This window comes from Lolium perenne, chromosome 4 (genome assembly GCF_019359855.2).
Source record: "Lolium perenne isolate Kyuss_39 chromosome 4, Kyuss_2.0, whole genome shotgun sequence".
NCBI lineage: Eukaryota > Viridiplantae > Streptophyta > Magnoliopsida > Poales > Poaceae > Lolium > Lolium perenne.
The window spans coordinates 100,166,955-100,239,043 of NC_067247.2; the positions used below are offsets into that span (position 1 = coordinate 100,166,955).

A 72,089-nucleotide genomic window follows, 5' to 3' on the forward strand; every position below is an offset into this window, starting at 1 on the left:
CTAAGGCCATTAGTTGATGAACTTTTAAAGTTGTGGGGCAGACCTGGTGTCCGTGTGTGGGACGAGCACAAAGAAGAGGAATTTGACCTACGAGCGTTGCATTTCGTAACCATCAACGATTGGCCTGCTCTTAGTAACCTTTCGGGACTGTCAAATAAGGGATACAATGCATGCACGCACTGCTTTCATGAGACTGAAAGTGTACATTTGCCAAATTGTAAGAAGAACGTGTACCTTGGGCATCGTCGATTTCTTCCGAAAATTCATCCAGTAAGAAAGAAAGGCAAGCATTACAATGGCAAGGCAGATCACCGGCCGAAGCCTGCGGAACGCACTGGTGCTGAGGTATTTGATATGGTCAAGGATTTGAAAGTCATCTTTGGAAAGGGTCCTGGCGGACAATCAGTTCCGAAGGGAGCTGACGGGCACGCACCCATGTGGAAGAAGAAATCTATATTCTGGGAGCTAGAATTTTGGAAAGTCCTAGATGTTCGCTCTGCAATCGACATGATGCATGTTACGAAGAATATTTGCGTGAACCTCCTAAGCTTCTTGGGCGTGTATGGGAAGACAAATGATACAAAGGAAGCACGGGAGTACCAGCAACGTTTGGAAGACCCTGATGACCGGCATCCGGAATGGTTTCAAGGTCGTGCCAGCTACGCTCTGACCAAAGAAGAGAAGGTCATCTTTTTTGAATGCCTGAGCAGTACGAAGGTCCCGTCTGGATTCTCGTCCAATATAAAGGGAATAATAAACATGGCGGAGAAAAAGTTCCAAAACTTGAAGTCTCACGACTGCCACGTGATTATGACGCAATTGCTTCCGATTGCTTTGAGGGGGCTCCTGCCGGAAAATGTTCGAGTAGCCATTGTGAAGCTATGTGCATTCCTCAATGCAATCTCTCAGAAGGTAATCAATCCAGAAGTTCTACCACGGTTACAGAACGATGTGGTCCAATGTCTTGTCAGTTTCGAGTTGGTGTTCCCGCCATCCTTCTTCAATATTATGACGCACCTCCTGGTTCACCTAGTCGAAGAGATTTCCATTCTCGGTCCTGTATTTCTACACAATATGTTCCCCTTCGAGAGGTTCATGGGAGTATTAAAGAAATATGTTCGTAACCGTGCTAGGCCAGAAGGAAGCATCGCCAAGGGCTATGGAAATGAGGAGGTAATTGAGTTTTGTGTTGACTTTGTTCCTGACCTTAAGCCGATTGGTCTTCCTCGATCGCGGCACGAGGGGAGACTAAGTGGAAAAGGCACGATCGGAAGGAAATCAACGATATGTATGGACGGCCATTCTATGACTGAAGCACACCACACAGTTCTGACCAATTCCAGCTTGGTGGCTCCGTACTTTGAGAAACACAAGAATATTTTACGCTCGGACAACCCGGGGAAGCCTGAATCCTGGATTAGGAAGGCCCACATGGAGACTTTCGGCAGTTGGTTGAGAAAACATTTAATGAATGACATTGATGTTGTAGATCAGCTGTACATGTTGGCCAAGATACCATCTTCGACTATAACGACTTTCCAAGGGTACGAGATAAATGAGAATACATTTTACACGATCGCCCAAGATAAAAAGAGCACCAACCAAAACAGTGGTGTCCGCTTTGATGCAGCAACCGAGAATGGGCAAAAGGTCACATATTATGGTTACATAAAGGAGATATGGGAACTTGACTATGGACCCTCCTTTAAGGTCCCTTTGTTCCGGTGCAAATGGTTCAAGCTAACAGGAGGTGGGGTAAAGGTGGACCAGCAATACGGAATGACAATGGTGGATTTCAACAATCTTGGTTACCTTGACGAACCATTCGTCCTAGCGAAAGATGTCGCTCAGGTTTTCTATGTGAAGGACATGAGTAGCAAACCGAGGAAACGGAAAGATAAGAAAACGATCAGTACATCATGCGATGATCCAAAGCGCCACATTGTTCTTTCAGGGAAAAGAAACATCGTGGGAGTGGAGGACAAGACAGACATGTCAGAAGATTATAATATGTTTGGTGAAATTCCACCCTTCAAAGTGAACACCGACCCAAGCATTAAGTTAAATGATGAGGATGCTCCATGGATACGGCCCAATCGTAAGCAAGCAGGGACACAAGGGAAGAAATGATGTGTAATAATTTATTGTACCAAACTTTGTTGAATGGATCGTGTGAATTATATTATCTGTGATGTGTTTTGGTGTCCATTTTCGAATGATTCGATTGATTCGAGATAGCACTGATGATACATGAAATTTGGAGTGATTTAGTCATACTCCTGCCTAGGCGTATAATATGCATACTCGTAGTCTTCATAGCCACCGCCGTCGTACTGGTAGTCGTCGCCTTCTAAGTTTCCGCCGTCGTCGTCGCTGCTATCGTCGCTGTCGCCAGGCGGCGCTCGTGGCTCGAACTGAGGGTAGCGCAGGCGGGGGATATCGCCGGCCGTGATTAGTCCATGATGCTCTGCAGAGTCCGGCCGTAGCACCATAGCCGACGGCCGGCCTCATGGAAGTTCCCAGGAGGCAGACCGTCCTCCTCATACCTGGCGAGCGCCCTCTCACGCCGATTGATGAAGAAGGCATCCCAAGTATGCTGGTTATCGGGATGCCAGCGGGGATTCATCCGCTGCTCCAGCGTGAGGTCGAGGTAGTAGTGCTTCGTGATGGCCGCCCGGCGCGCAGTACCCTGAGGGTTGGGAGGGACCGGCACGCCTCCGGCGCTTAGGCTCCAGCCGGCGGGGACGCGGTAGCCCGGTGGGCAAGGGTAGTTCGAAGCGCAAAGCTCCTCCACCTGCTGGTAGGTTAGAGTGGGTACGGTGGAAGCCATGAGAGAGTGATGAGAGATTGTAGAGATGTGATAATGCTGGCCAAGCCGGGCTACATATATGTACTGAGAAATGGCGGGAAAAATGGGAGCGGGAAGACACGAGGCGGGAAGAAAGTGCCGGGAAGAAAGAGGCGGGAAGAAATTGGCGGGAAGAAAGAGGCGGGAAGAAAGAGGCAAGAAAGAGGCGGGAAGAAATTGGCGGGAAGAACTGGCGCAACTTCTCGAAGATGTCGTCGGTGCACACGCCCTACTACATCTTCGGAAGTTGCTCCTCGGAATTTTTTCTGCAAGCCCGTGAAAGAGGGGGACGAGAAGACAGAGGCGGCCGGGAAGAACTGGCGGGAAGAGGGGGGCGGAAAGACAGAGGCGGGAAGAGGGGGTCGGCGGAAAGACAAAGGCGGGAAGAGGGGGCCGGCGGAAAGACAGAGGCGGGAAGAGGGGCCGGCGGAAAGACAGAGGCGGGAAGAGAGGGCCGGCAGAAAGACAGAGGCGGCCGGGAAGAACTGGTGGGAAGAGGGAGGCGGAAAGATTTTTAAATGAATTAGTTTTATTTTTCTGAATTTTTTGATATATTATTTGAATTTTTAAGATTTTTAAATGAATTAGTTTTATTTTTTTGAATTTTTTGATATATTATTTGTATTTTTAAGATTTTTAAATGAATTAGTTTTATTTTTCTAAATTTTTTGATATATTATTTGTATTTTTAAGATTTTTAAATGAATTAGTTTTATTTTTCTGAATTTATTGATATATTATATGTAATTTTCAGATTTTGAAATGCATTAGTTTTATTTTTCTGAATTATTGATATATTATATGTAATTTTAACATTTTGAAAAAGAAAAGTAATTTGAAAAAATACCTTTAGTCGCCGTTGGCCTCGCCAACCTCGACTAAAGGGTATTTTTCCGCGGGAAACGAAAACCCGGCGAAAAATACCCTTTAGTCGCGGTTGGGGTCACCAACCGCGACTAAAGGTACCCCTTTAGTCGCGGTTGGGGTCCCCATCCGCGACTAAAGGGTGTTCCCTATTTAAACGCGCGCGTGCGCGAGGTGGTTCACTTCGTTTCTCTCCGCCGATCGATCTCTCTGCCGCGCCTCGCCGTCGCCGTTGTCGCCGCACTCGCGAGCTCGCCGTCGTCGCCGCCCTCTCGTCGCGCCGCCCTCCGTCGCCGCCCTCTCGTACGTCGCCCCGTCGTCGCCGCCGCCCACCGAGAACGCTCGCGCTCGCACGCCGCCGGTCCCTGCCCCGGTTGTGTCGATCCACTGCGGCCCCATCGTCGTCGCCGGCGCCGCCGCTCGCGGTGAGAGAGAGGAGAGGGAGCGCGCACGGCGCCGTGGCTGCGCGCGCCGCTGCTCTCGCCGGCACCGCCTGAGAGAGAGGGGGAGGCGGCCGGCCGCCGTGGCCGCGCGTGCGGTGTGGAGAGAGAGAGAAGGGCCGGAGAGGCAGCGCGCGCGCCCCGGCCTTTTTTCTTCTTTTTTTGTTTTTTTTCTTGTTAATTTTAAAACAAAAAATAACTAAATTTGACTTAAGAGTTTGTCTAAAAAAAGAACTAAAATTTGACTTAAAAAAACTAAAAAATGACTTAAACATTTTGTCTCAAAAAAGAACTACAATTTGACTTTAAAAAGAAGTAAAAAATGACTTAAATTTGACTTAAGAGTTTGTCTAAAAAAAGAACTAAAATTTGACTTAAAAAAGAACTCTAATTTGACATAAAATTTTTGTCTTAACTAAAATTTGACTTAACCACCGCGCGTATACGGAGGGGGCAGCGAGCCCCTCGTCGCCCCCTCCGTATACGCGCGGTGTTTTTTTTTGGGATCGAGAGGGGGCGGCGAGGGTTATGTGTGTTGTCCTCTCGGCACCGCCACCGCCCTTTCGCCACCCCTTTCGCCACCGCCGCCCTTTCGCCACCGCCACCGGTCTCTCGGTCACGCGGTCACTGCGAGGCGAGGTCGATCGTCCGCATATACACATCTAATACGCGTCCCCCCTCTCGCCTCCCTCGTCGCCCTCTCTCTTTATATGTAGAAGATATGTGATAATGCTGGCATATACACAATTAATTTGTTTTTACTACATGTTTTCAGGACTGACATATGGCGGACGATAGAGCTGACCCGATTATTGCCAACTATGATCCGGACGCTGAAGAACATATAATGGTCCTCATAAACGGCGATATTCTTTATGTGCCGACCGAACGAGATGAAGAAGAGGATATCTCTTCTTATCTGAACCTTGACGGTCAAGATGAAGGCCGTTAGCAAGATGATGACGAAGAAACGTCGATAAACGATGATCTTCAATTGGAAGTAGCAACCACCTCCGACGCCGAGGTATATATATACATGGAGCCTCTGGTGATACAAACTTACTGATTTGAATAAATATGTGTGCACTAACGCGCGCGACTCTCTTTCTTATTTTAGCCCTCGGCCGGATCGTCGAAACAATCGAGTACGTCGTCAAAGCGTGGTGCAACCAAGTCGCTGAAACAAGGAGAAACATATACCATCGAGGTTGTCAGTGCAACCGGCAAGCCGCTGGAGCCCCACAAGAACGCCACCAAGTTTATCAACCAATGCGGAGCCGTTGTTAGAGACAACGTCTCGATCACCGTCCAGGAGTGGAATGAGCCAAAGAAGGCACGTCTTGGTTTCACTTTTGTCGAGAAGAGAACTAAAAAAGATTGCTTGAAAAAGCTTATGGAACATTTCGTTCTACCTCCGGAATACAATAAATTCGATGAGGAGGGTAACAAGATTGAGGAAAACAAGGAGAGGAGGAGGCTAGTCAAACAGTTCGCTCTTCATAAGATGGCTGGTGCATTCCGGAAATTCAAGCAAAATCTAGCCCGTGACTATGTCAACAAGAACAAGACTCCGGATTTCAAAGGACAATATGAGAAACTGAAACATGATTGGCCAGAATTTGTGAGGCAAAAGAAAGCGGAGCAGTTCACTGAAATATCGAAAAAAATAAGAAAATGCGGCTAAGAAGGAGTACAATCATATTATGGGGCCAGGAGGGTATCGCCTTTGGGAGCCTAGGTGGGAGAAGATGGAGAACGAGCTGAGGGCGCGAGGAATCCGTCCAGGTACGGAGGGATGGGACCCAAGGGCCAAAAGCTGGTGGTACGGGCATGGGGGAACGCTACACCCGGAGACAGGGGAGTGTGTTCACCGGAACAAAACGTTTAAACCCACCCAAGCCCTTATTGACGCAATGAGGGATGCTCAAGAGGGGAAGATCAAGTTCAACAGAGAGAACGACGCGCTGACAAAAGCCCTCGGGAATCCTGAACACGGAGGACATGTACGAGGCATGGGGAACATTCCGTGGAAAATAGGGTTCTCCCAGAACGATGACCCGTACGGTTACAGAAGCCGTAAGAGAAAGATGGATCGGGATGCAGATGTTGTGGCGCGGTTGGCATCGGAATTCGATGAGATGAAGAAAACCATGAATATACTAGTACAAGAAAGATCGGCAGCTGGGACGCATGAAGATCATCCAGCGGATCTCGGAAGCCAGCAGCGGAGAAGCAGCGTGGCTTCCACGGAGGCCCCGTCGGCTACTGCTAATGCACCGGCGATCGATATTACTGCACCGGAGCCTCCTCGCTACCCCGTGGACGATGTAAAGGAGATGAAAGAATGTCATCTGCATTATCCAATTGGGAACATGTCCATGAAGGTAGCCATCGGCAGTGCTTTACCATGTGAACCTGGAGCACTCCACCACAACAACCCCATTCAAGATGGCTATGCTCGTGTCACGGTGGAGGACATAGTCCCAGGGTTTGAGGACCTGGAGATTGACATTGCTACACCCAAAGGGGAGAGAAGACTTGGAGGTGTCAAGCGCCAGTTAATTCTATGTAAAAAGAAGTTAATCAAGTTTCCAGGCGAGGCGCCAAGGCCAACAAGTCCACCCCCCTCTGGTGGTGGTGGCGGCGGTGGTGGTGGTGGTGGTGGTGGTTCACCTACACCTCCGTCACGTCAGCCGACGCCGCCCCCCAGTCCACAACGTCCGGCGGGTGATCAGCCGCCGCCCCCCAGTCCTCGTCCGGCGGGTGATCAGACGCCGCCCCCCAATCCACCTCCGGCAAAGAAGCAGAAGCAGTCCTGGACTATTAACCCAGACCCTTATGTACCTAAGACCACAAAGGTACCGGAGCCATCACTGAAGCCTCTCCCCACAAGACCTTGCGAACGTAGTGCCGAGGAAACTGACGCGGCCGCGGCTGCTGATTATGAGAAATGGAAGGCGAACTGCAAGAAGAAAAGAGAGCCCGAGCCCAAGCCAGTATTTTTTGATGAGCAAAAGAAGTGGGCTAAGTCATTTTTGAGCACACCGTCACAAGCCGCGAAGAATCTGCCTGACGACTATGCACGTGAACTTCGTAGGCAGGCACTCATGTTGAAGGAGAAGAGATCTGGCGGAGAAGCAGGAGAAGAAAGCCTTGGAGGAGGCCGAGAAAGAATTAGCAAGTAAAAAAAGCGGGAAACGAGTTGCCCAGCTCGGGGAACAAAGTAAACAATCGATTGCCCCGCTCATAGTGAAAGCCGCCGGTCCGGATGCCCCTGATATCATAGCCGATGCGGCAGCACAAGGATTGACTGTAACGAGTGCCAGAGAACAAGCGGCCAACTTAGGTATGACTCTTCGTGCAGTGTTAGGCCCTGAGGAGGCGCCAATGAGTAAACCAGTAATTACATATGTGCGGAATGGACCCCTCGTCGAGCCTGCGCAGGAAGAGGATCTACCTCAACACATAAAAAATCTGCTAAATTGGTACAAGGGTTACATAAAAAATAAAAACGCCAAAGAATATATTTATGCGGAAGTTAGACATGAGCATCACTTCAAACATTACTATGTAACAATTCATCTGAGTGAATTGTTCCAGCTTTTCAATCTGGGCGAGCTCGACAAATCTATCATCAGTTGCTACGTTCTGTAAGTGATTTATTTCTACATCATCTCGTTCATTGCCTGCACTATATATATGTCCTAACTATATTGTTGTGTACGCTATTATGCAGAATGAATATTAAGGAATGCAGAATAAGGAACATCCATGATGTTGGGTTCATTGACCCACAAATCGTTAATGGATATGTGTTAGAACATCACCCCGCCGACGTGGAGGAAGACCTGTGGCGGTTTCTTTCAAAGCAGGAACTCAAAAGTGATATTCTATTTCCTTACCATTTTGGGTGAGTGTTTCTGTCTTGAGCATATTCTCTTTTGTTTACTCCATGCATGGTATGTGGCTAATCGGTGAGTTATGCATGACTGTGCATGTATCGTGTCCGTAGGTTCCACTGGATTCTGCTAGTAATTCAATTTCACACCTCCACAGTTCTCGTCCACGGCTCTCTGAATATGGATCCAAAGCTTTGGGCCGACATGAGAAAAATGATGCAAAAGTAATTATTTTCATTCATTTGCGCTCTATATCGATCGGCCTATTTCGTTCATTTCCTAATATCAAGTAACTAATAACTCTCTTGTTCATTAAATTTTCTTTGCCTCGTAGGGTTTGGAGACGGTTCGCAGATCAAAAGGTCGGTGAATTCCAAAAAAAGCTACAATTTAAAAGGTCAGTGGCTGGAACTGGGGATATTCAGCCACCGGGGACCAATCTATGTGGATACTATGTTTGTGAGATGATCCGGAGATACACCTCTGAGCGGGTTCCGTGTGATAACAATGTCAAGAGGAATAACCTTCGGAAGATGCTTAGTCCAGAAGCTCGCTTCCGACCACTTCAAGAGAAACTAGCTGGATGGTTCGCGAGGGAAGTCGTCCATCCTAAAGGAGAACACTATGTAGAGGACGTAGAACTTCATATGCACTAAATTATGTATGGAAACTTGTTCAAAATTGTATATGGTCATCCGATATTGAATATATATTTTATATTCCTCTTGAATTCTTTTTGGTTCTAATTCCAAATTTGTTTGAAATTGTACATTCATATGCATGTATGTAGTACCGTAGAATATGTGAAACTCCTTCAAAATTAAAATAAAACACAAAAGAAATAAAACAATACAAATTAAAAAGAAACCAGGTTTAGGGGGGGCTAAAACCCTAAACCTGCGGCGGCCTTTAGTCGCGGTTGGCCAGGAGAACCGCGACTAAAGGTCCTCCGTCCCGACGAACTGCTGGCGGCCACGTGGATGTGCCTTTAGTCGTGGTTCGTAAGAAACCGCGACTAAAGGGGGGCCTTTAGTCGCGCTTAATTGGTCGCGGTTGCGCAACCGTGACTAATGGCAGTTGCGAACCGCGACCAAAGGCCGTTTTTCTACCAGTGGACGATAACAATTAACAGAAAAACAAAAGTGAAATATCCATTCGAATTAACATTTTAGTCTCACACGGTATATGACATCTTATAAATATCTAAGAGAAAAAACAAAAGTGAAGTAGCCATCAAACATTCCGTCGCTCTGCTCTTCACTGCCGCCACAAACTGCTTGCCGCAGCATGGATCTCACCCCAGAGCGTTCTCACTGCAGGATCGCATTTCCTCCATCAACAAAAACTCGTCTCTTCTTCGAGATGCAAGGACGAAAGTGGCCCATCACTAGCTCTGGCCTCTGGGTACAAGTGTGGTACTTAGGCCTGGGAGGAAAATAGACGTGAGCATCAAAGAAGACGTCATGGGGATGATACATACAATACAACCAGCAACGCCGATGTGACCAATGACCATAGGAAAGTAGAACACGCATCATCGTAGAGAAAGCAACGTTCTGGAATACTGTTTTTTTTTTCATCTTCTAGTATTTAAAGGACATATAGACTATAGAGTCGTACTATATCTAGCATACGGAAGCAAAGGACGTTAAATCGAAATTAATAAGTGTTGCACGGTGACATAGTACAACATATATACTTGTATATAGTATTAAGTAGAACGAGGAAGACAGACATACATATGCCCCAGCTCGAAACTCTTCCTTCACCCTCCACCCTGGTAATGGACCTCCTGTTTTCGTATATGTGTAATCTTGTCCTTTGTTCCTACAAGCACAAAGAAAAAAATACAACGATAGTTAACCAAATTATATAATAATATAACAACGTATTTACTTTGATGCACGAAAAGAAACCAGCATATGATACGTACCAATGCGGGTTAGAGCAGCATGTCAAGATATGGCATATAATGCTACGAGGGCCTTGTGCAAGGCCATTAATGCTGCATTCATCTGTAACTCGTGACCAGGTGCGGCGACCAATGTTGTATTGCGCAAAACGGTGTTTTTGTGGACGGAAATACACAATAGTATTGGCCTTGACCATAGGAAATGCCCTGGAAGAAACACAGATGCTCCTCAATCCCACAAAGATAGTGTTTTCACCGATGTCCGTTACCGGGATGAATTTTCCCAATACGAGGTCAGCAAGCCTGTAAACCGTCACTGGTGGAAAAAGATCCTTTGGTCGCGGTTCGCAACTGCCATTAGTCGCGGTTGCACAACCGCGACCAATTAAGCGCGACTAAAGGCCCCCTCTTTAGTCGCGGTTGGTTACGAATCGCGACTAAAGGCCCGTCCACGTGGGTGACGGTCGGGGCGGAGGACCTTTAGTCGCGGTTCTTGTGGCCAACCGCGACTAAAGACCACCGCAGGTTTACGGTTTTAGCCCCCCCCTAAACCTGATTTCTTTTTAATTTGTATTATTTTATTTCTTTTGTGTTTTATTTTAATTTTGAAGGAGTTTCACACATTCTACGGTACTACATACATGCATATGAATGTACAATTTCAAACAAATTTGAAATTAGAACCAAAGAGAATTCAAGAGGAATATACAATATATATTCAATATCGGATGACCAGCATATACAATTTTGAACAAGTTTCCATACATAATTTAGTGCATATGAAGTTCTACATCCTCTACATAGTGTTCTCCTTTAGGATGGACGACTTCCCTCGCGATCCATCCAGCTAGTTCCTCTTGAAGTGGTCGGAAGCGAGCTTCTGGACTAAGTATCTTCCGGAGATTATTCCTCTTGATATTGTTCTCACACGGAACCCGCTCAGAGGTGTATCTCCGGATCATCTCACAAACATAGTATCCACATAGATTGGTCCCCGGTGGCTGAATATCCCCAGTCCCACTCACTGACCGCATAAAATGTAGCTCTTTTTTGAACTCACCGACCTTGGCATCTACGAACCGTCTCCAAACCCTATGAACAAGAGAGTTATTAGTTACTTGATATTAGAAAATGAACGAAATAGGCCGATCGATATAGAGCGCAAATGAATGAAAATAATTACTTCTGCATCATTTTTCTCATGTCGGCCCAAAGCTTTGAATCTATATTCAGAGAGTCGTGGACGAGAACTGTGGAGTCGTGAAATTTAATTACTAGCAGAATCCAGTGGAACCTGCGGACACGATACATGCACAGTCATGCATAACTCGTCGATTAGCCACATACCATGCATGGAGTAAACAAAAGAGAATGTGCTCAAGACAAAAACACTCACCCAAAATGGTAAGGAAATAGAATATCACTTTTGAGTTCCTGCTTTGAAAGAAACCGCCACAGGTCTTCCTCCACGTCGGCGGGGTGATTTTTTAACACATACTCCCTCCGTTCTGAAATAGTCTACATTCTAGCTCCAAAATTTGTTCTGAAATATTCTACATTCTAGCTTTTAGTCAACAACAACACTGAAAATGAAGTGATTTTGCTCTCTTTATTGGATGTTGTTATTTTCAATGTAGTTTGGATTGGTTGTTCACATATCTAAATAGTACTAATAAATGCAATACTAGTTTGTCTCATTTTTTCTAGAATGTAGACTAAATCAGAACGGAGGGAGTATCCATTAACGATTTGTGGGTCAATGAACCCAACATCATGGATGTTCCTTATTATGCATTCCCTAAGCTTCATTCTGCATAATAGCGTACACAACAAGATAGTTAGGACAATATATATATATATAGTGCAGGCAATGAACGATATGGGGTAGAAATAAATCACTTACAGAACGTAGCAACTGATGATAGATTTGTCGAGCTCGCGCAGATTGAAAAGCTGGAACAATTCACTCAGATGAATTGTTACATAGTAATGTTTGAAGTGATGCTCATGTCTAACTTCCGCATAAATATATTCTTTGGCGTTTTTATTTTTTATATAACCCTTGTACCAATTTAGCAGATTTTTCATTTGTTGAGGTAGATCCTCTTCCTGCGCAGGCTCGACGAGGGGCCCATTCCGCACATATGTAATTACTGGTTTACTCATTGGCGCCTCCTAAAGGCCTAACACTGCACGAAGAGTCATACCTAAGTTGGCCGCTTGTTCTCTGGCACTCGTTACAGTCAATCCCTGTGCTGCCGCAGCTGCTATGATATTGGGGGCATCCGGACCGGCGGCTTTCACTATGAGCGGGGCAATCGATTGTTTACTTTGTTCCCCGAGCTGGGCAACTCGTTTCCCGATTTTTTTACTTGCTAATTCTTTCTCGGCCTCCTCCAAGGCTTTCTTCTCCTGCTTCTCCGCCAGCTCTTTCTTCTCCTTCAACATGAGTGCCTGCCTACGAAGTTCACGTGCATAGTCGTCAGGCAGATTCTTCGCGGCTTGGGACGGTGTGCTCAAAAATGACTTAGCCCACTTCTTTTGCTCATCAGAAAATACTGGCTTGGGCTCGGGCTCTCTTTTCTTCTTGCAGTCCGCCTTCCATTTCTCATAATCAGCAATCGCGGCCGCGTCGACTTCATCGGCACTACGTTCCCAAGGCCTTCTGGGGAGAGGCTTCAGTGATGGCTCCGGTACCTTTGTGGTCTTAGGTACATAAGGGTCCGGATTAATAGTCCAGGACTGCTTCTGCTTCTTCGCCGGAGGTGGATTGGGGGGCGGCGTCTGCTTACCCGCCCGAGGCGGACTGGGGGGCGGCGTCTGCTTACCCGCCCGCCACCGCCACCACCACCGTAGGGGGTGGACTTGTTGGCCTTGGCGCCTCGCCTGGAAACTTGATAAACTTCTTTTGCCATAGAATGAACTGGCGCTTGACATCTCCAAGTCTTCTCGCCCCTTCAGGTGTAGCAATGTCAATCTCCAGGTCCTCAAACCCTGGGACTATGTCCTCCACCGTGACACGAGCATAGCCATCTTGAATGGGGTTGTTGTGGTGGAGTGCTCCAGGTTCACATGGTAAAGCACTGCCGATGGCTACCTTCGTGGACATGTTCCCAATTGGATAATGCAGATGACATTCTTTCATCTCCTTTACATCGTCCACGGGGTAGCGAGGAGGCTCCGGTGCAGTAATATCGATCGCCGGTGCATTAGCAGTAGCCGACGGGGCCTCCGTGGAAGCCACGCTGCTTCTCCGCTGCTGGCTTCCGAGATCCGCTGGATGATCTTCATGCGTCCCAGCTGCCGATCTTTCTTGTACTAGTATATTCACGGTTTTCTTCATCTCATCGAATTCCGATGCCAACCGCGCCACAACATCTGCATCCCGATCCATCTTTCTCTTACGGCTTCTGTAACCGTACGGGTCATCGTTCTGGGAGAACCCTATTTTCCACGGAATGTTCCCCATGCCTCGTACACGTCCTCTGTGTTCAGGATTCCCGAGGGCTTTTGTCAGCGCGTCGTTCTCTCTGTTGAACTTGATCTTCCCCTCTTGAGCATCCCTCATTGCGTCAATAAGGGCTTGGGTGGGTTTAAACGTTTTGTTCCGGTGAACACACTCCCCTGTCTCCGGGTGTAGCGTTCCCCCATGCCCGTACCACCAGCTTTTGGCCCTTGGGTCCCATCCCTCCGTACCTGGACGGATTCCTCGCGCCCACAGCTCGTTCTCCATCTTCTCCCACCTAGGCTCCCAAAGGCGATACCCTCCTGGCCCCATAATATGATTGTACTCCTTCTTAGCCGCATTTTCCTTATTTTTTCGATATTTCAATGAACTGCTCCGATTTCTTTTGCTTCACAAATTCTGGCCAATCATGTTTCAGTTTCTCATATTGTCCTTTGAAATCCGGAGTCTTGTTCTTGTTGACATAGTCACGGGCTAGATTTTGCGTGAATTTCCGGAATGCGTCGGCCATGTTATGAAGAGCGAACTGTTTGACTAGCCTCCTCCTCTCCTTGTTTTCCTCAATCTTGTTACCCTCCTCATCGAATTTGTTGTATTCCGGAGGTAGAACGAAATGATCCATAAGCTTTTTCAAGCAATATTTTTTTGTTCTATTCTTGACAAAAGTGAAACCAAGACGTGCCTTCTTTGGCTCATTCCACTCCTGCACGGTGATCGAGATGTTGTCTCTAACAACGGCTTCGCATTGGTTGATAAACTTGGTGGCGTTCTTGTGGGGCTCCAGCGGCTTGCCGGTTGCACTGACAACCTCGATGGTATATGTTTCTCCTTGTTTCAGCGTCTTGGTTGCGCCACGCTTTGACGACGTACTCGATTGTTTCGACGATCCGGCCGAGGGCTAAAATAAGAAAGAGAGTCGCGCGTGTTAGTACACACATATTTATTCAAATCAGTAAGCTAGTTTGTATCACCAGAGGCTCAATGTATATATATACCTCGGCGCCGGAGGTGGTTGCTACTTCCAATTGAAGATCGTCGTTTATCGACGTTTCTTCGTCATCATCTTGCTGACGGCCTTCATCTTGACCGTCAAGGTTCAGATAAGAAAAGATATCATCTTCTTCTTGTTCGATCGGCACAAATAGAATATCGCCGTTTATGATGCCCATTATATGTTCTTCAGCGTCCGGATCATAGTTGGCCATAATCGGGTCAGCTCTATCGTCCGCCATATGTCAGTCCTGAAAACATGTAGTAAAAACAAATTAATTAAGTGAAGAAGGGGGCGGTGGCGGTGGCGAAAGGGCGGTGGCAAAAGGAGGGGGCGAGGAAGGGGTGGGAGAGGGTGTCGCGGAAGAGCGCGAGACGGGGCGGCAGATGACGGCGTCACGGAGAGGGAGGCGAGGACGAGCGCGTTGGCGGCGATTAAAGGTTTTTTTAACGGCGTCACGGCGAGGGAGGCGAGGACGAGCGCGTTGGCGGCGATTAAAGGTTTTTTTAACGGCGTCACGGAGAGGGAGGGGGTTTGTGTTCTCCGATTTGTGTTAAGTTAAAACAAAAAAAAACTTTAAGTTACAAATTTTAGTTATATATACAAGTCACAAGAAATGTCGGTTTTTTTTATCTTTTTCATACAAGTCACAAGAAATGTCGGTTTTTCGCAAGACTTGATGTGCGCATGTAACATGTTGTAACATGTCGGTACGATACAAGTTACAATTTTAATACAAGTTACATTTCAAAACATTTGCGCACGTAACATGTTGATACAAGTTACATTTTTAGTTAGTTAAAAAATAACAAAATCGGCCTCTCTCTCCTCTCTGATCTCTCTCTCTGATACATGCGCGCGGGCGGCGCCGCCGCCGCCGGCCATCATGCGCATGGCGCGCGAACGGCACGGCGGAGATCGACAGGCGGCCAGCGCGCGAGGCGGAACGGGGCAGGGGGCGCGGCGCAGGGCAGCGGCCGCCGAGCGCGCGCGGAGCGGGGCGGCGCAAGGCGGAGAAGGAGGCGGCGCCTCAGTATCGGCGGCCCCGGCCAGATCGAGCGCGGCAGAGAGGCAGACGGCGCAGGGCGGAGAAGGAGGAGGGGCGCAGGGCGGAGAAGGGCGGCGCGGAGACGAACGGCGGCGTGGCGCGCTCTGGCGGCGTGTGTACGGCGTGGCGACGATCCTCCAGGCGGCGTGGCGACGAGATCGATCTCCTCAGGCGCGCGGATGAAGACGAAGAATGGCGAAGTGTTCGGCGCGGCCGTTCAGCGCCGGTTTATATAGGGACCCCCTTTAGTCGCGATTGGTGTGGCCAACCGCGACTAAAGGTATTTTCGCCCGAATTCCAGCGTTCCCGCGGAAATAACCTTTAGTCGCGGTTGGCCAGGCCAACCGCGACTAAAGGCCTTTTTTCAAAAAAAAATCATTTAAAAATCTGAAAAATAAAAATAATATATCAAAAACTTCAGAAAAATAAAACTAATTCAATTCAAAATCTTAAAAATACAAATAATATATCCAAAAATCAGAAAAATAATACTAATTCAATTCAAAATCTTAAAAATACAAATAATATATCGAAAAATAAAGAAAAATAAAACTAATTCATTTAAAAATCTTAAAAATACAAATAATATATCAAAAAATTCAGAAAATAAAACTAATTCATTTCAAAATCAGAAAATTACAAATTATATATCAATAAATTCAGAAAAATAAAACTAATTCATTTAAAAATCTTAAAAATACAAATAATATATCAAAAAATTCAGAAAAATAAAACTAATTCATTTCAAAATCTTAAAAATACAAATAATATATCAATAAATTCAGAAAAATAAAACTAATTCATTTCAAAATCTTTCCGCCTCTGTCTTCCGAAGATGTCGTAGGGCGTGTGCACCGACGACATCTCTGGATTCCTCTTCTTCCCGCCATTTCTTCCCTGTCTTCCCGCCTCTTTCTTCCCACCTCTTTCTTCCCGCCACTTTCTTCCCGCCACTTTCTTCCCGCCTCTTTCTTCCCGCCACTTTCTTCCCACCTCCTGTCTTCCCGCTCTCATTTTTCCCGCCATTTCTCACTACATATATGTAGCCCGGCTTGGCCAGCATTATCACATCTCTACAATCTCTCATCACTATCGCATGGCTTCCACCGCACCCACTCTAACCTACCAGCAGGTGGAGGAGCTTTGCGCCTCGAACTACCCTTGCCCACCGGGCTACCGCGTCCCCGCCGGCTGGAGCCTAAGCGTCGGCGGCGTGCCGGTCCCTCCCATCCCTCAGGGTACTGCGCGTCGGGCGGCCATCATGAACCACTACTACCTCGACCTCACGCCGGAGCAGCGGATGAATCCCCGCTGGAATCCCGATAACCAGCATACTTGGGACGCCTTCTTCATCAATCGTCGTGAGAGGGCGCTCGCCAGGTATGAGGAGGACGGTCTGCCTCCTGGGAACTTCCACGAGGCCGGCCGTCGGCTATGGTGGTACGGCCGGACTCTGCAGAGCGTCATGGACTACATCACGGCCGGCGATATCCCCCGCCTGCGCTACCCTCAGTTCGAGCCACGAGCGCCGCCCGACGACAGCGACGACAGCAGCGACGACGACGGCGGCAACTTAGAAGGCGACGACTACCAGTACAACGGCGGCTATGAAGACTACGAGTATGCATATTATACGCCTAGGCAGGAGTATGACTAAATCACTCCAAATTTCATGTATCATCAGTGTGGTTTCTCGAATCAATCGAATCATTCGAAAATGGACACCAAACACATCACGGGTAATATAATTCACATGATCCATTCAATAAAGTTTGGTACAATAAATTATTACACATCATTTCTTCCCTTGTGTCCCTGCTTGCTTACGATTGTGTCGTATCCATGGAGCATCCTCATCATTTAACTTAATGCTTGGGTCGGTGTTCACTTTGAAGGGCGGAATTTCAGCATACATATTATAATCTTCTGACATGTCTATCTTGTCCTCCACTCCCACGATGTTTCTTTTCCCTGAAAGAACAATGTGGCGCTTTGGATCATCGCATGATGTACTGATCGTTTTTTTATCTTTCCGTTTCCTCGGTTTGCTACTGATACGTCTCCGACGTATCGATAATTTCTTATGTTCCATGCCACATTATTGATGTTATCTACATGTTTTATGCACACTTTATGTCACATTCGTGCATTTTCTGGAACTAACCTATTAACAAGATGCCGAAGTGCCGATTCTTTGTTTTCTGCTGTTTTTGGTTTCAGAAATCCTAGTAACGAAATATTCTCGGAATTGGACGAAATCAACGCCCGGGGTCCTATTTTGCCACGAAGCTTCCGAAGTCCGAAGAGGAGACGAAGAGGGGCCACGAGGGCCACACCCTAGGCGGCGCGGCCCCCCCCTTGGCCGCGCGGCCACTGTGGTGTGGGGCCCTCGTGCCGCCTCTGACCTGCCCTTCCGCCTACTTAAAGCCTCCGTTGCGAAACCCCCGATCGAGAGCCACGATACGGAAAACCTTCCCGGAGACGCCGCCGCCGCCGATCCCATCTCGGGGGATCCAGGAGATCGCCTCCGGCACCCTGTCGGAGAGGGGAATCATCTCCCGGAGGACTCTACGCCGCCATGGTCGCCTCCGGAGTGATGTGTGAGTAGTCTACCCCTGGACTATGGGTCCATAGCAGTAGCTAGATGGTTGTCTTCTCCCCATTGTGCTTCATTGTCGGATCTTGTGAGCTGCCTAACATGATCAAGATCATCTATCTGTAATTCTATATGTTGCGTTTGTTGGGATCCGATGAATAGAGAATACTTGTTATGTTGATTATCAAAGTTATGTCTATGTGTTGTTTATGATCTTGCATGCTCTCCGTTACTAGTAGATGCTCTGGCCAAGTAGATGCTTGTAACTCCAAGAGGGAGTATTTATGCTCGATAGTGGGTTCATGCCTGCATTGACACAGGACGATGTGAGAAAGTTCTAAGGTTGTGTTGTCTTGTTGCCACTAGGGATAAAACATTGATGCTATGTCTAAGGATGTAGTTGTTGATTACATTACGCACCATACTTAATGCAATTGTCTGTTGCTTTGCAACTTAATCTTGGAGGGGTTCGGATGATAACCTGAAGGTGGACTTTTTAGGCATAGATGCATGCTGGATGGCGGTCTATGTACTTTGTCGTAATGCCCAATTAAATCTCACTATACTCATCATAATATGTATGTGCATGGTCATGCCCTCTTTATTTGTCAATTGCCCAACTGTAATTTGTTCACCCAACATGCTGTTTATCTTATGGGAGAGACACCTCTAGTGAACTGTGGACCCCGGTCCAATTCTCTATACTGAAATACAATCTCTTGCAATCTTTGTTCTCTTGTTTTTACTGCAAACAATCATCTTCCACACAATACGGTTAATCCTTTGTTACAGCAAGCCGGTGAGATTGACAACCTCACTGTTTCGTTGGGGCAAAGTACTTTGGTTGTGTTGTGCAGGTTCCACGTTGGCGCCGGAATCTCTGTTGTTGCGCCGCACTACATCCCGCCGCCATCAACCTTCAATGTGCTTCTTGACTCCTACTGGTTCGATTAAACCTTGGTTTCTTACTGAGGGAAACTTGCCGCTGTGCGCATCACACCTTCCTCTTGGGGTTCCCAACGGACGTGTCAACCACACGCATCAGCTACTCATGTCCTTCACATAGAAAACCTGAGCGACATCTTTCGCTAGGACGAATGGTTCGTCAAGGTAACCAAGATTGTTGAAATCCACCATTGTCATTCCGTATTGCTGGTCCACCTATACCCCACCTCCTGTTAGCTTGAACCATTTGCACCGGAACAAAGGGACCTTAAAGGAGGGTCCATAGTCAAGTTCCCATATCTTCTCTATGTAACCATAATATGTGACCTTTTGCCCATTCTCGGTTGCTGCATCAAAGCGGACTCCACTGTTTTGGTTGGTGCTCTTTTTATCTTGGGCGATCGTGTAAAATGTATTCTCATTTATCTCGTACCCTTGGAAAGTCGTTATAGTCGAAGATGGTGTCTTGGCCAACTTGTACAGCTGATCTACAACATCATTGTCATTCATTAAATGTTTTCTCAACCAACTGCCGAAAGTCTCCATGTGGGCCTTCCTAATCCAGGATTCAGACTTCCCCGGGTTGTCCGAGCGTAAAATATTCTTGTATTTCTCAAAGTACGGAGCCACCAAGATGGAATTGGTCAGAACTGTGTGGTGTGCTTCAGTCATAGAATGGCCGTCCATACATATCGTTGATTTCCTTCCGATCGTGCCTTTTCCACTTAGTCTCCCCTCGTGCCGCGATCGAGGAAGACCAATCGGCTTAAGGTCAGGAACAAAGTCAACACAAAACTCAATTACCTCCTCATTTCCATAGCCCTTGGTGATGCTTCCTTCTGGCCTAGCACGGTTATGAACATATTTCTTTAATACTCCCATGAACCTCTCGAAGGGGAACATATTGTGTAGAAATACAGGACCGAGAATGGAAATCTATTCGACTAGGTGAACCAGGAGGTGCGTCATAATATTGAAGAAGGATGGCGGGAACACCAACTCGAAACTGACAAGACATTGGACCACATCGTTCTATAACCGTGGTAGAACTTCTGGATTGATTACCTTCTGAGAGATTGCATTGAGGAATGCACATAGCTTCACAATGGCTACTCAAACATTTTCTGGAAGGAGCCCCCTCAAAGCAATCGGAAGCAATTGCGTCATAATCACGTGGCAGTCGTGAGACTTCAGGTTTTGGAACTTTTTCTCCGCCATCTTTATTATTCCCTTTATATTGGACGAGAATCCAGACGGGACCTTCATACTGCTCAGGCATTCAAAAAAGATGACCTTCTCTTCTTTGGTCAAAGCGTAGCTGGCACGACCTTGAAACCATTCCGGATGCCGGTCATCAGGGTCTTTCAAACGTTGCTGGTCCTGCCGTGCTTCCTTTGTATCATTTGTCTTCCCATACACGCCCAAGAAGCTTAGGAGGTTCACGCAAATATTCTTCGTAACATGCATCACGTCGATTGCAGAGCGGACATCTAGGACTTTCCAATATTCTAGCTCCCAGAATATAGATTTCTTCTTCCACATGGCTGCGTGCCCGTCAGCTCCCTTCGGAACTGATTGTCCGCCAGGACCCTTTCCAAAGATGACTTTCAAATCCTTGACCATATCAAATAACTCACCACCAGTGCGTTCCGCAGGCTTCGGCCGGTGATCTGCCTTGTCGTTGTAATGCTTGTCTTTCTTTCTTACTGGATAAATTTTCGGAAGAAATCGACGATGCCCAAGGTACACGTTCTTCTTATAATTTGGCAAATGTACACTTTCAGTCTCATGTAAGCAGTGCGTGCATGCATTGTATCCCTTATTTGACAGTCCCGAAAGGTTACTAAGAACAGGCCAATCGTTGATGGTTACGAAAAGCAACGCTCGTAGGTCAAATTCCTCTTCTTTGTGCTCATCCCACACACGGACACCAGGTCTGCCCCACAACTGTAAAAGTTCATCAACTAATGGCCTTAGGTACACATCGATGTCGTTGCCGGGTTGCTTCGGACCTTGGATGAGCACTTGCATCATAATGAACTTCCGCTTCATGCACAACCAAGGAGGAAGGTTGTAGATGCATAGAGTCACGGGCCAGGTACTATGGCTGGAGCTCTGCTCGCCAAAAGGATTCATGCCATCTGTACTTAGACCAAATCTTATGTTCCTTGCGTCAGCTGCAAAATCTTTGAACTCTCTGTCGATCTTTCTCCATTGCGTTCCATCTGCGGGGTGTCTCAACTCCCCGTCCGACTTACGGTCCTCCATCGCAACAACTTGGCATGCTCTTTGTTCCTGAACAGACGTTTCAACCATGGTATTATAGGAGCATACCACATCACCTTGGCAGGAACCCTCTTCCTGGGTTTCTCGCCCTCAACATCTTCACCAGGGTCATCGCCTCTGATCTTATAACGCAATGCAGTGCATACCGGACATTCATTCAAATTCTCGTATTCACCGCGGTAGAGGATGCAGTCGTTGATGCATGCATGTATCTTCAGAACCTCTAAACCTAGAGGGCAGACAACCTTCTTTGCTTCGTACGTACTGGCGGGCAACTCGTTATTCTTTGGAAACATATTATTCAACATTTTCAGCAAGTTTTCAAATGCCGAGTCAGCTACACCTGCATGTGCCTTCCATTTCAGCAAATCCAGTGTGCAGCCCAGCTTTTTCAGACCATTATCGCATCCGGGGTACAGCGACTTTTTGTGATCCTCTAACATGCGATCCAAATTCTCCCTCTCCTTTTCAGTTTCGCAGCGTCTCCGTGCATCAGCAATGGTCCGACCAAGATCATCAACGGGCTCATCACGTGCCTCTTCTTCACCTTCCCCTTCACCTTCAGCATCCTCCATGAAAGTATCACCGAAATGATCAAGATAGTTTTCATCGATGAAATCATCCCCTTCTTCATCTTCTTCCATTATAACTTCTCTTTCTTCATGCTTGGTCCAACAATTATAGCTTGGCATGAAACCCTGCCGAAGCAGGTGCATGTGAACGTCTCTTGAGGAAGAGTAACCCTTCTGATTCTTACAGGCAACACATGGACAGATAACAAAACCCCCCTGCTTGTTCGCATTAGCCACTACGAGGAAATCTTTCAAACTCGTAGTGAACTCGCCGGAGAGTCGGTTACCGTACATCCATTGCCGATTCATCTGCATTATTATAATATAAAATATATAATTAACCATCATGCATTTGTTAAACTAACTAGCTACAAATAATAGAAATTAAACAATGAACTACACACATGCATATTTTATCAATGACACATGAAAGGTTCAAGTTGCTAACCGCGATCGAGGAGGAAAAAATAAATGAGGAAGCTCAAGTGTGGCTCCGACACTTCATATCATGTTTGTTTCATGCTCTTGTGGCATTTCATCAAACACCTTGTGTGCATAAGAGGAACCAAAAGCAAACCTAACACCCCCTTGTGAAGTTTGTGAAGAGAAGTGGCACCAAATGGCTAAGTGCAGTGGGCTGAACGGTATATATAGGGGTTGGGCTTTAGTCGCGGTTGGCCCCTCACGTGCACCAGCTGGCCACCGAGCGTCCTGGGCCCAGTCTTTTGGTCGCGGTTCGCCTCCCAAACCGCGACTAAAGACTCCATTAGTCGCGGTTCCTATATTTTCGCGACTAATGAGGCTGGACGGAAGCCTCTTTTTCTACCAATGCGTTATATGGGATAGGCGCGCATCGTCGTGTGCAACCACTAAGATCTCGGAGCCATACTCTACGAGATAGCAAGCTAGTAGGTGTTTCTCTATCGGGCATGCAAAGATCGACCTTGGTGGGTCTTGATGGTGGCGTGCGTCCATCTCCAAAATCTCTGGTGCACCGTCCCCTTGCAGATGGTAGGAGGACATAGGGGTAGGTACCGCGTATATCTTTCCGTGTATTGGTAGCGGTCCATTGATATACGACGCTGGGCACGTCCAATTTAGCAACCTCCACTGCGTATCTAGGGAGGTGGCAACAGCCGTATAATAATACACATTGAAAATAACCAAAACCGTGACTTCCCCTGCAACAAAGGAAGTTCCCGGATAGAGGCCACGGCCTTCCGGGAACATCTTCCAGCGACGCGGGTGGAAACATGGATCCAGGACGCCGCGGCCACGCGGGGAAGGAGTCTCCGATCGCCAGTGCGTGCAAACAGCGCGGAAACGGACGTAGTCTAGTAAATCGACGGCCAGCAAGCGCGACGCGACCAGCCGAACCAAATCTCCTTGCAACGATTCCCATGAAACCGGCGGCAGCGAGGGAGATATCCTGCATCTTCGTCGTCCTCCTCCTGAGGTGGTGCCGTGCATCTTGCGGTTGGCTATCGCCGATCTGACCTTTCAAGAGTCTGTCTCCTCAGCAAAATCGGCGAAACCTACCACAAAATTGACGCCGGCTCGTGAGTTTCGGGAGCCAATGAAAAACGGTCTACCATATATATACTCGTTACGTACAATAACATAACTAATCTTTCTGTTAGATTAGAGGATTCCCATACGAATCTGATTCTTGCAAGATGAGAACTTGAACTAGGTATTAGACGTCCGATCCTTGGACTCCTCCATTTGCAGCTGTGACAACACAATATATGTATATCAAAACTGAGAAAATTACAAAAAAAACCACCACAATAACGAATAGGGTTTCAAAGAACCGCCACTTTATGTTAGGGTTTTAGAAAAACCACAACTCCAGCGTTGACTCGTCCTCCTCGAAATAGGCTTTCGCCCCGCTATATTAATATAGCACACCACCAATACAGCATATGATTCATTGCTGGGGCAAACAGCACAAAGCAAACCCAAAAGAAAACACAAAAGAAAGAAAAGAGAAACTAATGCCGAAAGGGTCGGATCAACGAAAACGGATATGCCTCGCAACCGCTGCGCCCGCCGGATAATTCCCACCACGCTCCTCTAGCACTCTGAAGCTCCGCGTACCAAGCAACATCTTCAAGAAGGGGTGCGACGGCGACGCCACTGCTGCCCAGAGTAGTTCTAGGGTTTCCCCCGGTACGCGCAAGGACAGGGAACCAGGGCTTCATCCAACGCCCTTCAAGAAGGAAGAATGGCGCCCGCGGGCGTCACCGCGTTGGTGCCGGCAAAGCCGACAGGGATTTCTCCCGACCCTCGCAACCTCGCCTTGGACACTCCATCATGCTCCACCCCACTCGCCACCCACCACCATGCGCCACCATAGCCTTGCAAGCGCCACCGCCGGCTCACCGTGACCAACGAAGCGGGGACATCACGAACAGGATGAGCCAACCGGGAGCAAGAGGCAGCACGTCAGCAGCCACGCCGGAGGTACCACCTCCACCGCCACCTGCGAACACCGACCGGACGCGGCGACCGGAACACACCAGGCCCACCTGGCCCGACCGAGCCCGAGCGGGCTCGTGAAGTTCCTATCTATGCGCTGCAGTGTACGCGCCGCCAACATCGCCGCCCCGAGTTCTGGCCATCCCTCCGTCCGCCTAGAGGAGCACCGCGGGGCAGGGAGCCAGCCCGCCCGAACCCAGATGGGGCCCGAAGGGCCCAAATCTGGGCCAGGCAGGTGGAGCCCCGAGCCACCGCGCCATCCCGCAGCCAAGGAGCCACGCCTCCGCCTCATTGCCATCCGCCGCCGCGCCGCCTGGGAGGAAGCGCCGCCGCCGGAACCCGTAACCAAAAAGAAACACCGATTCGCCTTTGATGTTGGTTTAATGGCCAAATTTACGTGTGGATCGACGTGGCATGACGAAAACAGTGCAAGGAGACACATAATAGACTTGTTCTTGTTCTGGGTTTTTTTTTAAGTTTCAGAGAGACCACTTATCAGATCACACCTCCCGTACCAGTCCCCCTCCGACCCTCCCCATCCCGGCCGCCTTTCCCTCCGCCGTGCCAGCGCCTCCTCGTCGCCTCCCCATCCCGACTATCGTAGTGTCGCTCCTCACTCATGCTTCTTGAACTCCATCGTCCGCTGCCAAGGACCGAATTTGCGGGGCACCATCCATTTAAAGCCTGGCCGATCACTGTTGTGGAGTTCCTAGCCGCATGTACCGTGAATGCAATTGGATTGGATGGCGGATGTTGGAGCTCAGTTGGCAAGAGCGGCAGAGCAGTAGTCCTTGGAGGCATTGAGCTCGGCTCTTGTTGTGGCGCATTCCGGCGCCCTTTTCCATCTCGTGTTCCTACCGCGCCTCTGCCTGGTGGTCCTCGACCGCTCGTGATCTTCTCTGCTACAGCGTCGGACAGACTTGGGATCTTCTGATGGCGCGGAGAGATATGGTAGAACGACGGGGAACTTTGTTCCTTCCGAGAAACAAGATTTGACAATTGTGGCCCACCAAAACATTGCTCTCCCTGTGGACGTGAGACCTTGCGTCGGCATGGCTAGGCCGCAAGCTGGGAGAGCTGCCGGTGAGCATGGTGGCGGTGGCGTCCTAGTTGCTGAGCACCGGGACATGAGGCACGCAAAGTTAGAAATTATATTGTCCGAAGGCCTTTTTTGCAAAATGCACATGCCATATCAGCCTGACAGGAGGATCCACACGTCATATTAGCCATTAAACCAGCATCAGAGATGAATCATTTTTTTGTTACATATCAACGCCAAAGCGGTAGTTTTTTCAAACCTTAGCAAAAAGTGGTGGTTTTTGAAACCCTGGCTGTAGTAATGATGATTTCTTGTAATTTATCACTAACATTTTTTTGGTGCACTGGCCTCACCGCCAAGAGCTTGCTGACGACGAGTCCAGCACGGTAGAGCCTCGTTTGTTCCCGATCGGACGACTCGGACCCTTAGGCACGCCGGAGAATGTGCGAACTTTGATATTCCAACAAACCTCCACTTGAGGTCCGTCCATGGTTACCATCAGATGCAGGGTGCAGGAGGAGCATCGGAGGGGTTAGAAAAGGAGACAGATGAAGGAGGAGCTAGCATGCATAGGTTCATGTAGTACAAATGAAGTGGAGATTACACCTATCTACAACATTAATCAGCACGTGAAATTCTCAATGGCCTAAAAATATTCAATTTCAATTTCGCTATGTTGCTAGTAATAACAATATGGATACGTCTAGCAGACGACCGCGTGCTCATTTACAGTACCCAACATACCCTCTATATTAGAAAAGTTTTATCATCACTGATAAAAATGGAAAGATTTCACGGTTAATTCGCTGCTTTGCACGAGCTGGCATGGCTTTTCTTTCCTAAATTTGCATGCAACGCGTGGGCTAACTAGATATTGTAGATCTATTTCAAAAGGCTATAACTTTTAAACCGTGTATCGAAATTATAAGTCGTTTTCACATTTGGAATTCTCGTGACAAGATCTTCAAAACTAGATCTCGCTTGCATATATTTCGACCAAAAAAATTAAGAAGCAACTTTGGTGCGCTTTAAAGCAACTTAGGTGAGCGACTAAGCAATTTTGGTACGCGACGAAAAAAGATTTAAAACAATGGTAGACAACTTCGCAACAACAGTTGACATCGTTACAACAACTAAATGCAACTTCGCAACACTAGAGTTGCACACTAAAGCACCAAAGTTACTTTGTCGGACACCAAGAATGTGCCGCAAGCCCCAAAGTTGCTCTGTCCAGCAGCAAAGTTGCTCTGTCGGGTTCCGAAGTTGCTCTGCTGGGCAGCAAAGTTGCTCCGTTGGATTTCGAAGTTACTCTGTCCGGCAGCAAAGTTGCTCCGTCGGGTTCCAAAGTTTCTCTCTTGGGCAGCAAAGTTGCTCCGTCGAGTTTCAAAGTAGCTCTGTCGGGCTCTGAAGTTGCTCTGCTGGGCAGTAAAGTTGCAAAGCAGGCTTGAGATTACCTCCCCAGAAGTTGTTGACCTGAAATGAACGCCACGGCGTGGCATGGCGCCATGGTCTGGACGGCGAGGTCACCCCTGATGTGGGAGATGTGGCCGAATCGGATGGCCTCCGGCTGCACCCGCTAGGCCTTGAACTGGTCGCACTTGTTGCCTATGCTTTTGGAGGCACATACCTGGCGGCCGTCGACGGAGCTCATGGAGGAAGGCTAGTAGAAGGTTGGCGCCGCGATGGTCGATAGGGGTGGAGGGAGGACTATGACTACCGTCTAGTTACCCATGTCCGAGGCAGCCCCAGCTCTGAATCAATCTGGCCTGAAGGACCGCGGAGGCGCGAGCAGCGTCGTGAAGGCCTTCACGGCCGCCGCCTCTCACCCGCTCACGCCCAAGCTATTCCCCCTCTCCTCCCCCGCCTTTCCCTCGCGTCGCACCCCCGCCGCCACCGCCACCGGCGTCGAGGAGAACTCTGCGGCCAAGCCCCTCCAAGAAGCCCACGTTCGTCGTGCGGTGGTTAGTCTCCTCGATGGCCAGCCGGATCACGAGCTCCGTCGAGTCCTCAATCCATAGGGATGGGATCTCTTTTCTGGGCGAAGGGGTAACGTTTGGTTCCCTGGCGCAGTTAGCTTGTCGTGTAGCGTGTGCGCTCCGCACGTCCGTCTAGCACGTGCGCGCCCGGAAGAATTTGGGTAACAATATAAAAGAGGAACTCGGAGTCTTAAAACTGAGAAAATATATGTGTCTCGTCATATTCTACAAACTTGCACCAACATAACCCGCTAGTCAACTCAATACAAATGTGTCTACTAAAGTCATGACAAGAATTATCAAACAGAGGGAGTTATTGTTCCTTCGGAATAAAGTTTTACTACCGAGCTACTCCATCCAGCAAGGCGTGTACGGAAAGAAGGCTTCAATATGTCCAGGTGGGCCATCAATGTCATGATAATACTTTGAATATTTGCTACCGAGGTCTTCAATCTTGGAAATGTTCAAATGGTACGCCAATCCTCTGGTCATGCCACTACTCATGAAGACCATTTCTTCGAAAGGATGGAGTCCAAGGACCGAAGCACCATAATGTTTGCCTTTGTCAACCATATCTTCCGTGTCTAAGGCATCATCGTCGGAGTTCCATTCAAAATCGTGGTCTACTGATTCATTGTTGTTGTAAATACCGATATACTTATTTTCGTTGTAGTTATCCTGCAAGATCCATGGCATGTAAACATGGGAACGGTCGTTCAGACGTGGTAGAATTAATTGAAGGTCTATATCATGCTCCAACATCCACTCAGCATATCCATCACGAGATTCTTCAAGGACCCATAGTTGAAGCCGGCTTGAATTTCCAAGTATTAGTACATAGTACACTCCCTTTTTAGACTTTCCTAGATAGCGATCTTGGCATCTCGCGGATCCAAGAACTCTCGGCGGTTTAATTGCCTGGTATGTGCTATCAGATAACGATAATGTGAAGTGGCTGCCTCCTGAGGAAGGTATGGCCAAACTGAACACGGATGGTTCCTTTGTGAGTATAAATGAAGCGGGTGCAGGTATGGTACTAAGAGATCACTGGAATGGTTATTTGTGCCGCAATGAGGAACCTCAGCTGCAATGACGCCACTGACGCCGAGCTTGCAGCAATCGAGGATGGCATCGCTTGGGCCCTGAATTGGACTGAACTAGGTTTCACTGTAGAAACCGATTGTGCTGAAGCTATACCTCAATTTATGCGGCGAGAGTACAGGTGATACGAGAGATAATGAGGGAAAGAGATGTGGTAGTGGTCAAGATTTCTCGTGAAGCAAACCGTGCCAGTCACGAGCTGGCCAAACTTGGTAGAGTACAGGATAGAACTGCTACGTGGCTTAGGAGCTTTCCTCTGGGAATTGCCACGGTGATTTATTCTGATTGTAACTCTATTAACTCTTAAATAAAATCTCTTTTCCGAGCAAAAAAAGAAAGATAACGATAACCTGCACGAAACCATATCGTATGCAAACCCGTGAGTGAATCATATAAGCGATGCAAGGTGGAATGACCAACTATAAGATCTATTAACGATAATCAACAAGTGTGTACATAGCTATATGTACCTGATGACCAAATATTGTTCGCAGTGCATGTAAGAGTGCACCACGCCAATACACGGCATGGCGCTCATCATACGCGTGGATTGCTACCAATTCGGCAATAGTACCTGCGGGCAGCCCTTGCCGTACGAAGGTCGTTTCCTCCCATCGTCCATTCACCGAAGACCTACATTACATATTGTTAGAGTATATATCTGTATATTGTAGTTTTCCCATATGTTAGGGGGCTTCCTGCATATTTGCACATGTACATCTCTACTATATAAAAAGGAGGAACTGTTTCCTCCAGTCCAAGGTTTCGTCCTACATATTTTTCATCTGACCATTTTGCCCTCCCACCACAACATCAAATAATGCATCATCGCGCCATAAATGTTGTCCACCATCACCGGCCATAATTCATGGGATTACACTTTTTTGACAACCAATCAGGCAACAAAAATTACAGGAAATCCCACCGAAAAGGTATTTCTTTCCATCACTCCGTCCCACGCGGGATTTTCGTCCATAACTCACGCAGAATATTTATAGCACTACACTTTTTTGATGACCAATCAGGCAACAAGAATTACAGTAAATTCCATAAAAAAGGTTTTTCTTTCCATCACTCCCTCCCACGCCGGATTTTCGTCCATAACTCACGCAGAATATTTATAGGACTACACTTTTTTGACGATCAATCAGGCAACACGAATTACAGGAAATTCCATCCGAAAGGTTTTTCTTTCCATCACTCCCTCCCATGCGGGATTTTCGCCCATAATTCACGCAGGATATTTATAGCACACGCAAAAGAAACAGGATGAAAACCGCCCACGCTAAAGAAATCATACAGAATCAGTGTCCCCAATCCCACGACCATGGTCCCCAGTCGTATGCCGCCTTCCTCCTGCCACTCCGTCGATCTACCCCGCCTACCCCAGCCTCATTGCCTAGCAACACCAGCACCAATCGGGCAATCGCTGGTGGCGCAGCTCAACCCCAAAGCCATCGCGGTCCAGGAGGGGGCCAAAGCGAATGCGGAGCGGTGCGCCATCCCGCGGTGCTCGACCAGCGGCTCAACATCACATCGCAGGCCTTGGAGAGGATGCATCACTTATCGCCGGAAGAAGATGACCCGGACCTGGTGGATTCCGTGGTAGTGGGGAAGGGCACGCTGCACACCACAACAAGAGAGTGGACATGCAACACTCAGGGGGCGTCTTCGGCGGTCCACAGGCTCGCCTCGCCTCACGCAGGTATGGAGCACAACATGACTAAGGGCCGCGCGGGTTTTCATCCGGTTGGTTTGGGAGGCGTTGGCGGCGACGGTGGATCTTGCCGATGCGAAGATTTCTAGCGGGCGAACCGCTGCTAGACAAGATTGACCTCTCTCTGCACGGTGAGGTGTGGCGTGGCAGCTTCGGCCTTCGTGGGCTAATCTGGGTTTGCAATCAGACTTAGTTCCCTTGCACTAAATAAGTTTTCTTGTTGATGAGTGTTTTAGCTTCTTGCACTGAATCAAATTTCCAGGAAGATGTTATGTACTAAATATAGTCTTCGTGTGGGTAGGTTTGTGAAACTCTGATGGAAGCAACGCAGCCATGGTTGCTATTCCACAATAACAGGGAATAGCATCAGGAGGAAAGGGGTGTACTTATTGACTTATTGTGGAGAAGAAACATCACTACATCAGCCATGCAAAGAGAACGAGCTGACTTGGAGGTTACAGATATGAATGCTAGGTAAGAAGAAAAAGCAAATTGTTGTGTGGCCATAAGTTAGAAGCACCGGCATGATCTGCTCCATTTAATCACGTGGAGCAACTTCTTACATGAACTTCAAATCACCGGGTAGAGGTTACAGTTAAATCCATGGGATCTGCAGTCCTGTAGAACTTGTTTTGCCTTTCAAACTGAGCTTACATTTCACTTTTTTGGGCAGTGCAGGGCTGCACGTAATGTTGCACAATGCGCACGCCCACCTTTGTAGTACGAAATTGCCAATATGACGACTCTAAGTGTGATGGCAATGAGGAGAATCATAATTCAATGAATTATATAACAGGTACCTTCTTTTGTATTGCTTAGTTAGACACTGAATTCCAGTTCTCTTTATCTCCAAAACTTGCATTGTTTGGGTGAAATCAAGACCGAGACACTTAAAATACCATACAAAACTATCCATCTTATTCATAAAATATGAGAATAAGATTCTTTGCATTATTTCAGAGGCTTCTATGGCATTTTTTGTCATGTTATTTCTCCTGAGTTGCCATGCTGGTTTGTTTATACCAGTAAAACGTACCAAGAGATGTTCAAGAAAATTCTAGGTTCAGGTGCTTGGTGACTTGGTCGTTGGTTTATGTACCTGGGAAGTTGTCATCTTCTTGAAATAGAGATAAAAGTGCATCTAATTCTATGTTTGTTTGAATTGTCAAAGGGATGAGGTGTTACATGTCTGGAACGCTATATCTGTTTAGTGTTAAATAATATTGGGTAATGGTTACCATCAGTTTTAGGAATATATATTCTTTGATTGATCCCGATATCAGAAATGAATATGAGTGAGGAGTGTTAGATGAACTGAAGCATTAGCCGTTAACTGATTTAGCATTCGTGTACTGATGTACGACGTAATCTAGATTGCTAATTCATATTACAGATAATTTTATAGTAAGCAAATTACTTCTAACATCATCTGATTGTAATGTATGTTTCTCTGCCAGCCACTCAGTACTGTTTTCTTGTAAATATGGACAAAGAATAATGTTGATGGAATTTAAGTGAGTATTCTGTGTGTTCGGACATGCTCATAAATGACTATCACACATGCATTCTTGGAGATTAGAACCAGTTAAAATATGTGTAAATCTGTTCATGAATGCTGGCACTATCTCTATAATGAATTTCATGGTATTATTTTTTTCGCTATGAAAAATGGTAAAATACTCCTTGCATGAATCGTTGTCTCGCGGAGTGGGGTGCGGGTGCCGATTGCTGCTTGAATAAAATGGTAATATATTTTAGGTTTTGCTTCCGAATTGGCCAGATAAAATGAATCAATAATCACTAGAATTTCTGTTTGATAAATTTCTACGCAATCTGTATAGCTGGCATGCAAAATCTATGCTTGTTATCTTTTCAATTGATATAGAGTTGAAATTGATCACATGTTTACTACTTGGCCGCTGACTTTCGGGGAAAGGTTGTGAAGATATGTATTGTTTAATTATCTTGTTGAAATTGATCACAGGAAGCTGTATCTCTGATTTTTTTTGTTTTTTCATAAGTATTACAAACTATATATGTGCATTGGGAAATGAAATTTGAGGACCCGTGGCAGCGCACGGGCATTTTAACTAGTGTACTATATATTGTGGCCTTTAGCTCTCTGGTAATACATCAAGCATATTGTCTAACATGGTATCAGAGCAAAATTGATCCTCTATTCCCGGCCGACGCGTACTTGTCCTTCCTGTCCCGCTCGATCTCTGTCCGCTTCGCTCGCCACGGCCGACGGCCGATTCTCCTCCAGTCTCCAGCCGATTCGCCCGACGCTCCCGATCCGCCCCTCTCCGGCCAGATCGGCCCGCGTGCCGCCCGACGCTCCCGATCGGCGCCGGCCCCTGCTCTCCCGCGCCTGGTCCCGATCCGCCCCGATCCGTTTTCTGCCGCCTCGCGCCAGGACTCCTCGCGCCAGGAAAACTGCATCCCTGGCCGATCCGGTCGATCTCCTCGCGCCAGGCTCCCAGCTTGATCCGGTTTTTCCTGCTCCCTGGCCGATCGGCCCGCGCGTGCTGAGATCAGATTGATCTTCTTGCGTGGCCGTCCAATTGACTTCCAGCCAAAAAAAAAAAAAAAAAAAACTATCGTTGTTACCCGATGTCTTCTTCCGCTGACCCCGCCTTATCTCTGGGCCCACATTCGGTTCTTGGTATTTGTCCGCTGCCTCCGTGCATGACTGCTAGCCATTCTTCGTCGCCGTTTGCGGCCTCTTCACGCGGCTCTGCCCGCGCTTCACTGACTCCGTCTACATCGGCTCGCCGCTCTATACCGACTTTCGCGGCCTCTTCCCGCAGCCCTAGTCGTGCTTCGCCGATTTTGTCTCCCTCGGCCTGCCGCTCTACATCGACTTTTGCGGCCTTTTCACGCGGCTCTGCCTGCGCTTCGCCGACTTCGTCTATGTCGGCCTGCCGCTCTACATCGACTTTTGTGGCCTCTTCACGCGGCTCTGCCCGCGCTTCGCCGACTTCGCCTATGTCGGCCTGCCGCTCTACATCGACTTTCGCGGCCTCTTCACGCGGCTCTGCCCGCGCTTCGCCGACTTCGTCTATGTCGGCCTGCCGCTCTACATCGACTTTCGCGGCCCCTTCACGTGGTTATGACCGCGCTTTGCTGACTCTTACTTCATCGGCGTGTTGCTCTCCGTCGCCCCCTTTGGTGGCCTCTGTGCGTGTGGGTGATAGCTCCTCGTCGGCACCTGATTGTACGTCGACCTCTCCAGTCGCGCCCCTCTCTGCGCATGAGATAGCGCAGCTTCACCGCCTGCTTGATGCTTGGGATTCCAGTTTACGTCAGCAGCCTCGCGGTCCGAGTCTCCGCCCTCGTCCTCATTGCACCTACTGTGGCAAGGTTGGCCACACTTCCTCCACCTGCTGGACGCGAGATCCCAGTTTACGTCAGCAGTTCCAGGATCGTCAGCGGGCTGGCTCTTCAGGATCTTCTGCAGTTGCACTCTCTGATCAGGACATTCTCAGGGGTCTTCGTGGTCTGCTCGCTACTACAGACTCTTCCTCGCCGGGCGCTGCTGGTTCTGTGACTGGCTCTTCTGGCACTGCGCGACCACCACTTTCTACACAGTCAGGTACGTCCCTGTGGTATCTGGATTCTGGAGCTTCCTTTCATATGACCTCTGAGTCTTCTATTTTGTCTGCTCTTCGGTCTCTTATTTCTCCTGTCCGTGTTGTCACGGCTGATGGTACCTCTATTCCTGTTTCTAGTAGAGGCACCCTTTCTACTCCCTCTTTCTCTGTCCCTGATGTTTCTCATGTTCCTCGCCTTCAGATGAACCTTTTCTCTGCTAGCCAGCTCACCGATTCTGGTTGTCGTGTCATTCTTGACGCTGAGTCTTGTGCGGTTCAGGATCGTCGCACACAGGCCCTGGTTGGAGCTGGCCCTCGTAGCCGTAAGTCTCCGGGGCTTTGGGAGTTAGACTGGCTTCGTGTTCCTTCCGCTGCCACTCCATCTGTCAGTTCTCCTCCGGTTGTTGCCTCTGTCACCGGCTCTTTTCAGCAGTGGCATCATCGTCTTGGTCACCTTTGTGACTCTCGCCTGTCGTCTTTGGTTCATCGTGGCCTTCTGGGGTCTGTCTCTGGTGATGGGTCGTTACACTGTCAGGGCTGTAGGTTAGGCAAACAGATTCAGCTTCCCTATCCTATTAGTGTGTCTGTCACTCAGCGACCGTTCGATTTAGTCCATTCAGATGTTTGGGGTCCAGCTCCCTTCGCTTCGAAAGGGGGCCATCGATACTATATCTTATTCATTGATGATTTTACACGGTACACCTGGGTGTTTTTCATGCACTCTCGCAGTGAGGTGCTCTCTATTTATCAGCGTTTTGCGGCCATGGTCCGCACTCAGTATTCCTCACCCATTCGCGTGTTGCGTGCTGATTCTGCTGGTGAGTATATCTCCCAGCACCTTCGTAGTGTCCTTGCTGAGGAGGGTACCCTCGCTCAGTTTTCTTGTCCCGGCGCGCATGCTCAAAATGGCGTCGCCGAGCGTAAGCATCTTCATCTTCTTGAGACCACCCGTGCTATGATGATTGCTTCTTCTCTTCCGCCACATTTCTGGGCTGAGGTTGTTGCTACGTCGACCCACCTCATTAACATTCAGCCTTCCGCTGCTCTACAGGGTGGCATTCCTCTCGAGCGTCTCTCCGGTGCTTCTCCAGACTACTCGACTCTCCGTTCATTTGGTTGCGTCTTCTATGTCCTTCTGCCTCCTCGCGAACGCACCAAACTGACCGCTCAGTCTGTTGAGTGTGTTTTTCTTGAATACAGTGATGAGCATAAGGGCTATCGCTGTTGGGACCCCGTTGGTCGTCGGATGCGCATCTCTCGTGACGTCACGTTTGATGAGACGCGTCCCTTCTATCCTCGCCCCACCTCGGGTACTTACCCGGTGGATGATATTTCTTTCCTTCTTTTTCCGGATGCACCCCCTGTTGTCCCTCCTCCCCTCCCTCCTTCTGATGCGCCCCCTTCGGCGCCATCCTCTCGTTCGTCTAGTCCACCTAGTACTCCTCGTTCTCCGGCTTCGGCTCCTTCCGATGCTGTCCCTTCTTCCTCTTCTTCTGATGACTTGTCTTCTGCAGATGAGCCTCCCCCTTCACGGCCTGTTCGTCAGCGTCGTGCTCCACTACGTTACTCTCCTAGTCAGTATGGTCTCTCTGTCGTTTCCGAGCCGACTTCTTATCGGGATGCCGAACGTCATCCTGAATGGCAGCTTGCCATGGCAGAGGAGATCGCTGCGCTTGAGCGCACTGGCACTTGGGATCTTGTTTTTCCCCCTTCTGGTGTTCGTCCTATCACGTGTAAGTGGGTCTATAAAATTAAGACTCGCTCTGATGGATCTCTTGAGAGCTATAAAGCGCGTCTTGTGGCTCGTGGCTTTCAGCAGGAGCACGGTCGTGACTATGATGAGACTTTTGCCCCTGTGGCTCATATGACTACTGTGCGTACCCTTCTTGTTGTTGCTTCTGTTCGCCGCTGGTCTGTCTCCCAGCTTGATGTTCAGAATGCTTTTCTTAATGGCGAGGTTAGTGAGGAGGTTTACATGCAGCCTCCTCCTGGGTATTCTGTTCCCGACGGGATGGTTTGTCGTCTTCGACGTTCTCTCTATGGTCTCAAACAGGCCCCTCGTGCCTGGTTTGAGCGCTTTGCCTCTGTGGTGACTGCTGCTGGTTTCTCTCCTAGTCTTCATGATCCAGCACTTTTCGTTCACACTTCTCCTCGTGGACGCACCCTTCTCCTTCTCTATGTTGATGATATGATCATTACTGGTGATGATCCTGAATATATTGCCTTTGTAAAGGCTCGTCTTCGTGATCAGTTTCTCATGACTGATCTTGGTCCTCTTCGCTATTTTCTTGGGATTGAGGTTTCCTCCACTTCTGATGGCTTTTCTATCTCTCAGGAGAAGTACATTCAGGATCTTCTTGCTCGTGCTGCTCTTGGGGATGAGCGCACGGTTGATACTCCTATGGAGCTTAATGTTAAGCTTCGTCCTACTGATGGTGATCCTCTTCCTGATCCCACACGTTATCGCCATCTTGTTGGGAGTCTTGTTTATCTTGCTGTCACTCGTCCTGATATTTCTTATCCTGTTCATATTCTGAGTCAGTTTGTCTCAGCTCCTACCACTGTTCACTACAGTCATCTCCTCCGTGTTCTTCGTTACCTTCGTGGCACGATCACTTGTCGCCTTTTCTTTCCTCGTTCTAGCTCTCTCCAGCTCCAGTGCTACTCGGATGCAACGTGGGCGAGTGATCCTACGGATCGTCGTTCACTTTCTGCTTACTGTGTGTTTCTTGGTGGTTCGCTTGTTGCTTGGAAGACGAAGAAACAGGTAGCGGTTTCTCGTTCGAGTGTTGAGGCTGAGCTGCGGGCTATGGCTTTGTTGATTGCTGAGGTGACCTGGTTACGGTGGTTGCTTGCAGATTTTGGGGTCTCTGTTACGACACCCACTGCACTTTTGTCTGACAGTACAGGTGCTATCAGTATTGCACGTGATCCGGTCAAGCATGAGCTAACCAAGCATATTGGTGTTGATGCTTTTTATACACGTGCTCAGGTGCAGGATGAGGTCGTTGCGGTTCATTATGTGCCTTCAGATTTGCAGTTGGCGGATTTTTTTACAAAGGCACAAACTCGAGCACAGCATGACTTTTTACTCTCCAAACTCAGTGTTGTGGATCCACCATGAGTTTGAGGGGGGGTGTTAGAGTATATATCTGTATATTGTAGTTTCCCCATATGTTAGGGGGCTTCCTGCACATGTACTATATATTGTGGCCTTTGGCCCCCTGGTAATACATCAAGCATATTGTCTAACACATATGACGAAGGTGGCCATTCCCACTCTTGCATTGCGGACTTAATCCGTGTCTTGATCCCTCATCCTACTAATCTTCATTCATTTGACATTTGCAGCATAACCTTGTCGGATGGTGGGTATGAAATGATTAAACCGCCGATCATGGTGAAAATTGTCCTCGTCTTTATCTAGGAAAATCAAAGAAGGGAGTCTATTGCACTTTGGTTTATAATAACACGGAGCGCCAAATTCAGGTATGGTTGCTTACCGAATTAATGGAGTGGACATTGAAGATTGACACCAATCTTCGACCCGTGGTGGCGAAATTTTCTTGTTCAGTGTTGTTGCGGATGCAATCCCTGGACCGTGGATCTTACATGAAGGTTGGTGTGATGAAGGTGCTAAGGAAGCACTTGCGGAAGATAACTCCGAATGGGACTTTGATGATGGTGTTATCCTTGAGACCACATATAAAGTTGAATATTTGGAGGGAGGTATTTGTTTCCTCGATTTCATCCATATAAAGAGATTGTCTTCTTGTGGGTGTCGAGAGCAAGAGTGGTTGCTTATGATTTTAGTACCTCAAAAGTACAAGACCTAGGTCAGCTGCTTGTGCAGTGAGTGGCAGATTCTTTTCCATACACGCCGTATTGCATAGGAGAGTTATTTTAAAAGAATTGATTGTACAATTGACTCCAAACTCATCTTTGTACAATTGTTTCCTTTGCATATGCTCTTTGTAATCTCATATTTGTTTCCTTTGCATATTATCTTTGTTGTGCATCCGAATGCTGGATGAACATGCCAGGCATTCACTGCTAGTCTTTGTACTAGTGCACGAAGTACATACCTCCTCCATTCCTAAATATAAGACATTCCAGCAAGTTAATTTCGCTTGTTAAAACATCTTATACTTAGAAACAGAGGCAGTAGTTATGAAAGGATTGAGTGATGTGTTGTTTGCATTGCCGGTATATTCATGTCTCAACATATACTGATCTCTAAAACCGCCAGCATAATGCACTGATGCACACTACGATCCAAGAATCAAATGGCCATTTGTCAAAATAAAAAAGATATTAGTTTCACAACTATTCCAGGAAGTATGAGAAGGCCTCTTATCTAACTTACAAGGCCAATATAGTTATGGCTAGATCTAACATTTCTACAGATACACCTGACTGCTGACTACACACACAATACATAGTCCTCCACTGTCTCCGCCACCCTACTATATATACAAGGGGGAGTTTTCCAAAGCTACCCCAAAGACTACGCACCTCACAGCATGTAGAACTATACAGCTCAGCAATGACTATCCAACTTCCTTTGTGTGGAATAGTACTTGTTTGGAGTTTGCAACATTTTGCGCGGTCTGTTGTGCATATCTCATGACCTGCCCGCATCGCTTCACGACTCGTGGAAGTCCTCATAAGATGACTCTGACGACTCACTCTGGTATGGAGTTGTTTCGCGTGGACTAGACGGGAGAGAATCTTGCAATGTTGGTCCTATGAAAAAAAAAAAGCAGGAATGAATATGTCAGTCCTGCATGTGATGAGGATGTTGGCATTAACACTTTTGCTCGCTGGTCGTAGTGACATATAAGGAATACCTATGATCTTTTGCCCTCTTGGGCGGAACTTTCTTCGAAGAAGCTTTTTAGCTTTTGTAATTGTGAGCTGTCTAGCAAAAGGATACTCTCCATCACTCTCACTCCCCTCGTCATGGTATTCATTGTCTCCATCACCTCGCATCGCCCGCACCACAAATGCCTTTGCTCTACGGCGTTGCGAATTGAATAGACCTCTAATCGATGTGACGAATCCATCACCTGCACCGTCACCCGGCCTCTTCAACCATGATGCTGTGAACTGGTCAGGTTTTCCATGATTACTGCCATCACTGTCGCTGAAATTAAGATCATTTTCAGGAACAGTACCATCAAGTGTTTCCTTCTGGTTCTGGGCCTTAAACTTCTTCCCCTGATCAAAAGACCAAACCATCGATAAGTTTCTTGTAGACATCAAGTAATAAAGGGGATAATGTTTTACAAAACTTGTGGACACTAGTGTTAGCAGTTGAAGGAGTTCTTGTGAACATCAAGTAATGAAGGGGATAATGTTTTACAAAACTTGTGGACACTGGTTTTAGCAGTTGAAGGAGAAATTGAAGTGTATTCCAACAAGCAACCAAAACTACCTAATAGACTGCTACTAGCCTACTACATCCATCCCAAAGCTTAAGGCTTTTTTTTTGAAAAGTCAAACCAAGTAAAGTTTGACCAAACTTTTAGAAGAATCTATCAACAAATATGATATTTTGTAGATACCATATGAAAATATATTTCATTATCTATCTAATGATATAGAATTTGTATTTTACATGTTAATGATTTTTGGTAAAAACTTAGTCAAACTTGACTTTCTTAAAATAATATAAGCATTAAGCTTTGGGATGGAGATAGTAATATTTAATTTTATCATGGACAGAGGCTACTTGCTACATCAAAGGCAATGTAAAACAGCAAAGAGGACTTGACATCTCTGATTATGTTCGTTTGGGTATCAAGGAGTGAATGCTCATCATACCTGCATCCCAGTCACTGATTTTAGAACACCCCAAATGATATGCTTTTTTACTCTTGAGAACAATCTCCTCCAAGTACCAGTAAACTCTTCACGGTGGAAAGTATCCATAAGCAGCCTTAGGTCATTTATTGCAAGCCTTGATCCCTCGTATGTAACAAGAAGTTCAACCTACAGGATCAGTAAGTTTTACGGTCATATTTGACTGAAATTTTGGACATAGACATCTAGAAGCAATGATACAGGAATATATTACCTGGCTAATCTTGATATTATGAAATTCCATCAATCTCCGAGCTCTTGTCCTTTTTTCTTCATGAGGTTTTCCTATTTTCTTTTCCTCGTGAGATAAACGGGCAGACTTGATGGATTTGGATTCTTTAGTCTTACTCCTGAACATCTCAGTAGCAGCAACAGGGTTCTCTGCCATAGAATAGTTGTCGCCTTTTGAAGAAATGTTCGAAGAATTCAGCAATGATAGTGATACCACATCATTATTTGTGATATTTTCTACCGCACTTTCTTCCCAAGTCCTTTCAAAGGAAGATGTCCGCCGTAACTCAGGATGTGAACCACAGACCATATTGGCTTTTAGACTCTGCAACTTAGATACCTGCATGCAGTTTACCTATTCAGTGATATACACACCAATAATAGAAGAAAAATTCATCTGACAGGAGACATCATGGCAAGTTGAAGTACGTTTTTAATGAAAGACGCTCCTAAGTACTTCTTAATGAAAGACAAGGGAGGCGGACGATGTGAACCCGGGTATACGTGCACCCCATTATGAAAAATTACCAAAAATGCTATTTTAAAGTTTCAGAAAAAATTGAAAAAATGCACGCATGTATATCCTATGTCGACACTTGTGCAAATTTTGGCATAAAAAACGACCATGTGTGACCTACACATAAATGTGAAAATGGAATTTCCTATTTCCTTGAATAGTACACAACCAATCATTATAGTGTCGTTTGGACATTTTGTTATCTTCGTGTAGGCCACATACTTTCGTATTTTTCCGTGAAAACTTACACAAGTATCAACATAATATGTACATGAAATAAATTATTTCAATTTTTGTAAGATTTTCACATAGCATATTTTCCAATATTGGAGAAAACGGGTGCACTCTATAAAGCCTCATAGCTCTAGCAGGCTGGCTGGGGCCAGCTCCATACAAGTGGTTATACCAGAATGGCCCTGTATAATTCAGAGGCCAAATGCCTAGTCAGGGATAAGCCCTGCTAGCCTTGCTTGCCAGATTTTCTAGTCCATTCATAGATACATGACTAAACCAAAGCTGGACTATTTCTGCATATTAATGTCATAGTTGAAATATCAAATATCCTAATTTGTTCTTAGGCAACTCACCTGTGAATTCTCTCCATGTACGCCTTGCCAACTTGAGACGTTTATTGAAGTGGATACGTTTGTGCCTGATCTCCCAGGAAGCTCATGCTCCCTGACAGAGTAGCTGGTAGAAGCAACAGAATCAGCACCGGAAGACATTCTTCTAGTTCTTCTAGATCCAGTTGATGTTGAGACTCTCCAAATATCCTTTTTCACCCAACCAAAATGTATTAGAAATGAAAATTCTCAAGCTTCCCTCAAAAAAAAATTATATCAAGAAAAAAACTAAGAGAACAAAGTGTAGAAAGCATCAACATGGGAGATGTTGATGAAGCATGATTTACGGCTACCTGACGTCTTTGAGAATCATCTTCCTCGGGAAAGAAATAATCCCACATCATTCTATACATTGTTTCAGGCAGATATATTTTCAGTGGGTATATGTCCACCTGCAAAGCTCGATAGTCAATACAGAAGCACGAATAGGAAAGTAGTGAAGTCAAGTCATGAAACGCTTAGAGCAGCTTGTAAATGTCTAATGACAGAAGACAGCAACCAGATACAAATATTACTGCCACCGCCCCTTTTTACTGACCAGACTCACACTTTGATTTCATAAAATTGCTTCCACCTTGCTAAGAGAACCTCCCACCTTCAATAAAAGACTAAATACACTTTGGAGTTTCAAAAAATATCTTAATTTTTTTGCACCAGTACATAAAGAAGATCACTACCTACCGATAAATTTTCATGAAGAAATATGAGGACAAATATGTAGATCTATTATTATTTGCTATTTTAGATCGACACTTTCTGGTAGCGCACAGGTGGACGTGTTTTATCAATGAAATTTACAGTTATGTTACGTATAAGTGGGATCTTAAAAAAATCTAAAACTAAAAAAGATTATTTTTAAAATAAAAAACCAAGCTCCAATAGACACGCCAAACCACTGCACTCAACAAATACCCCTTCAGACACCAAAAACATGTCACCATATGAAGGACATCAAACCATATAATTGTTTTATCAATACATCTTGGGACTCACACTCTGAATATTTAGACTGGGTACATGAAAATGACACATCTGCCTCAAGAATATGCTTCCAAAATAGTGTAACTTAAAAGAAAAAATGGTGCCTAATTTAGATTATACTTAGTATACTAGTATTATTTTTCTTGCCATTCGAACGGGTTTCCCTTCATGGATTACTTCAATTTTTCTAATCAATAGTCAATTCTGTACATCTTTGAAGATCAACTATATTTGTTTTGTTGTGCTAATCCATGTAACTAAGGATATGGTGCCATTAAGCTAAACGCCATGGATTCTACAACCTTTAGCACAGGTAATTAATCATTCTAGCTCGGCGCAAAATAAGATAATTAGCCCACATAAACCAACCTGAAAGAGCTCAAGCGGGGAATTTCCATCCTTTGGAGCACCTTGCTTCGCATCCACACGAAGCATGACACCTCTGCAATATAATGCAATTAACAATCATTCGCTGAAATCCCATTTGAACCACTGGAACCTTTAGGAGATACTCCTTCCGATCCCTTTTAATTGACTCAAATTTAATATAAACTATCGAAGAAGAAAAATACTGCCCGTTAATGCGATCATAGCACTAAAAGTGAATGCAGTGTGAGACTCGCACCAGTTTAACATGATATACAGTATATATCGATAATATGAGGAGCAACCACTGAAAGAGAAACTAAAACTAGGCCCTTACTTTTCTGGAGGTGCATTCCACGCAGACAACAATGTATCGCATTTGGCATTAGCCATGCAATTCCTCACCACAAAATACTTAGTTGTAAACCGAGCAACACCAATGTCTTTGTAGTCACGATCAAAATCATATACCTGCAAAATTATTTCAAAATTAAATGATCGAACAATCATAATAGTTAGTCAATTGAAAAGTATTCTAAATCACTAGGGCAAGATGTAGTTCGAGAAAATCTTCAAATGGTGAACCATCAGTTATAGCCAAAAGAAAAGGTACGTTACAGCAAATTAATGCAATGAAGTGGGCAAACAGCACATCAAAACACCGTAAAGTAACTAAAAACACAGAGCCGTTTCACCAAAATTTGAACATATACCATATCGCTGATCTCAGCTTCAGCAAAAGTATTCCCATCTGCAAGCATGCTCCATACAACTTTGCTAATTTTCATAGAAATTCGCATGGCACATGATGGGGTTTTGTTCTTTTCTTTCTCCATCAAGCGTAATTGGGCAGCCTTTTGTAGTGCTTTCCTTAATGCAGACGATGCAAATTTTCGTGACTTCTGGAGATTTAGAAGATCTCTCTTCAGTCCTTCCACCTGATTACAGTATAATATCAATCAAACATTGTACCGAAACTACACTTACATAGATGGAAGTTTGACTCTTTTGTCTGAAGCTGATATAAAGCAAACAGAATTCACTACGGTGTATTTCAGTCTGAGATATTTATAGTAAGAGGGACAAATAGTTGTACTTGGTTCTGAAAACACAAACTACAATAAAAATCAAACGGTAGGAGTATATCCATAGTACTATGTTGACCACATGAAACTATCTTTACTCCTACAAATATTGAATTAGGGGATGGTCCATCTGCCATCCACCTCCATCCTTCCACCGAAAGCAACTTCCTGACTGTTTAGGTAAGCTCTCTATGATTTTCACCAGCTTGCCTCAGGGTTTGCAAAATATGACATATCTAAGTTGTCTTGTGTTTTCTAACTCCAAAGCAGTTTTTATGGCCATGGATTTGTATGTAGTTTGATGTTGCCATATGATTAGATCTATTTTATTACTTCTGTAGTAACAATCAGAATTTCAGCTATTTGCTACCAAATTCAAAAATACTTGATGTTATTATAATTATATAATTTTACTAGCATTATGATGAAATTAATGCTCATAGCTTACTGGGCACTGTAAAGAAAATTGATTATCTATTCTGAACAGGTCATACAAAGTTAAAATGTTTACCAGTGAAGCTTTTCCACTGTTAATCATCCAGAAAGAATTATCGCTTTCTGCAGAAAGATGGCCGGTATGACTATCACCGGTTCCAGCTAGGGATCTTATATCATCAAGCAGTAACTTTCTCTCCCTTTCCCTCTGTTCGAGATTAATTTTTGCAAGCTCCACCTCTTCTACTCCATCAGGAACCACCTCATCAGCCTCTTCTTCAACATCTTCGTCATCTGATGGATACTGAAGACTGTTTTTCCGAGGCCTGCGCCAGAAAGATTAAGGAAAAATGAGGACAACTTTTGAAATACTCTTGCCCAGTTCAAAGGGTTCTGTTCTAGATCATTATGAGTGAACCTTACCAAAAAAAATGTAAAGCCACAACATTTAATTGAAAAAGGGTGGTAAAAGATTCCTTACCTACTTGACATAGTCATGTGTTATTAACATGATTCAATGTGTAGATCAAAGTGTAAAACATTTCAAATTAGGCACATAATGCTAGAGGCCTCTATCCATAAAATGACAGCATTTATTTATTTAATATGTTCTTACAAATAACAATGAATAGGCTGGAACAGTAACTTCATTAATCTTTACAGGAAGCTCAATGACCAATACAGAAAGCGACAAACAAGAGTGATTCAACATAAGAAAAAAAAAGGTTCATGAATCTCACTTGGGAAGTCTTGCAAACAAGAGATTGCTAAGCACATCCAACATAACTTGAAACTGGCGTGAAGTCATTGTTGCAGTAATGTTTGGAGAATTGAAACGTAACTCCTTTAACGGCTTAACCTGGGTCATAAAACAAAATAATTTTCTGTCAGAAGGAACATTATACATGCATTTGATTTTCCTAAACTGCACATAGTGCAAACTCGTAAGCATTAGGATTGGCATGCATCATTAGGCGTATCTCTTATGTTTACCTTCAAGTCTGCAGTTCCACCCTTGTGCCGAGTATAACGGAAGTACATCTGGCAAGGCATAAATACTCTCTCTAACAAGGCACCTGTGCGTTTCAATTTCTCTGAACTACCGAGAATACGAGGAAGCCACTGCAGGCCCGCACCAGGGTCCACATCCGTCGGTGCAACATGAGCCTGAACATCTTTCAGAATCACCGAGAGATCAGCTTTTTTCCAGGTCATTTCAGGTTGTAGCTCGGGAATGTGTAGACTGCTTGTCCCCAGTGCTTGTTCTAGCATCTCTTTCCCAACATGAACAACTGAATGAAATGAGCGTGCCATGACACGCCCGCTGGCTGCGGCAAGTAGGAACCTACCCTGGTATATATAGCACAAGCTTCAGTTCTTTGCCCAAAAAGCCATACAACTTTAGTGCGAATCTACATGAGCTTGTTGCATAAACACAAAATGCATGACCCCTTTGCGTCAATCCCACACTGAAAGGAGAAGAAAGAAATACCAAACAGTGCACGTATATGTTCCATACACACCTAGAACCCACAAGAGAAACAAACAAAGGCACGAAGAGATATTGTGTCCACGGCGGGCCAAGGTGGTTTTTTGAAGTTTCGCAAACTTACCATATCAGTATCACTGTATCAGACACTGGATATTCAATGATACAAAGAAGTATTATTGGAGAAAATAGGTTTTCAAAATAAATAAAATGATTCTGATACTACTCAGATTCTGTAGGATACTCCTCCAATATCTTATGAGCAGTTAGTCCTTCATTTGAAGGCTGTCGCAACACATAGCACATTTCAAAATAAATCTCATGCATCCATTTTTGTTATTTTTTGTAGCACTGGTCCTTCATTAATTGTATATGGCTTCATCAATGTGTCACTGTTTTGGGGGAAAAGATGTTTCCAATGTGGGCTAAATGGAAGAACATGCTTGGGTTAGCCCCAGATTCACCTAAACCATGACACTCAAAACTACGAACAACATATATGCTATGATTTTTGAGCAATGGTTAAGGACAGAATACTAAGTACAAAAAAACACATATCTTCAATATCACTTACATTGGCTTCTTCAGAATGTAGGTTGAACTGGGGCTTGACAACATTAACCATAAAATGGAGATTCCCTCCCTTATCCAATTCATCAAACATGCCATACTTCACTGCAACATTAACCATAAAAGGATTTAACCAAAATGTTAACAGTAGTCTGTAATAAGTTCAATAGCTTTTAGTTTCCAGCCGACACAAGTGAACTAGTGAAGGAAATGAAGCCTCCTACTTTTGGTACAACATGAAACATCTAGCAAAAATAAGCTACCTGCTATATCAGAGGAGCGATTGGCTTTATTATGTAATGGGGAAGTAGAGCCCAGAGCTTCAGTGTATTGCACCGAAGGAGAACCAACATGGATAGAGGAGGTAGCCTCTTGAACTAATCCAGAGCTATCTGCATTCTGCCTTTCCTCAATCATCTTTCTTTGTGCATATTGCCGCGAAGGAGAAGGTTTTGGAGGTTCAAATGCTTTGGAAATTCCTCCAACCCATGACCAAACTGCATCACGATTCTCAATGGTCCATAAGAGCCTAAGACCATACACAAATACCCGTTGGCAATTGTCTGCCAACACCACATTGAAACCATCATCATCATCACTATGCTCGGATAGACTATGGTCACTTTCGCTGCCATTCTCAAACTCAGATCTGACATATGTTATTTCAAGATTCCTACCAGCATCCTGCCATTCCATAAGTCTTGCAGGATCTGCCTTTGGAGCTTGTCTTCTTATTGTGAAATAATCAGAAGACAAGAGGAAACCATCCTCGTGTTTTTCTTGAGAACTGCCAATGCTGCATTTGTCATTCGCAACTTTGCCATGTGACTGGGTAGTAGTCTTTAATTTGGACACATTTTCAGCTGAGGACAAGTTAACATCTCTCACTAGATAAACCTCTGGGCTATAAAGATCAAGACCGCGATATACAAGATCCAGAGGTTCACGCTTGCAATCAAACGTGTATTTCTGTTTACCTCGACTGTAACACAGTTCATACTTCAAACTTGACATTTTAAAGGTCAAGCCACTGGCAGGATCATCTTCAGTTAAAGTTGCATGTCTTATGCAACAGGGAGTAGCATCAACCCGAAAAAAGAACTCAACCAGAACTTTATCCATCGAGAGGTTACCAGATCTAGCAGCTCGGGGAATTTTATATCGAGGCCATCTAGAGAAAGAACGCAGTTTGTGCGGGGGGCTGTAGTTTAAGCTCCACCATTTGAAAACCCAAGCAAGGTCATGGGCACCAAGGTTCATCGTAGGGAAATCAACATCAGCCATTCTGGAGCAACTACTGAAGGCGGTTCCACATAGCATTGAACTGTTTGCATAAGTCGAAGATGATGTATCATTATCAGACTGCACTTGCATAGGTCTAAGGGAAAAGTTCCACCTAAGAGAGAGATAAGTAGATCGAAATGGATCATAAACCTTCTTCCTCGGCTCACCCTCAATAGGGAGTGCATGCAGATAATGATTCAAAGGGTTGCCAGATTCACACTGCCAGTCAATAATCACATTAAGGGAGAACAGAGGAGCATAAATAAAAGGGCTGGGCACACCAGATGGCACTTTTAAGCTGCAATTCTTCATCATGCTCTCTAAGCTGCTGATATACATCCTGAATTCCTTTGCGGAGATATCTACATGCCCATCTGTTTGCTGGATTTCCATGTATTCAGAAACAATTTGCAGTCTGTCTACCTTCTCATAAGGATTAGTTGTTGCCAGGATCTTCCACTTTGTCTCATTGAAATACAAAATTATCTTTCCATGGATGTAATATCTCATGTCATCCCACCATGGCAAGCTGCGTTCCTTTTTAGGTGGTTGGTTTGCTGCACCAGAGTTTTTATCTCTGGAGCTAAGATTAACTCTCCGTAGGGCTACTTGAAATGCATAACTTATATCAGCAAAAGATGGCTCATAACCAACACCAAAAGAAATCTCTCCTCTCTGGAAATGAACAGGTAAATTGGAGTACATTTTAATTGCTGGTGTGGTACCACTAGCAGAACGTAGCATGGTAACCTTGTGCCATCTGCCAATATATACATCTTGGTGTATTTGGGGTTGAAAACATGTCGCCTGCAAGTAGATACAACAAGATTCTTTTTTAAAAAAACAATACTCTGAATAGACTAGCATCCGAATATGTAACAACCAGATCTAAACGTTACTACTATACAAGAATTCGTATCTGGAAGGCATATGGGGAGTTAAAGCTTTCAGGAGTGAGCTGATTTTCTTTATGTTTAATTTTTTTGAGCTTTTCTTTATCTTCTAAATTTCTTTAGCAGATCCTTATGTTCGAAAAAATTTGAGTGGATCCTTATGTTCTAAATCAGTAGCCTATGAGGAATCATGAAATAATGTGATGAATACCTCAACCATACAATTCATAGATGTGAAATAGGGAAGTTGAGTCGTCTAACAAGGCACAGGAATGAAATGGAATGAGCACAAAAACCAGAAAGTAACAAGCCGTAATCATGCATAACATAACTTGGGAACATGAATGAGTAATTCAAACAAAGAATTTGATGGACCTGACCTGCTGGGCAAGCACAACACGACCTTCACATTTCCCACTGGTTGCAGAAAAGAGAGGAGAAGTATAGTCTCTCACTTGTATGACCAAGGACCCAGCAAGGAGAGCAATATCACTCCCATATAGTCGAGAGAACGGTATGTCTTTCTCCTGAGAAACAGGGTCAAGTCCCCTTATAAATTCAATCATTTCTATATCTCCACCATTTATCCTGGTCAAGGTAATATCCAGTTCAGAAGCTACAAGTGAAAGAAGTGAAGCTCTCCGTGAACTTGGCTTGAATCCAGCTTGGAAACCTTCTGCACACGCTCCCGACCCTTCTGCAAATACCTTCTTCTGACAAGCCACATAATAAGATCGAAATGCTTTCTTATGGATTTCTTCCTGCAGCTTTTGAAGAGCTGCAGTATCATGCACGTCCACCTCAACACCATCATAGAGAACTTTTCCCTCAGAGCTGCAGTGACTAGAGTCTACACTTCCTGATATAGCTTCATCAAGAAACTTCAACCTAACACCAGATTCACAGGTTTTGTTCCTCATCAAATAGTAATGTTCATCAAGCCAACCCTGTATGGGCTCCTCCTCTATTTCTGCCGTGAGTTTACGCAATACAAACTTTACAGATCCAAAACTGGAAGCTCCAGACTTAACCTTTTTCAAGTTCTCTTTCCCATCAGGAAACAATATACTTCTTTTGGCAGCAGAAAGAAGCTTTAGGGCACGAATCATATCTTCAACAGCATCCTCTATGGCACGCAACGGTAACCTGTATGGCATGCAAATATGGACATCTAGCCCTTGAACGACCCAATCTCTCTTGGGTGATGGTTCAACCTTTGCACTGAGAGAATTTGCAGTACCAAAAGGAATACATGAGACCTGAATTCGTGTGCTCTTTAGAACCCTGGCACCATTAAGACTGAGAGAAAGACCCTCCGATAATACACCTATCTTGGCATTCTCAGTGAAGATAGATTGTACATGCATGTTTGCTTCAACACCATCTGCAAGCTCAGCAGACAATCTCAGCACTTCCACATCAACAGCAAAAATTGAGCTTCTTTTGTCAGACTTCGGTTTCACTGAACCAACAGCTATGTTGACATGCTGACTCTCTTTGATACTGACAGTTTCAGTATTGATCAGCTTCTCAGAACTCTGAATCTTGTTATGATGCAGAAAACACTTAAAGCGAAGAAAGGTCTCAAACAGTGCTAAATGAGCATCAGGTTCCCATCTGATATTAATGTCTGTTGCACTGAAGAGGCAACAAACAGCAACATCTGCAAGGCCACCGGATCTGCGAACAATTTTAGCATTCTGCATATCTAGTAAGGTCACTTTGACACCAGAGCTATGATCCTCCTCGTACATTGCTTTCACCCGTTCCAACTCTGCTTCTGTTGACTTTTTCTCCTTGTCTATACATACAGAGAGATGAGAGATAACTAAAGATGCAGTGAACCTCAAGTTGCGGCCAATGCCTGGTGGTTCCGAAGTTATACTTGCCCTACGTTGTGTGCCATCAGCAGAAACATCAACAATTACTTTACCACCTTGAGTGCCATAGTTCACACGCTTTGGATCAGCAATTGGCATATTTAATATATTTATATCACCACTGTAAGTAATAGAAAACTTTTGTAGGCTTAATTTCAATATTTCAACGCCTTTTGTTTTCTTTTTCCCTCTATCCTCCAAATTTTTTTCTTTATCCTTTTCCCGAGAGGATGAAAGATCCTTAAATAGAGCTCTAAAGGACATCAAATTGAGAATAAGAGATTCCAAATGCTTGAAGCCAAACTTTACTCCTATGCCACTGATATCGATGGAAAATACAAGAGCAAGTCTACTAGTTTCAGCCATATCTTGGACGTCAATTTCTCTGTATCCCCAATCAAGGCTCACCCGAGCAATGTGCATTAAGGAGCCAGAGTAAGTATCAACACCAAATATGTTTTCCTTATAACCATCTTCCATGTGCACCAGCATTTCACCAAATTCAGTGTGTATCTGAATCCCCTTGCTTGCAATGTTATTTGCAAATACATGTGATGACTGGCAACAGGCCTGCAAAATGAAAAATGCATATGAACTAAGGAAGATAATGCTTACACTCATCAATCAACGCATAAATAAAGTGTAAGGAACACCACAAAAAGGTTACCGATGTTACTTTGACAGGTTCAGAGAAACTTGCATCCTATTGTGAAAAGATGGAGTGCTACTAACCGTAGAAACAACCAAAAAAATTACTTTCACATGTTCAGAGAACTTGCACCCTATTGCGGAAGAGCTATGTGCTATTAAGACATGGAAACCAGATATTAGAAGAGAAACTGGTCACCAGGCAGTATGTGCTCACGGACCATAATGAGAGCTAATCCGAGATACTAACACTTGCCTGCACAGCCACAAGTTAATAACTTTTTCATTGCTTTCCCATACTAGACCTCTAGTACATATAGAATAAATTAGGCATCCGCACTACAGCTTTTGCCAGTATAATTAATGCTTGATACTGAACACTTACAACAATCAATGCCTCAACAAAAGAAATGCTGTTTATAGTGTCCATAAGAGCCATCTACATAAAACAAGTGTTTTCTGAGCAGAACATGAACTGAGAGAACTTACATGATACAATACCAGCCCACTAGGGCTGTAAAGCATAACAGTCATTTCTGGGGCAGAGACTGTGCAAGTCCACATAATTGGTTTGCTCTCCTTTGTTTGAGAAATTTCTTGATGGGAGTTTGCCTTGGAAAGCTTCATTCCTTTGGTTCTCAAAGAATGAAGGCACATCCATGGCATCAATCTGCTCAACATAAGATTGCACTGTGTGCCACCAAGCTTGGCATCGATTTCGACTCTGATTGGAAGAAGTGGCTGAAAGGAAGTCATACTTTATAGCTCTGAAGGACAGTTGCAATATTGTCAAACAACTAAAGTAAAGAAGGATCCTTACGTCCACAGGAACATCCAAAGAAGCTACCACAGCAACTTTAAGAACTTCCAACAGAGAGCTTGAGTCTTCTCTAACTAACTGGAAGGTAACAAAATTAACAGTGCTGATTGCTGAATAGCTACCAGTCAGTATAACAAAGAGTCTCAAATAAAGCAATAGAGACGTACATGAATCTCACTAAGATCGAGTTGAACATCGAAGTGTGGCGTAGCTTCCTCTAGATCGTCCTGTGGCAGGGATTTCGTACTGGTGAAGTGAATACCCATAACATTGTTGTCAACACTAAGCCCTTTACCCAGGTGTGTGAACTTCACATCAAGCTTTGGCACACTGAAGCTAACCTTCCAAAGAACAAATATAATATTTAGCAAAACTTTTCAGGTAAAGTCAAAACAAAAGCAAGTAAAAAAACTACAACTCCCAACAGCCTAAAGGAAATTTTCAACTGCCAAGTGCCAACAGAAGGATTGTAAATTTTAGTAGGGCCTGTGAGTGAACACCATAAATAGCATAATATCGTGATTAAGCTCACAATAATAAATGGCAAGCCACATGTCACAACAAATTTTGCCGACAATCAACAAACTCAAGGGCCTCCTATCTAGTTTCTCTTGGCTCCAAAGCATCAGGATGGCACACGCATACTAAGACTTAATGTCTCAAGCGAAGCAGTTCATTTGACAAGTGAGAAGCTAGAAGGGTTTGGCTATGCATGATTGTTATATTCCTAATCACTGGTCATTAGAAAGTAGACAAGCTTTTAGTTACGGAACCGTGTACTCATCGGTCCCATACTACTCATGCAATGAGAAAAACGAAAAAATCAACCTCAATCTATGTGGTGGATAATCGAATACATGGTTACCAACCACTAATCGAAGATTGGAAGTCTGCAAACCGTATGACTATCAGTGCAATAAAAGGAGCTCCAGCCATTTTCGGAAGTAGCATAGCAAAATACAGAAGGCAGCTCTACCTGAACATCTAGCATCACGAGACTTGCATTAAATGCACATGACAGTGTTTAAGTGAACAGTTGACAATCAAATCAGGTGTACAATTAATACTGCAGGAATCGTGTTAATGCTTCCAAAACCTCCTTCCTCCTGATAAATATTGCCCATGCTGCAAATATTCATATTTGAATGAAATTGTGTTCCTAAGAGGCTGAAATACTAGTTAACCATGAGACTCACTGGAAAGGTGAAAAACAATATTATGAATGTGAGCTGGGGCTGCGACCGGGCTTAATAAGATAGCCAACAGAATAAAAGATGTTGCAAGCACAAACAAAATTAGTGTGCTATAGCAAATGAACTAAATAATTGTCATTTAGCCAACACTTGAAACTTTTACTGGTAACAAACCTTATCTGGAAACACAAGCATCTGCTTCTTCAATGCTGGTAAAATGGATTTGCTTTTTGAAGGCTGTTTGGTTGATGAAGTACCGACGATAGCACCTCCAGCATTCTCAGAGACACCATTATTCTCTGGCTTTTTATGTTTCTTGTAAAAGAGTCGTTCATCAATGTTGGCAGTCACATCTCCGCATTTCAATTCGAGATTAACAATTTTAACACCTCTTTCCCTGACAAAAACTATCAATTTGTGAATAAACACAAGAAAAGTTAAATGCTATTGAAACCTAAATAAGTATCCTAACTATACTATCTACATAAGAAACAGATTTCCTGCTTTAAACAACTGGTAATTAATCAACAGAAACTAATTTGAGAATAATCTACAATGTACCAGAAATTGTTTATGAATTCTATAACAATTCGAGACTAGTGAATTTTAATCTGCATTTGCAATCTAAAAATATCAATAACATAAGGTGCACCCAAATATAACAGTTACCAAGAGCAAAAGAACTCACTTTTCGTGACCAAACTCACAAGTTACCAGCAAATCTTCACAAACAAATGGAGCCAAAAATTTCTCAGAACTTGATAGAGAAGCTTGATCAGACTGGAAAGCATCAAGCTGATTACAGATTCCCATTGGATCAGCAGTCGACCAAAAGTCTCCAACGTATACATTCAAAGGCAATATGTGCAACTTGACACCAAGAATATGATTAGGTCCGGCAATTTTAAATGTGTCCACCTTTAGCTCTTTGATGTCAACAGCACCATCTGGTACCTGCATCATTGCCGTCGAAATAAGAACCATAAATAAACAGCACAGAATAGAAAACACAAGAAAATGTATGTTTCTTCAGCGAAAGGTACATCCAGCACATCTCAGCGGTTGGATGATGACTTGACTTCTGCTTAGATGCTTTTCAGGAGAACGATTTACATATACAAGACAGATTGCCAGAAAAGCTATGTCAATTAAACAAATACCATGCTGCGTGCTATACTGGTGACACATGCACATGAATCGTGAGTTTAGCAGCATAAAGCTCCAAGCAACACAATCATACCATATGGTGGGAACTATACAGTGACATCAGATTTTGGATTGACTACATGGCCATAGAGGCACTAACTCTATTATTTCCTAGTCTTCTTGGACTCCGTATATACTTCCCTTGTGACAGAATTGCCAATTTGAACTAGCAAAAATTAGGAATAACAGGAAAGAGATTATGCTATGCATGTAAAGTTTTCCTTTTTTTTCCTTGTAATAAAGGTACCAATTTGAACTAAATTCAAGAGTAAAAGGGCTAATTTGCACTGTTTGAATGCAGACTGCAGAGGGACCAAAATACTGAATGTGGGAACAAAGAGCACTTCACCCTTTGATTTAGCTAATCTTACTGTCTAGACAATTTTAAACACACTAGATATGTTAATATCATACAGAAATTAAAAACAAGCAAACTGCATTCCCACATGAAATTCTGAAAGACAAGGAAATAGCAAGACAAAAGGGTTACCTTGATCATCAGATCTGCCACGGAAACTGATAAAAGTCTAGCCATACTTGATGTTACCAACCATTTCCCTTTTCCTGTCGAGCGAGGCTTTGCTGATTTGCTTATCTTTTTGCTATGTGAAGATGGTCTAGTTACAATTTCAAGATCATTTATCAGCAGTTGCACCTTTGGGTCCTTCGAGAGGACACCGAAACTTAGTTTGACCAGTGACTTGCGGAAACTTAGTTTTATTTCACCAATTGAAACGGATTCAAGAGAACCCTGAGAAGAAGAAAAGGTGGTATGGTGTGATTAAATAAATAAGCAAGAAGGGATCAAATGCATGTTAACCAACAAACATCAAATGATTTTGAGTTTAACTTTTCATTGCACAAGCATTTCATTACCGAAAAGATATTATGGCCCAATTTCCCATCTCGACTACAAGTAGAAAAAAACAAGCATAAAAAGGAATAGTCTCTCGTCTACAAATAAAATGGATTTTCAGCATAAGAGGATATGAAACATCAGTAAATTAAGTGATCTTAAGCAACCGAGCTACAATGTGGACAACATATATTTTAACCGTTCACGTCACAGACGTATGAAGCATTAGATAACAATATTTGCCTGAGAGTGCACAAATCATGACAATTAGCAAAGCATTGACAGACAGCGTGTAGAAAAGGGAACTGAACATGCCAAACCAAATTGTTCTACAAACTGACAAGTTTAAAACAGGGAGTCGTGAAGTTCTGAACTCAAGGAGGTTAGCAGCGTACCTTGTCAAACTTTACTGTTACATCACGCAAGCAATTGAACCCAGCGACCCGAAATGCAACGGAAGCACGTAATACACGGCTCAAGAACCAAGCTAGCAATCTCGCAGCAAATCTGCAATGAATCCAAAGACAGAATGAATAGACACTTCCCTACAGAACCTTTTACCAGAAACAATAAAAATACTGAAGTATTCAAGTGGTAGAACGTTCAAGCTTTACAGGCATCACATTATCTTGGGAGGTGAACAATAGGTTTTTTGTGGCATATTTGTCTCATTGGGTCGTTGAATGGATGTTTTGTGTGTGATTGGTTGTAAATCAGCAAGCTAGAATGAGAACTGAAAAGTCGAGATCAGTCAAATCCTCTTTGATGGCATGTCAACTGTTTGTTCCATAACAAACAAACAGGATTAAATCATTAACCACGAGAAAATGGAAAGCCAAGTTCCATGTTTAATCAGATTTTTTCACATCATATAGTATCATGTGAACAGAAACGCGAACTGATTAGGTTCCAATTTACAAATAGGCTTCATCATTGGGAGACTAGGGCTGTGCTTAAGACATTTTCCACTACAAGCACTATTGACTCTTGCAAATGGACACGAAACCCACTGTGATCAAATTTACTAACACATTATCCACCCAAAAAAAAGAGCACTCTTGTATCAGACCACCAGACGAGCACTGTGCTAGGACGGTAAATCGGTAGAAGTTTGCGGTTTACTATCGAGACAGAAAAATGAATAGGCGAAAGCACCGATCTCACTTGGATCTTACCAAGCAGCATCTCAGAAATTAACACATGCTGCCCCGACCAAATGGCTAGCACACACCGTTGAACACCTCCAAACTTACCGCTGCAAAACCCCAAACCCACAGCACGTAGGGCTCCCCAGACGAGAGCAGCTCCCCAGTTCACTAGTGCATCTGGTAGTGGAGTAGCACCGGGCCATTTCAGTCATCGATCACGAAACGCAACTACCATCAGTTAACTGAAAACCCGACTGTCACTGAGCACTGAGTGGCCTCGTGATGGTCGGAACCAAATGCCCGAATTCCCCCCCGCGAGGCGAAGCCCAGAGGCCAGAGCCTAATGGTACTCGGTTCCAGCGTTGGGCGTGGAGGGGGAGGATGGCTTACGTGAAGACGACCCATCCGATGACGGAGACGACGAGGAAGACCGAGAAGAACTTGACCGGCGAGGACGCCATGGCCCGCCCGCCCGCCCGCCCCGTCCGGCGGATCCGCGTCAGGCCGCCCGGATCCGGGGGGCCGCGGGCGCCGACATGGGCCTCCGCCGACGCGGCCGGCGGGATCGGGAACCCTAGCTCCGGGGCGGAGGCGCGGCGGTGCGAGGGCGGGGGTGGAGGGAGCGATCTGTCGTCGGGAGTCGCGCTCGCGTGCAGAGATGCTGCGCTGTTGCTTCGGAGGATGTGTCAGAGAGTCAGAGCGAGAGGGAGAGGGAGGGGAGAAGACAAAGTAGCAGGAGAAGCAGTGGTCTAGTGTAGGGGCCAAGCTTTGGGTTTCTCGTCCTTGGGAATTCTCGGCGAAACGGACGCCGGATGGCAACGGGGACCGTTTACCCGAAACCCGACGGGGTTTTCCTCTATTAGGGGTCGGGGTGTGGTATCTAATTTATCCCTATGGAGGTATTAACGGCAAGACATGCTCCCCGATGGGAAAAGCGGGGCGGGGGGCGTTCTAGCAGTCCCCATACCCGAACCCCGCGGAGCCCCGCATGTATCGGTAATATCCCACAAAATTTAGCTTGTCCTGCTTAATTTCAGCTAACACGTATTTACGCACGTCACTAATGCTTGCTTACCTTCTGGTAATCACGTGATTCGGTGGTGTCATCGTGTGAACTATGTGAATCAAACATAAGTACTCGTTATGTCTTATGTATGTCAGTGTGTGGTTGTGTGACTCTGCAGTCTGCACGTATTAAGTTATTTTTGAGCTTGAATTTCTGAGATATTTTCATGATTTGTCTGCTGTTTGTGATGGGGGTGGGGAACCCGTGGGTCTGCTATACCCGGTGGGTGATGGGGACGGGGAAAAATAGTCCCCAAGGTGGGGAATGGGGATGGGGATGGGGGAATTTCACAAACGCGGGGACGGGGAAGAAAAGGCAATCCCCGCGCGGGGGCAGACCCATTGCCATTCCTAGACGCCATGCTCTTGCACTTGCACTCTTGCCACTTGGAGATGACAGATTACATAGGATCTGAGACCGAAGCATCGCATAAACATGACAAGAAAAAAGATTCGCGAAAACATTGCATTATTTGGGAAAATGGGTGTGATTGTTTCTCCGTCGAACTAACTTCGTTCTCAATCAGACGATATGTCATCAAATTTCAATTGTAATTCATGTTGCAACTCAGACCCTGCAAGTTCATCCGGAGAGTACTCTGAGGACGTGCTATGAAGTGTTATATGTGTATGTTCTGAAATTGCTACTTGTTGTGTCCAATGTTGTACTCAAAACTGTTGAAGTATGGTAGGATTTTTCATGGTTTTAACACAAGTCAATGTGTGGCGCCCTTCACACTGGCGCCACACTGCACTGTGTGGCGCCCGTGGCATCGGCGCCACACGTGCCAACTTATATCAACTCTTGGATCGAAAACATCCAGGTGCAGCGGATGGGTGCTAATCCACAAGGCTGTTCTCCATGGTGCAGCCAGGTATGTAGAATTTGCCGTTGGGGCAGTAGTAGCAATACTTTGGGCAGAACCCAATGATGGCCATGCCGCAAGTTGTGTGCATAGCAATATTATTTGTGCTCACCTTGAAGTATGGATACCATCTTCTATTGTTTCGTTCTTGCTAGGCATTTCACCAGAAGGTGGCTTGATTATCTCTTGCTTGAGCTCCCCAATTGCATAGAAAATTTGGTTGAAATAGCGGGATATAGTCTCTATGGATCTCCTGAATGTGTTGTGCATAACTCTGAACCTCTAGTTATGGCCAACGATGTGAAAAAAAACATAGCAACTTGCTCCTCCACACAGGTGTGGATGATATCCTGCTGGAAAACCTCTCTCCCTAAACCTTTTAACTAGGTCATAGAAGGGCCCCTTCTCATCCTCGGCATCTAAACAACCCCTATATCATCGGACCATAAGTCACTGCTGGATACCTAGCTTGCATAACTGATCTCTTTTGGAGGAGGAGGATCCAGGCCTGAATCACAACTACCAATGTTGCTTCCTGGTGGATCAGACTCATCTTGTCGGCCTAAGCAAATAGATCTAACATGAGTGTCTTGTAATATCCCAGGTAATGGGGTTACAAAAATAGAGGAAACAGATGTGTGCATTGCATTCATGCATAGAAAATCTGGGAAATTTTCACGCTTTAAAGTAAAACAGTCACAGTAACTGAAGTTTCACTTGACCTTGGTGGAATTGAAGTAGCTCATCAAGTCAAGCGCTTTAAACTTCAATGTGACTTTGGTTAAAACATTGTTTTGGGTAGAGATGATTTGATCTAAGGGGTTAGATCAAATGGAACTAATAATCAACACAACAACACTTTACTCAATGATCAATTGCTTGATCTTATAAAAGATTATTATATGGTAATCCTTGCCACAACATATGAGCATCCATTTAATTGGAAATCAAGTAACAATAATTGGAGTAACTATTCCTAACTTATCTTTTCCATGTCTTAAACTAATCCTTGATCCTACCATGAACCTCATGGTATTCATTTTACTTCATCCTCGGAAACAAGACAAGGAGATCAACTCTAGAAATATATATTCTTCTCTATTCCAATTTATTAAACATCAAACCTAGAGAGGTGAGAGTTATAATATAAATATTAGAGAAGCAGTACCAAACCTTGAGCTAAACCTTGGATATACATCCAAGTATTCAAATCATCCTTTTTAAGAGTAACCCTAGAATATTAATTCAAGACCTTCCCTAGAGAGAGAACCCATTTATGTTAACCATAAATTCTGATGATCACATCAACCTCTATGGAGCCTAACCTTAGGTTAGCATTGAAGTCCTTCCAAATGAGAGAAACCAAAGATACTAATACTAGCTTTACCTAATTAAGAATAAAGGACAACCATTGAATTAAAGTATTAGCTTGTAAACCATTTCATCTTGGAGTAGTGAGATAACCTAATATCACATGGAATAAGATTATATCCATGAATTGATAAAGAAAGGAGGAGACTAATCCAACTAAGCATCTAGGTGGAGACTTAAACCTTTGCTATCTAATGAGATAATGTGAATACACCATAAACCCTGGAATAAACTATTCCTATGAGGGAGAGCTGAAGCTAAGGTGTTACACTCAAGAAAGTTAAGCCAACACTTGGATTTGAGGGAGAGAACCATCCATATACCCAAATGATTATATCATCATTCTCTGTAAAGAAATCTGAGTGATTACCTCAGGCATTCTCCTGGGATATAATTTATGGAGACAACCCTAGCCATGTCCACTCAAGATAGTATAGAAGAAGTACTATACCTAGTTGGTCAAGACAATGCTTGATCATGGAAGTGAGAAACCTATTTAATGAGAAGTACCTTAGGAAGCCAAACCTTGATCATTATAAATTGAGTGATGATCATAAACCCTAAGAACTTGAGATAGAGATATTAAGAACAAGTTGATCATGCCTAATCCATGATCATGCTCTTGAGATATGTGAGGATAAGTTAAACCCTAATAGGATAACTAGATATCATTCACCACATGAAATCATAGGGAGGTAACTAGTAAGAAACCATAGGCGTATATCCTAACCTTCACTTGTGAATCACTTGGTGATCATAAGTACAATTCTACCACATTTACATTCCACCTATTCTTCACTTAAGAACAAAAGAAAACCTTAGAGTTAAACTCTATACTTTATATGGTGAGAAACCATACATCCATATGACCAAAGTTAACTATAAAAAGAAATATAGCTACTTGAACAATAGATTAAGAATATGATAGAAATCTATGGGTATAAGATGAAACCAATTCTCAAGTCCTTAGTAATTAAAGGAGAACCACAACTATTAAGCAAGTAAACCCTCTTGCCATGAATAGTGGTGACTAAACCCTAAGCTATACCTCACTCCTAGTTTATGTATCACTATGGTGATCATAATATAAACCTAGGCCATAACTGAGATTCAAACCAATTGCCACTAGGTAAATATCAATAGAACCCTAGTATGGCACATTAATAAAATCTTAAGCTATAATTATTAAACCTGGGAAAACTCTTGTGATACATCTTATGAATAAGACCATAAGTGTGATTATCAACCACTTACCTATATAATTAAGCCCCAACCTTGAGGAGAGTAATATTTACTCTAGGTATTTCAAAGGATTAAGAGACCATAACACTAACTATAGTTTTAATATGGGTTATCATCAAATCTACAAAACCTTAATAAAATGTTGCTCACATGAAATAATATGCAAGAGACCAATTTCTCAAATAGAAACCAAACCCTAAGAACAGTCTCTGAAATACTTTGGGTTGAAAGCATCAACCATAATCATTCAAAATAAATTGATACACAAGATAAGAGAAATTAAAATAGTGCATAAAAAATCATGCTTAATAAAAAAATTTACAATAAAGCTCACTTATGTCAAATGGTTATTCCAGAATAACTCAGAAATACAAAGGTCCTTTATTTAGTCATAAAATGTTCACAGTATAATTACCTGCAGGGTATAAAAATAATTTGAATTAGATTTATAAACAGAATTCAACACACTAAAAAAGAGAAAAAGAAAACAGAAAAGAAAATAAGAAAGAAGAGAGGCTTACCGGATGGGCCACCGCAGCCCAGCACCACAACCCACTAAGCAGCCCAGCAGCAGCCCGCATTCCTGCCAAACCGTAGCCCAACTTCAGCCCATACCTCTTCGTTGAAAAAAAATCAACGAGAGGAGCTCGTCCTCATCCCCTCCGTGCGCAGGAGGCCACGGCGACGCCGTGCTCGTCTTCCCCTTCGTGCTGTCGACCTCCCCTTGCTCCGAACCGTGACGAGGCTCGCCTCTGGAGCCCTATAAATACCCCACGACGAACCCTAGCTTCGGTTTGCTTCCTCCTCGTCTCAATTTCCCCATACCGGAACCTAGCTCGCCGGTCACCATTAACGCCGGCGATTGAAGCCTTCCCTATCCATGCCAAGCACACCACCGTGACCACCGTACTTGACTTGCTACGCCCACGGAAGGAATCGAGCCGCCATGATCAAAATCGACGCCGACGAGCTCATCTTCCCGAAGGCCGGCGACATCAAATTCCGGCGAACTAGACCCCGGCGAGCTTCTCTGACCACATCATCCTGTTCCTGGTAATATCCTGAGTCCTCTGGAAGTCTCGCCCTGCTCGATTCATCGCCGTAGCCTCGCCGTATCATCCATCCTGTAACTGCCGCCGCCGCACCTCACCGTCGAGTGAGCTCCGGCGACCCAAATACAGCGGCGCCGCCACCACGCGGTCCGTCTCACTTTCCTGATTCCGTCGAGCACGCGCACGCCCTCGCGGGACCACGGGAACGTCGGCGCCGTCCATCACTGATCGCCGGCCAAGAGCTCCCTGGCCACGCCAGTAATTTTGACCCAGTCCACGCTGATGTGGCATCTGACCTGGCCATTGGCCCACCGGTCAGTGTCCCTGCGGGTAGTCTGGCCGGGTGCGATTAGCATTTCCTTTGTTTTATTTCAAATCCAATAATTGTTGAAACTTTGACAAATTGTAGAAAATCCAATATAGCTCAGAAAAAATAAATATAATATATCAAAATTCTTATAAAGATAAACCCTATCCAATAAAAATATAAAATGAAATTTTTATTTTTAATAAAAATTTAATTATTTAATAATTATTATTTAAGCCTTTAATTTTAATTCTAAATTCAATTAAAATTTAATAATTAGGAAAACTTCATAAAATATAATAAAAACCAATAAGTAAATAAGGAAAACATTAAAATTAATTTTCCTTTACTATTAACTTATTAAATCCTTATTAGGAGGATTTAAAACCCTAAATAATAATTAGCTTAATTGTTAATTGTTTAAAAATAATAAAATGCCAAATCCCATATTATTTTTATTTCCAAGTTACTAATAACTTCAAATTTAAAATGAAGTTACTAATCCTACAACTATCCGGTAAATAGCAAACCCTAATTCCATATGGAATGATGTTACAACACTATCATTTCATGTGTAATCCTAAAACCCTAATCCATTCAGGAACCCTAGGACCACTATTTCATGTGAACCTTAATTTGCTTCTAAACCTAAACCCTAGGTTAAGACATGTGATCAAGAGACATTGTATTCATACCTAGATCCATAATTAGCCACTAAGTGCATATCCAGGTCCACATAAAATATAGGAGCCTATCACTAAGACTTTAGCATTCCATGTGTTCATCCCCTCAAACCTAGATGATCAAATAGGAACACCTAAGTCTAAACCTTAATTCCTATCATCAAAAGTATCAACCTTACTCATACCTATATAGCATCACACCATTGTGATGAACTCCATTAGCAACCATGCTAATATTGACATCATATCCCATACACACTAAACCCTATCAGTGTGAGATAATTATTAAACATCCTATTTAGGAAACCACCATTCCTTACTTAATGAATCCAATAACAAAACCTAGACAACCTCAACCTTAATTGTAATACTTCTTATTACTTAAGAAGTATGTTCTTCAAAAGTTATTCTTTTGAAGAAAATAAGGAATCATCATCAACCCTGCCTTATAGGACATATAAACCCTAGCTAGATATCACCAATAAGATGAAACAGTCCTGATAGCAACCTTGTATGAATAATTGCTTAGGATGCCTAGGCTTAACTCAACCTTACCAACCCTAGGTGTTGATGAATCCAACTATGTTGTAATCCATCTTATACTTACTCCAGAAACTACTTAAAACCAGAATAAATTATAGCAACCACAAACCTAATTACCATACTTGTTCTTTATCAAAGTACATGTTCTTCAAAAGTTATTCTTTTGAAGTATATGATAATTAATCATTAACCATGTCATATAGTACAAAAACTGACCACTATTCTTTACTTGTTAACATTATGCCAAATATCATTCTTTGTGTGCTCAATTGATTATTATGCTTTATTATCTACATGTTTATAATACCAAGTAATCACACCTGAATAAGAACCTTGTATGTGAAACACTCTAAAAGTGCAACACACCCTAAACCAATCATTACAACTCACTAATCCTAAATCATCGGGGTTAGGTCACGCTTAGAGCGATTGCATCTCATTCTTATGCATTATTGCATCCTTGCCAATCTTTTAAATATCGTCCTTACCGGACGATGATGCTATTTCAGAATTTGGAGTTATTACGCATCGAAGACTTTGTCTGCATAATCTTGCAGTCAAGAAAGGCAAGTTCATCACTTGCTCATGTCATTTGAGTATTTCTATCAAATTACTTGCAAAGTACTATGGTTATCACTATTGCATAAAAACCAAAACCACTATTTTCATAACTATGAATATGACTATGTGGTTGGCAATGGAACCATGGATTGTGTTGATATGGTGGAGGTTCCATTGCAAGGGTTTATATCCATCTAGGATTAAACAACAAATGTCGCCAGTGATTCTTGTGCCGTAATACCCGTGTTAACCATAAGATCCGGAGTGGGACGGAGTAGTCAAAAGTGTTTTCACCTCTCGTTCATCAACGGATGCGCTTTACCGTAGACACTTGTATCTGTCAGGGCAAGCGGTTGGCTGGGGAAGCCTTAAGTCCCCACGGCATAGTCCGTAGACACTTGTCGCTCGAAGAACAAGCGGTTGGCTGGGGAAGCCTTAAGTCCCCACGGTATTGTGGTCTATGATGGGTTGCAGCTACCGGCGAAGGAGTTTGGTTAACGAGTCCCAAACTGTTGTCGTGGTCGGGGTCCACCCGTGAGTGGGAATAATGGGACCGGCGAGGACCCAGGGTCGGGGCATGCAACAAAGGGTGGGTGTTCGAGGTAGCGGAGGAACATGATTGGCTAGACCTTATACCGGGCCTCACACCATAGGAAGTGTGGACGAGCTCGCGGCTCGGTTGGCACCAAGGTTAAGATCTCTTATGGGTAAAACAACACACCTCTGCAGAGTGTAATGAACCGTGACCTGTCACTCCCTGTTCCGGGATATGGAACTGCGAACGCGGCCGGAAAGGAGCTCCATGAAGTTCTAGTAAACCGGTGAAGGCTGACGGACATAGTTCTTCTGAATAAAAGCAACCTTTTGAAGAAATGGTTATGGAAACTTGCATTGGTATTAGACTTTCTGGTCTAATGCCGTAGCTAGTGCATTAAACACCTCTTTCCTATAATGAACTTGTTGAGTATGCTCGTACTCATCCCACTCTTAAATCCCCTGCTTAGATATGGAGGCAACGAAGGAGGATCTACAATACAACTCGAAGGCCGAGGAGTCAACAACTACTTCACGAGACAGGACCTTGTCAGAAGAGTTAGACACCTCATCCGACAAGGAGAAAACTTAGTTTAGCCATAAAAGGGAACTAGCTTCCTAAACCTAGCTCCTATTTAGCTAGAATCTATTCATAGCCCCTATAGCTAGTCAAATACTCTACAAATAGAGTTCGTGATAGGATTAGACTACGAGTCGTTCTTCTGGAGTTTATTTGCAGATTTACCTCATTGTAAAGTAGGATGCTGTGCTGATCTTATGTAATAGAGTCAATGTTGTAATTCTATAGACATGCCTTGGACCCGCATATGTTTCTGTTGTACCACTCTGAGCGATATAATACTAGTGGAACGATGTTTCATTGGTGTTATATCAGACTTGCATACTACACCATGCAGTGGTATGCCGGGTCACCACATGTCTGCTAAATCTACCGTCCAGGCTGAGCACTGATAAAACACAAGTATAGGGGATCGCGGCAGTCTTCGAGGGAAGTAAAACCCAAATTTATTGATTCGACACAAGGGGAGGTAAAGAATACTTATAAGCCTTAACAACTGAGTTGTCAATTCAGCTGCACCTGGAAAAGCACTAGTAACAGGGGTGATGTGAAAGTAGCAGTAATATGAGAGCAATAGTAACAGTAACACAACAGCAGTAGCACAGGAGCAATGGCACCAGAAAATAGTTGATACTACTTCCAATGACATATAGAACGAGTATATGATGATGAGAGATGGACCGGGGTTCCCAGCGATCTACACTAGTGGTAACTCTCCAATAAGTGACAAGTGTTGGGTGAACAAATTACAGTTGGGCAATTGACAGAATTGATAAAGCATTAAGATAGAATATCAAGATTATTAATCATGTAGGCATGTTTTCCATATATAGTCGTACGTGCTCGCAATGAGAAACTTGCACAACATCTTTTGTCCTACCAGCCGGTGGCAGCCGGGCCTCAAGGGAATCTACTGGATATTAAGGTACTCCTTTTAATAGAGCACCGGAGCAAAGCATTAACACTCCGTGAAAACATGTGTCCCTCACATCACCGCCATCCCCTCCGGTTGCCCCGATTCTTGTCACTTCGGGGCCTTTGGTTCCGGACAGTGACATGTGCATACAACTTGTAGATACAATCTAAGCAATAAGTATAGAGCTTAAATCTAAGATCATGCCACTCGGGCCCTAGTGACAAGCATTAGGCATAACAAGATTGCAGCAACAATAACTTCACAAACTTTATAGATAGACTAATCATAATGTATCATCCATCGGATCCCAACAAACACAACACCGATTACATCAGATGAATCTCAATCATGTAAGGCAGCTCATGAGATCATTGTATTGAAGTACATGGAGGAGAGAATACCAACTAGCTATTGCTAGAACCAGTAGTCCATGGGGGAACTACTCACGGAGCATGATGGAGGCGGTGGCGTTGATGGAGATGGCTTCCGGGGGCACTTCCCCGTCCCGGCAGGGTGCCGGAACAGAGACTTCTGTCCCCCGAATTGGAGTTTCGCGATGGCGGCGGCGCCTGAGTCTTTACGGAGTTTCGTCAATTGGTGCTGCGTTTTTAGGTCGAAAGGGGTTATATAGGCGAAGAGGCGGCGCGGGAGGGTCGACGGTGGCCTCCCCATAGGGGCGCGGCCGGGGTCGGCCCGCGCGGCCCACCTCTGGTGCCCCCAGCTCTCCTCAGGCTCTTCTTCGGTGTTCTGGATGCTTAGGGAAGAATAGGATGTTTGGCGTTGATTTCGTCCAATTAAGAATATTGCCCGAACAGCCTTTACGGAACCAAAAACAGCAATGAAAACAGGAGGCGCCTTTGTGGCATCTTGTTAATAGGTTAGTTCCGGAAAACGCATGAAATCATCATAAAGTGCAAGTAAAACATGTAAGTATTGTCACAAAACAAGCATGGAACATCAGAAATTATGGATACGTTGGAGACGTATCAGCATCCCCAAGCTTAGTTCCTGCTCGTCCTCGAGTAGGTAAACGATAAAAAGAATAATTTCTGTAGTGACATGCTACTTACATAACCTTGATCATACTATTACAAAGCATATGAAATGAATGAAGTGACTCAAGGCAATAATCTATAGTTGCTAACAAATAGATAACATATAGCAAAACTTTTCATGAAGAGTACTTTCAAGACAAGCATCAAAAGTCTTGCACAAGAGTTAACTCATAAAGCAATAAATTCAAAGTAAAGGCATCGAAGCAACACAAAGGACTATTTAAGTTTCAGCAGTTGCTTTCAACTTGTAACATGTATATCTCATGGATAATTGTCAATACAAAGTAATATGATGAATGCAAATAAGCAAGTATGTAAGAATCAATGCACAGTTGACACAAGTGTTTGCTTCTAAGATGGAAGGAAGTAGGTAAACTGACTCAACATAAAGTAAAAGAAAGGTCCTTCGCAGAGGGAAGCATTGATCGCTATATTTGTGCTAGAGCTTTGGTTTTGAAAACATAAAGAGAGCATAAAAGTAAAGTTTTGAGAGGTGTTTGTTGTTGTCAATGAATGGTAGTGGGCACTCTAACCCCCTCGCCAGACAAACCTTCAAAGAGCGGCTCCCATTTTATTTTATTTTTGGGTGGCACTCCTTCCAACCTTTCTTTCACAAACCATGGCTAACCGAATCCTCGGGTGCCTGCCAACAATCTCATACCATGAAGGAGTGCCCTTTTATTTTAGTTTTATTATGATGACACTCCTCCCCACCTTTGCTTTCTCAAGCCATGGCTAACCAAATCCTTCGGGTGCCGTCCAACAATCACATACCATGGAGGAGTGTCTATTTTGGTTAATTAATTTGGGACTGGGAATCCCATTGCCAGCTCTTTTTGCAAAATTATTGGATAAGCGGATGAAGCCACTAGTCCATTGGTGAAAGTTGCCCAACAAGATTGAAAGATAAACACCACATACTTCCTCATGAGCTATAAAACATTGACACAAATTGAGAAGCATTTTGAATTGTTTAAAGGTAGCACTCAAGCAATTTACTTTGGAATGGCGGAGAAATACCATGTAGTAGGTAGGTATGGTGGACACAAATGGCATAGTGGTTGGCTCAAGGATTTTGGATGCATGAGAAGTATTCCCTCTCGATACAAGGCTTAGGCTAGCAAGGCTATTTGAAGCAAACACAAATATGAACCGGTACAACAAAACTTACATAAGAACATATTGCAAGCATTATAATACTCTACACTGTCTTCCTTGTTGCTCAAACACTTTTACCAGAAAATATCTAGACCTTAAGAGAGACCAATCATGCAAACCAATTTTAACAAGCTCTACAGTAGTTCTCCACTAATAGGTTTAAACTACATGAAAAAACTTAATCATGATCTACTTGAGAGCTCAAAACAATTGCCAAGTGTCAAATTATCCAAGACAATATGAGGCATTTTCTGTTTCCAACCAAATAACCATAAGTATTGTAGCTTCCAACTTTTACCATTGAACATTAAAAGTAAAACGAAGAACAAGTGTTCATATGAAAAAGCGGAGCGTGTCTCTCTCCCAAACAAAGATTGCTAGGATCCGAATTTATTCAAACATAAACAAAAATAAAAACACACATACGCTCCAAGTAAAGCACATAAGATGTGACCGAATAAAAATATAGTTTCAATAGAAGAAACCTGATAAGTTGATGAAGAAGGGGATGCCTTGGGCATCCCCAAGCTTAGACGCTTGAGTCTTCTTGAAATATGCAGGGATGAACCACGGGGGCATCCCCAAGCTTAGACTTTTCACTCTTCTTGATCATATATCATCCTCCTCTCTTGGCCCTTGAAAACTTCCTTCACACCAAACTTCTCATAAACTTCATTAGAGGGGTTGTAGTGACACATTGCAAGAACTCAATAAAACATTAGCTACAGCTCTCCACGTCTAGAAAACCTCGCTTAAAGTCCACAAGAGACAATGCAAAAAAAACAGAGACAGAATCTGCCAAAACAGAACAGCCAGTAAAGACGAATTTTTAATAAATACTTCCGTTGCTCAAATCAGAAAACTCAAAACTAACGAAAGTTGCGTACATATCTGAGTAACACGCACGTAAATTGGCATATTTTTCTGAGTTATCTACAGAGAAAACAGCCCAGATTCGTGACAGATAGAAATCTGTTTCTGCGCAGAAATCCAAATCTAGTATCAACCTTCGATTAGAGGCTTCACTTGGCACAACAATACAATAAAATAAAGATAAGGAGAGGTTGCTACAGTAGTAATAACTTCCAAAACACAACAAAATAGTAGCAAAATAAACACATGGGTTATCTCCCAAGAAGTTCTTTCTTTATAGCCATTAAGATGGGCTCAGCAGTTTTGATGATGCACTCGCAAGAAATAGTATTTGAAGCAAAAGAGAGCATCAAGAAGCAAATTCAAAACACATTTAAGTCTAACCCACTTCCTATGCATAGGAATCTTGTAAATAAACGAGTTCATGAAAAGCAAAGTAACAAGCATAGGAAGATAGAGCAAGTGTAATTTCAACAATTTCAACATATAGAGAGGTGTATTAATACCATGAAAATTTCTACTACCATATTTTCCTCTCTCATAATAATTTTCAGTAGATTCATGAACAAACTCAACAATATAACTATCACATAAAGCATACTTTTCATGATCCGCAAACATATAATTTTTATCAAGCTCAAAAATAGTCGGATTAAAACTTCCAAATCCACTTTTATCAATAATATAACAAGGTGATCGATCAATCTCAAGAGGTATGGGACACATAGATAAAGTCAATAACTCTCCAATCCCATTTTCATTAGTAGTACAATTAATAGTATCAAGTAACATAGGACCATCATCTAGAGCTTTATCATAAACATTTGCTAAGCAAAATTCTTTAGTACCATGCATTTCGACATCAGGAACAAACAAAGCATTATCATAAGATTTATCAAAGTAGCATGGATTATCATAAATAACAGTAGCATAATTATTCTCACAAGTTTTACTCATAGGTAATATTTCAAGAGAATCCACATGAACATAACATTCAACCTCTTCCGGTAAGCATGGAGGACAATCAAATAGTGTAAGAGATAAAGAGTTACTCTCATTAGAAGGTTGGCATGGGTAGCTAATCCATTCTTCCTCCTTTTGTTCGTCGCTCTCCTCTTCTTTTTCATCCAATGAGCTTTCAGGTTCATCAATTTCCTCCTCTTTTTCATCCAATGCGCTTTCAAGTTCATCAACTTCTTCTTCCACAGGTTCCTGCAAATTGTGAGTGCATTCTTGTGCATTAATGAGTCTCTCTTTATAGTCAATGATATAAGGATTACCACTGTAGCATTCTATGCAAGAATTAAGGATAAAAGAGACATAATCTTTAAGGCCCTTACAAGCAACACAAGTTTCATAATTCTTAACCATGAAGGATTCTATCTCGGAGGCTCCCATAAATAAGACAAATTGTTCTACCTCTTCGAACCCATAATGAATATAGCAATTCCGATTATAGCTCTTAATTAAAAATTCCTCACTAAAGCCACATTGAAATTTAAGATGTTTAGTATTCTGTTGAGAGCAACAGTTTATATCATGGCGTTTAAGCAAGATTTTAGCCATTGTATTCAATTTTTCTATCATAGCACTCATTATTTTACCAGTTCTTGATTCTCTATAATTATTATAACATTCTATAATCTCCAAGTAGGTTGTAGGTTCTCCCATAATAGCAGTTTTTAATTTTTAGGTTTTTCAAATTTTTATGGATTTTTGGGTATATGAGAAAAGTAAAACAAGACAAAAAGAAACTAAGCAAAGTAATACTAGACAGAAATAAACTAAGCACAAATAAACTAGACAAAATTAAATTAAGCAAAACAAAATAAGATAAAATAAAAACAGATAGAGAGGTAGAGTGTACTCCCCAGGTGAACTTATGAGTAGAGCTATGCCTACCCGGCAACGGCGCCAGAAAACAGTCTTGATAACCCACAAGTATAGGGGATCGCGGCAGTCTTCGAGGGAAGTAAAACCCAAATTTATTGATTCGACACAAGGGGAGGTAAAGAATACTTATAAGTCTTAACAACTGAGTTGTCAATTCAGCTGCACCTGAAAAAGCACTAGTAACAGGGGTGATGTGAAAGTAGCAGTAATATGAGAGCAATAGTAACAGTAACACAACAGCAGTAGCACAGGAGCAATGGCACCAGAAAATAGTTGATACTACTTCCAATGACATATAGAACGAGTATATGATGATGAGAGATGGACCGGGGTTCCCAGCGATCTACACTAGTGGTAACTCTCCAATAAGTGACAAGTGTTGGGTGAACAAATTACAGTTGGGCAATTGACAGGATTGATAAAGCATTAAGATAGAATATCAAGATTATTAATCATGTAGGCATGTTTTCCATATATAGTCGTACGTGCTCGCAATGAGAAACTTGCACAACATCTTTTGTCCTACCAGCCGGTGGCAGCCGGGCCTCAAGGGAATCTACTGGATATTAAGGTACTCCTTTTAATAGAGCACCGGAGCAAAGCATTAACACTCCGTGAAAACATGTGTCCCTCACATCACCGCCATCCCCTCCGGTTGTCCCGATTCTTGTCACTTCAGGGCCTTTGGTTCCGGACAGTGACATGTGCATACAACTTGTAGATACAATCTAAGCAATAAGTATAGAGCTTAAATCTAAGATCATGCCACTCGGGCCCTAGTGACAAGCATTAGGCATAACAAGATTGCAGCAACAATAACTTCACAAACTTTATAGATAGACTAATCATAATGTATCATCCATCGGATCCCAACAAACACAACACCGATTACATCAGATGAATCTCAATCATGTAAGGCAGCTCATGAGATCATTGTATTGAAGTACATGGAGGAGAGAATACCAACTAGCTACTGCTAGAACCCGTAGTCCATGGGGGAACTACTCACGGAGCATGATGGAGGCGGTGGCATTGATGGAGATGGCTTCCGGGGGCACTTCCCCGTCCCGGCAGGGTGCCGGAACAGAGACTTCTGTCCCCCGAATTGGAGTTTCGCGATGGCGGCGGCGCCCCTGGAGTCTTTCTGGAGTTTCATCAATTGGTACTGCGTTTTTAGGTCGAAAAGGGTTATATAGGCGAAGAGGCGGCGCAGGAGGGTCGACAGGGTGGCCTCCCCATAGGGCGTGATACGTCTCCGACGTATCGATAATTTCTTGTGTTCCATGCCACATTATTGATGATATCTACATGTTTTATGCACACTTTATGTCATATTCGTGCATTTTCTGGAACTAACCTATTAACAAGATGCCGAAGTGCCGATTCTTTGTTTTTACGCTGTTTTTGGTTTCAGAAATCCTAGTAACGAAATATTCTCGGAATTGGACGAAATCAACGCCCAGGGTCCTATTTTGCCACGAAGCTTCCAGAAGACCGAAGAGGAGACGAAGTGGGGCCACGAGGTG

At 44.2% G+C, this 72,089-nt stretch overlaps 1 protein-coding gene and 1 non-coding gene across 3 annotated transcripts; one reads left to right on the forward strand and one right to left on the reverse strand.

The window, feature by feature from the left end:
• Positions 1-31,641: 31,641 nt before the first annotated feature.
• LOC127297787 (small nucleolar RNA snoR103) lies at positions 31,642-31,745 on the forward strand. The gene has a single exon (XR_007849475.1). It is a non-coding gene; the product is annotated as a small nucleolar RNA snoR103 (small nucleolar RNA).
• A 6,307-nt stretch (positions 31,746-38,052) lies between these two features.
• On the reverse strand, positions 38,053-56,597 carry LOC127293455 (protein SABRE). Of its 2 annotated transcripts, XM_051323083.2 has the most exons (23): positions 56,255-56,597; positions 55,112-55,223; positions 54,351-54,611; positions 53,343-53,608; positions 52,829-53,051; positions 51,629-51,802; positions 51,462-51,539; positions 51,131-51,382; positions 48,494-50,563; positions 46,200-48,027; positions 45,941-46,041; positions 44,871-45,227; positions 44,618-44,736; positions 43,954-44,203; positions 43,071-43,295; positions 42,695-42,828; positions 42,361-42,433; positions 41,304-41,402; positions 40,975-41,160; positions 39,854-40,210; positions 39,601-39,768; positions 38,625-38,994; positions 38,053-38,520 (listed from the first exon to the last, which is right to left on the reverse strand). In XM_051323083.2, the coding sequence occupies exons 1-23, from the start codon at positions 56,323-56,325 to the stop codon at positions 38,420-38,422; spliced, it is 7,875 nt and encodes a 2,624-aa protein (XP_051179043.1). In that variant the 5' UTR covers positions 56,326-56,597; the 3' UTR covers positions 38,053-38,419. The 2 variants fall into 2 exon arrangements, with proteins under 2 accessions (XP_051179043.1, XP_051179044.1); XM_051323084.2 differs by lacking the exons at positions 53,343-53,608; positions 54,351-54,611; positions 55,112-55,223; positions 56,255-56,597 and having other exon boundaries at positions 51,629-51,797; positions 52,829-52,966.
• Between the last annotated feature and the right edge of the window lie 15,492 nt (positions 56,598-72,089).

Bases quoted from the DNA above. Each gene is read 5' to 3' on its own strand.
- LOC127293455 (XM_051323083.2), bottom strand. From the start codon at position 56,325: ATGGCGTCCTCGCCGGTCAAGTTCTTCTCGGTCTTCCTCGTCGTCTCC. The intron at 42,829-43,070 runs GTATATGTTCAA...ATAATTTTGCAG, and splicing joins AAGCTGAGATCAGCGATATG to GTATATGATTTTGATCGTGA. The intron at 42,434-42,694 runs GTAAGGGCCTAG...ATTATATTGCAG, and splicing joins TGGAATGCACCTCCAGAAAA to AGGTGTCATGCTTCGTGTGG.